Source organism: Thamnophis sirtalis, unplaced genomic scaffold, assembly GCF_051295495.1.
Source record: "Thamnophis sirtalis isolate CommonGarterSnake01/CBP01778 unplaced genomic scaffold, rThaSir2_p1.2 scaffold_4, whole genome shotgun sequence".
NCBI lineage: Eukaryota > Metazoa > Chordata > Lepidosauria > Squamata > Natricidae > Thamnophis > Thamnophis sirtalis.
Window position 1 is genome coordinate 88,947,070 of NW_028261384.1, and position 70,894 is coordinate 89,017,963.

At 36.8% G+C, this 70,894-nt stretch overlaps 1 protein-coding gene across 3 annotated transcripts; it reads right to left on the bottom strand.

Annotated features, from left to right (window-relative positions):
• Positions 1–22,183: 22,183 nt before the first annotated feature.
• On the bottom strand, positions 22,184–57,233 carry SMYD1 (SET and MYND domain containing 1). 3 transcript variants are annotated; one of them, XR_015696414.1, is made up of 11 exons: positions 57,040–57,232; positions 45,841–46,017; positions 41,515–41,728; positions 39,908–40,038; positions 37,054–37,092; positions 34,377–34,569; positions 31,346–31,438; positions 27,885–28,048; positions 26,915–27,083; positions 26,297–26,560; positions 22,184–23,282 (listed from the first exon to the last, which is right to left on the bottom strand). XR_015696414.1 is itself a non-coding variant. In XM_014068024.2 (10 exons), the coding sequence occupies exons 1-10, from the start codon at positions 57,159–57,161 to the stop codon at positions 26,402–26,404; spliced, it is 1,461 nt and encodes a 486-aa protein (XP_013923499.2). In that variant the 5' UTR covers positions 57,162–57,228; the 3' UTR covers positions 26,162–26,401. The 3 variants fall into 3 exon arrangements, 2 of the variants coding, with proteins under 2 accessions (XP_013923499.2, XP_087569461.1); XM_014068024.2 differs by lacking the exon at positions 22,184–23,282 and having other exon boundaries at positions 26,162–26,560; positions 57,040–57,228; XM_087713335.1 differs by lacking the exons at positions 22,184–23,282; positions 37,054–37,092 and having other exon boundaries at positions 26,162–26,560; positions 57,040–57,233.
• Positions 57,234–70,894: the final 13,661 nt, after the last annotated feature.

A 70,894-nucleotide genomic window follows, 5' to 3' on the forward strand; every position in this document is an offset into this window, starting at 1 on the left:
TAAATGGCCATTCTGGTAACTCAACATGAACAAATATGAACACTTGGAAAGATTCAAGTTTTAATTCTTGACATACAACTACGTAGGCTATATTTTGACATGCATAGCTGCTATCTTAATTATTCTGAAATGTTCATTCAAAGTTTCTTCTTTTTCTGAGGCTATTATACCACACAAAGGTATTCTGGGAAGTAGCTGCCATATGATTTCATGTTAAGACCAGCAACAGGGTTCCTAAACACAATCTTGTTCAAATGTTTTTTCTTTGTTTTCCCCTTTGTCTATTCATTTCTTCACTTACTAAATTTGTATACCACTGAATGCAAGAAACTGAATCACTGTCATTCACAGCAAAAACATAACATTATTTTTTCTCTCTTCTTCTTCCCTTCCCAGAGAAAAGCCTACAGCCTCTCCTTTTACATTCCCATCTCCACGCTATCTCTACAGTTATTAGATACATATGTCTCTTTTGTAATTAGCCTTTAGGAAAGGTCATGTATGAGAAGCTTCTCGGGGCAATTTCAATAAACTGATATACGGTTTTGATGTTTAATTCTAAGCAATGAAGGAATGATCTCACACATAAAAAGTACTGGGAGCCATAACCATTCAAATTTGCAATCCTTTTAGCTTTTGCCCACTGGCAAGTGTTACCCATTAACTCTGAATGTGTCCCTGGTCCATACTAAGACCAAGTGTTTTGGTGTTTTTAAAAAAAGCAAAAATACAGATGCAGCAAGCACAAGAAAGAATACACAGTGCCTTGATGGGCACAGAGATAATAAATCTGTGAAACTCAGTTTCCTCACTAACCTCTTGCTAATCATGATATTTTCTGTTGTCATTTCAGCCTGACTCATCTTCTGTATTAAGATGAAGAAGGAAAATAGATGCAGTCCTGTAAAATAGTTGGGAAGAGGGTCCACTAATAAAGACTTGGTGAGTTTTACAAAGAATCTCTCCAAAGCAGTTATCATTTTAAAAAAAAGAAAGGGATGGAATGGCTAATGCAAGTTCTGGATTTTAGAAAAGCTAGGAGATTATGAACAGTTTTATTACTTTGTTTTGGCCTGGAAAATTAAAGGTGCACAGCAAAGCATGACATTCATACGTGGATTATCAAGGAACAGTAAACAATGGGCAGGACTCTAGCCAGGAACTGGGTGATTTACAGCTGATACTCTTGACAAAAGGCAGCTAAGCACAAAGCAGGAAAGCATCAAACATCACAGAAACCTAGAAGGCATGCAGCAGGGATGATCCCAGCAGATGGAGTAGGCTCAGCTCTCTTTGAAAAACAGAAAAGGAAAGATAAATATTGGATTCCTCACACATTTCCATTCTGTTTTGGAGATTAGATTCAAAAGTGGAGGCCAAGAGATCAAGATCATGATGAGAAAGTATTGAGAATGTGTCAGTGTATGCAATCTGCTTAACTGATGTTCAAAATACTATATCAATGTGCAGAATATTAAAACAACAAGCACAATGATATTGACAGAAGAACATATTTTTTATGAGCGAAGTGTATTGTTCCCTTCCCTTCCCATCCTCTTTCTCTTTTTGCTTGTATTGAGAAGTATAGATTTTCTCAAAATTTAGAGGAAAAGGTGCAGAAGCCAAGGAATTTGTAATGATTTTTTAAGCAAAGGGGTTTTAAAGTAGGGATGAACATTGGAAGTGAAACATAGAGCAACTGAAGCAGTATTTTTTTCCTAAATGAGTACCACGACAGAAAATTCGCAAACTATATTTAACGGTAGAAAGTTCTGCAACGTCTCTTCCCAAAGAATTATGATGAAAGATAAAATCTTTCACTGTGACTAAACTCTTAACCCTGAAAACCAAGTTGACATTTCTTCCTTTTCTTTCCCCCTCTCAATTTTTTCTCGTAGGAAAAAAATTTAATTTTTAGAGACATACTATCTATGGTCATTTCCCTAGTAATGGTCCTCAACGTATGACCACAATTGGGTCCAGAATTTTTGTTGGTAAAGAAGGCAGTTGTTAGTGAGTCATGCCTAATTTTAAAACATTTTTGATTGTGTTGTTAAACAAAACTACTGCAGTTGCTTTCCCCATTGTTGGCTTATTGTTAGCGTATCAGAAACTAACTGGGAAGGTCAGAAATGATCACCACATTACCCCAGGATATTGCAAAGTGGCCAAATTTTGGTGACATGAACATGATTTACATGATTTACAACAGCTGCAACTGTTGTAAATGTTAGGAGCTAAATCACTTTTTTCAGTAACTTTGTATTGTTAAATTAATGGTTGTTAAGTTTAGGAGTACCTTAGTAGTTTATATTATGTTTTAAAGGTATCCAAGTCAAAATAGTAATGACTACATCACTTCAGCATTGCCAAAATGATGCTATGCATTGTCTCGGTAATTGGGAAATGGCCAAAGCCTGCATATCTGAATCCCAAATGTCTAGCAAATCTTCAGGGGGGCTGGAGTCACCTCCTGTATTCAATGCAGGATGCAGATGGATCCAGTCTGTGTCCTTGATTTATATCAAAAGATAGCTATTGGCGAGTGGTTTGGGCATGATCACTTTTTGATCACTAACAGAAAAACAACAACCAGGAATTAAATTTAGAACTGTGTGAATGAACCGCTCAAATGAATATCCCCTACAATTGCCTTCCATATATATTTTAAATTGCTTACTGGTCAGCCAATAATACACACTCTATTTTAAGTACCAAAGTCTGTTTATGTAATCAGCAGGACCAAAGAGTAGTACTTTAAAATATATGCAACTATGTGTGTTTATGACTATATGAATATATTTAATATAGAATTATATTTAATTTCCCATTTCAGATATTCATTTGCAGATATTTCCAGCTCCCCCACTCACTTAAAGAGGGCCCTTTCCAGATAGTTTGGATTGCAATTCCCAGAATACCTAGTCACAATAGCCTCTGTTCTCATCCCTTAACAGCAAACTCTAAAGGTAGTATTTGAAGCTTTTTTGTTTGCTTGGACTGTGTTTTAATCAACTGTTAATCAACTTAACTTCTGACCCGGGGTAGTTTTGGAGACTGGTAAAGTTATAAACCATATATAATTAATATTTGTCCACAACTTGGTTTGTTGTAATCCATTTTAGAATCCATTGCAAATATTTGTATTAATGGTTTGGTGGTGTGAATACTCCTCGTTTAGCAGTCATAATTGAGACCAAAAACTTGGTTGGTAAGTGAAGCACTTGCTAAGTGAAACTTGAACTGTGCTTATGATCTTACTTTAGCTTTCTTTTACTTTACATTTAGGTGGTAAATGTAAAGATTGGTCAAAAGGTTACTTTTTCAACACTGTCATAACTGAATAGTCACTAAAAAGGCTATTGCTCAAAGGGGATGACCTTTGTTGACTGCTACTAGAATGTGCATCATTAAACACTGGAAAATTACAACTGTGGCACTGCAGTTATGGTGCCAAAATGTTTGCCATGTTGCCACAGCAGAAAAATTAGACTCTTTATCTGTCTTGTGGTCAAGCTAAAGTTATAGCTTTCTGAAAAATATAGTCTGATTTTCCATCTTGCTCAGATGAGGGAATCATAATTGTCTTGTGCCAGATAAATATGTTACTGTGTAGAAGAAATACTAAAATGTTATGCAGTTTTATGAATTGTTTTTATTGTCTCCTTTTTTCACTCTTATATATAAATTTTATTGCCCTTATGGATTTTGGAACCTTTTAGACATAAAAATTATAAAAAATACTAATCAGTTTATTTGGATGGTTATGCCATTCCTCCATAGTACTCCTTGTGTGTCGTATCTCTTTCATTTTAGCTTCACAACAGATAAGATATGTCCATGTTGGGGGAGAATGATTCCAAGCTAAGCCAGCAAGTATTCAGAATGAGCAGTGAATTCAACTTGTTCCTTCCTGGCCAAAATTCAATTATCTCCCTAAGGTTTTATTCTGGCTTATAGTATATGTTTCAGTGGCATTAATTGCTGTATAAGTCTTGAGAGAAAGGGGATCCCTCCATGTAAACCAAAGGCAAGTTGGAGAGTTCTGATCCAAGCTTGCTGCAATATCTTATTTTAGCTGTCTTCTTCCTTTCTCTTTCCCATCATTTGGATACAGAACAAAGCAGGAGAGATTTAGCAGAGTGTCAGGAAGTAGCTTCAGGCTAATCCTTTTGCTGACACTCCCCAGCACCAGAGGGAAGTAACAGAGATCAGCCAATCTGGCATATCAAAAGCCTTCTAATTATGTCACTGAAGAGACTTGAGCCAATTCCAACTTTTGAATTCATGGAGTTTCCAGCAAAAGAAACTTTTTATTTTTTAAAAAAACCAGGTAATTTTGAAATCCTAGTTTGAAGAAAAAGAAAAAAGAAAACAAATGTACTAATTTAAATGTGTTTTAACTCAATGCAATACCAGCACGTAACCATGAATTCTGCAACCTGGTGACTTGCAGATATGCTGTGTTTGCAACTCTCAGAATTCTTGGCCACAACTGCCACTCACTTGGAATTAATTAGGGTATCTGAAAGGTACCAGGTTGGAGAAAATGATGACTTTGTACAATATTCTCCCTTCTTTCTCATTCTCATTTTCCCTTCTTTCTACAATTCTCACCTTAAATTGCAATATGAATATACAATAAATTATAATTATATTAATTGCAATACCAATGCATACATATATGTGCATTGGTATTGCAATATATATGCATTGGTGTATATATATATATACACACTGGTGTACTTGCAATATATATATGCATTGGTGTATATATATATATATATATATACACACTGGTGTATACACACACACACACACAATATAATTGTATATTACAATGCAATATGCAATGCAATACACAAGCACATAATAGATACAAACTCAAGGTAAACTGCTCCAAACTCGATTGCAAAAAATACGACTTCAGCAACAGAGTGGTACCGTATTTTTCAGAGTATAAGACACACTTTTTTCCTTCAAAAAAGAGGCTGAAAATCTGGGTGTGTCTTATACACTGAATACAGCATTTTTTGCCTCACGAAACCCTGCCCCCTTCACCAAAATGGCCTGTAGGAAGCTTTTAGAGAGCTCCTGGGGGCTGGGGAGGGCAGAAATGAGCAAAAAACGGCCCATGGATGGAAAGATAGAAAGTTATCTTTCTATCAGAGAGCATATATTGACTATACAGGAAGCCCTTGTTTAACAACGACAATTGGGACCAGTAACTCCATCAGAAGGGCTGCAGTTGCTAAGCAGAAAATTACATGACTGCAGCTGGTTTAATGGCATCACTTCCAATTCAGTTGTTAAGCAAATCACCAAATGCTCAAGTTGTTAAGCAAGACATCATGTTACTGCAGCTTGTGATTTTACTTTCATATTGTCCATTAAGTTTTTCAGGAGCTAGTTGTGAAGAACACCAATGGTGATCATGTGACTGTGGAATGTGTGTATTGTAAATGCTCTAAATGTATCATGATGGCAAAGTTCCCAAATGGCAATCATGTGATCAAGAGACACTGCTATGGTCATAAATGAACTACTTTGAAGAAGTATTTAATAATACCTATGTGTTTGGTTGACAAGTGGATGCATGATGGTGCCATCTGAAAGCATGGTGATGCCAGAACAAAATAACTTCAAGGATTTGGAGGATTGTTCTGTAAATGATCAATCATTTGAATCGTAGTTACTGTGATATCAAAGACAAATAAATAGCCTGTTCCCAAATTATTAAATGTTGCCAACTTATGATTTGGTTGACATAATGAATAAGAAAGTTCTTCTAGTTCTTGAACAGTATCAATTCATTTCTAGCTCTTGATTACGAGATTCTTCCAGAGAATACTGGAATACTCTCCAATATTCTTAATTCATTAGTGGGAAATACTCCTTGAATCAACCAATAGTGGAAGATTAGATCCTCCATACCCTGTGTCATTAAAGAAAAGATGGGGTTTACCAGGTCTAAATCCTTCCTGCTAGTTAAGTTAATACCTAATTTCCCCTCCCAGCATATTCCTGTCTATCCTTTGATGTCCATGAGTGCAACAGATCTAAAGGAACCACAACTCTTGATTCGGTCTAATCAATTTCTAATACATGTCTTAAACTCCCAGTTATGAGAGTTGCCATCCAGTACTTCCTAACAGAGTAGAAATCTTGCCTTTAAAATATTCAGGATTCTAGGAAGAAAGAGGTAATTTAATATATGAACACAAATAAGTTCCCTCTCTGAAATGCAGAGTCCACTGACAAGGATAAATATTGTCCACAATGTGGATTTGACAGTGGAGGCATTTTCTTTCCCAAAGGAATGATCAGGAGAGAACTTTAATCTCTACTATGTAAATATAGATAGTTTATTGGAATGAAAATGCTAGATCCAAAATGAAATGCATTGTTCTCTATTGGCTAGTTCTTTACGATTTCAGAAGCAACATGTAGATTAATCTTGTTACAAGGCCAGAATTTCTGTTGGAAACTATCTTTAAGAAATCTTTTTAGTTTGCTTTAAAAACCAAAAAAGATAAAGGAAAAACCAAAAAATAATCTTTCCCAAAACTACAAACAAAGGGAACAGGAAGCAAAAGCATGTAAATCACTCAGCCCAATTTTTAAGCATATTATTAAAACTGACACATCTTTTAATTACATTGATAGAACTAAACATAGAGAAACATAGAGGCTGCTTAGGTATTTGTCAAGGGACCTTTCATTAGGATTTCTTCAATGAAGAAGGATTCCAATCATTTAACTTAAAGTTTACAAGCAGGAAAGAATATGCAGCTACAGCTGTTACTCTTATTACAGGTTCAGCTTTAGACTGCAATAACTATAGCTGATCTTGAAAAGCTGAACAGAATCAGGCCTAGGTATCAGACCTTGGATGAGAAAGCACCAGGAACTACCAATTTGTAGGCAAGACTGGAACTGAAATCCCAGATTGGCTTCACCCAAACGAAGAATATTTAGCTGGCATCTAGTCAAAGCTCTTTTCACCTGGCAGATTTGATACGTAAAAGTACCTTGGGATCTGACTAAACTAAATAGGCAAATTCCTATTAAGGACAATTTGTAGCCCCATCCAATGCCTTCCTTTCCATAATTCCAAAATTAATACATTTATCATTTGGGATGGTGGAAAAAGCCCAAGACTCCATTGTGTTTTTTTTAAAACTGAGAATTCAGCCACAGTTTAGACAGCTTATACTTTTACTCCTGACTTTTAAAACACAATCCCAGATAACTGCCGTGTCATAATCCCTGTAGTCATGTCCTGAAGATGTAGCAAAGCTTTAGGAATCTGGTAGCCTAAGCTGCCAGAGGAAGAAAAAAATAGAATCTCCTCTACAGGCCCCTCAGAACATGGCTTCACTTGCAGATGTGTATGATGATACCCCAACAAACCTAATTCACATGTTTAATGGGGTCTATGATCAGAGAGTCTGTTTAGAAAGAACTGGGCTAAGAAAGCCCTATTTTAGGGTAGTTCTTATGGCCATTGAATAAAATCTGCAATTTGTGGCAAAACATACGATTTTAAAAGAGCTGTGATCTTCTGCATTTTGTGTCTGAACTTTCCTTTCAAATTGTCTTCATCTTAGACTGGGGCTTGAATAAGTTTGGAAAGTCCTTAAACCTCATTATATTAAACTGTAGTTTACTGCTAGCCAGAAAGCAGAATATATTCAAGCTTTTGCCAACCCTAACCTCAACTGTACTGCTTCCTATTAATGTCATATTACAGGACTGGTTCTGCAATAGTTCACCTAGAATTATTCATCAGTGTAATCTAAAAGGCTTTTGAGTAATATTCGGGGGTGGGGGGATAGCAAAGGACTTATGGTGACAGGCCATTTAAGAAAAATAATTAAAAGTAAACAATAAAGATGCCAACAAAAAATCCTGCTTTCTTTATCAGCGGTTGGCTTAGCAAAAAACTAAGAATTCCAATCCAACCTTATAGGAATTGCTATTATACAGATTTTTAATCTGCCCTAGCAAGAGAGATCAGATATACCATGAGGGATATAAAAAGGGATAGGTAGGATCATAACGTGAATCTTGTTAATGTTTTACTATCTCTATGAATGTTCTATTTGTTGAAGGTTATGTTATACAAATAAAATCAATTTATTTTTATTTATTGTAATCTTGATTAAATAAACCAATTTTGTATTCTTTCTTCTTCCTCCCTACTATCTTTAGATCCTTCGAAACAAAGTTCTAACATCTGCTACCTCGTATTCTCTTTGTTTCTTCTCTCAAAACCCTTGGTATCTTTATAAAGCCCTTTTCATAATTCCAATAGAAAGAAGTATCCATGTCACTTTTCATAGTCTTACTGTCTCTTCCCATGGAAATTTTTGCAGCTTCAGTTAATTCCTTTTGTAAATATAGAGAAATTATCCACATTACTTGTCTGGTTTAATGTTTATGTGCACTTTTTAAATTATCCTATCATGATCCAGATTTATTTGTAAGTCCATTACCACTTTATAATGGTCTTTTAAATCCACCTTTAAATCAATTTCTGTTTTATTCAGTATGGCTTGATTCTCTTCAGTGACACCTTCTAATTTATCTATAATAGTAAATAATTTTATAATTTCCTAAACTTATTCTTCATAAATCTCTCTTAAAATAGCCAGTTCTTAATCTGTTTCAAACTTTCTAAAGTCAAGACAAACCATTCTTACATTCTGCTCCAAAATGATTTGCAAATGTTTAAACTTGTAGTTAAATATTTTTTAGAGGATTTAAGCAAACTCAGTGATTTCAATCACTGAAATTGAAGTGACCGAACAGAGATTTGCCAATCTGAAAATTCTCAATGTTTAAGAAGCAAGAAAAAAGAAAAGAATCCAAGGTGATTAAGAAGTAAGCCTAGGTCAATATAAGCTTGATGTAGAGATAGCCCACAGTAAACAGAACTCACTATCCCAAATGCTCAAGAGCAGTCAAGACAGTGATGGGTTTCAATTTATTTTACTACTAGTTCGTTCGTGCTCACGCACATGCACAGAAGAGTCCAGATGGGTAGGTGGTTTGCCCAATCCGGGGTGAACTGGCAGAAACCCACCTTTGATTCAAGATGATTTAATAGGGAAAGTGTGCTTCTGAAACCTTGAAGAAAAATGTCCCTTGAAGTTGCTTTGACAATGAGTGGGGAATTAATAGGAATTAATAGAAGACACCCTCCATTTCTGCCATTCAGAATAAACTAAAATAAAGGGATATAGTTATGCTAAATAAACAAAATTATACTATATTTTTGCTTACTTATTTAGCATAGTTCTCTGTCTTCTTGAAAGCAGCATACAATTGTGCAAAGTATTTTTAATGACTAAAGACATTGTTCCTTTTTAAAATAATGAAGTCTGATTGCAAATATTGTAGAATACACGGTGAGAGAACAAATATTTTTTAGCAATACAGATTGTGATCCTTTTCATGGATTATATCAGAAGATTATTCTACTTTTATCTCTGAAACATTAATGGTACCTAGTTAATTTTCTTAGGAATAAAATGAGACTCTAATTCTCTGAATGGATATCTGGTTTTGATAGTAATTTCATCTTACAAAACTAGTTTTCTAATAGCAAATATCTTAGATTTATATTTATGAAATTGCTAAACTGAATGTGAAAGTTCTTATGCAGTGATCTGATAAAAAGCAATATGTTTTCCAAAACCTATTTTTTCTCATTGATTTATCTGAATGCTCTATGTTGCTCCAGAAGCAACTTTGAGTCTCCCTGTTATTATTGGTGTAAATATTTCTATGCAGAATAGAAAGCAGTAGAATGACATGAGAAGGTCTGAAAAAATCTCTCTCCTCCAATCAGCCTTAACCTGATACAATTCAGATGTTTTACACTTCCGCTCTCATAATTTCCACCCTAACTCACCCTCCAGGAGTTTAAGAAAGTAAAAATATTCATCTTTGAAGTTTGTCCTTCTAGGGACTAGTCCTACAGGTAAAGCCATGCAAAAATTCAAATAAAATATATTAATTCAATAGACAGGTTCTCTTGATTATTTGTGTTAATAACTTAAAAATCTTATGACTGCAATATTTGTAATTATTTAGATTGCTTAGTAATTTCTTTGGGAAACTGACTGTACATAAAAATATAAACGTAAATCCTAGAATCACATCATATTTTACTAGAAAAACATTTTTTTAAAAAAAATAGCACTCAACTATATTGTTACTTTCCACTGTAATTTTTCTGAAGTACTTTCCTTCATCATTTTACATATTTGGTATATCAAAAAAAGTTATTAATTCAAACTGTATATATTTAATTGTTTAAAATATGGGCAACATTGGATATAAGGGAGAGAGAGAAGGCGGGGGAGAGGGAGAGATTAAAGGGCGTTAAATATTTTCTTGCATGTTAGAGAAATCTGCAAAACATTTGAAGCTTTACTAAATGCTGTTGAACACACATTTATCTTTCTCTTAAATAAAATCTATTCCTCCCCCCTTTAAATGTACTTGGTTAGCAGCAGCTATGGATGAGTCCTACTTTATGCTGCACATCTGGAAGTCAAGAAATCAAGTTTGAAGCTCACTGTTATGAAGATGACAGTGGGGGTTTGGGGTGAAAATCCAAAGGTTTAATGAAGCTGGCTGGGATTGGGTGTCTAAGGTGGCTCAGTGAAGCAGAAATGCAAACACATTATCACCTGAGAACTTGCTCCAATTTCACACCAATTAAGAAGGAATGAGAGGGGAGGGCTGCTGTTGCTGCCCCACTAAAGAGATGATGGCTGATAAATGTCAGAGTAGGCTCAGGGACACATCTCCGGAGGCTGAAATGTGACTTTGAGATAACTTTGCTCCAATGTTGGTTGTTGTTTAAAAAAAAAACTTTGGAGACGGTATGTCATTACCTGGATCCTTCCCTTCCCCCACATGGGTGATATTAAAAGAGGGTTCACCATTCCAGACACATCCTGGAAAGGAAGTAGAAGACAATCATTTTGAGTTAGCTTTTGATGTAAATAGGACGATTCACGCAAAAGGTTTTTTTCGGAGCTTGATCCTGACATCCCCTTTAGTCTCTTCAAACCAGCAGCCCATGTGCACGTGGAACTCAACACTAGGAGTGGATATGGAAATTAGGGGGTTCTAACTATAATAAATTAAAAGGTTTCTCCCTCACTTAAAAGCTGAGACACAAAGAAATTTAATAACATTGTTTCTAAACTAAGAATATTGAATATTGTATGCTGTGTAAATGACTTTATGCATTGTTTCCCTGTAGCTCTTGATCAAAGATCTTGATCCCACATTATCTGTTTTTTTTTAAAGTACAAACTTCCATTCTTCACTCGCATGTTAGGTGATCATTTATCAATTTCTTCCTCTATTGTAGCCAGCATGGTGGTATAATTGATAGCACTATAGCCTTCCCTATTTTTTTCCTCTTGAGAACAGCTGAAAATTAATTAAAATTTTAGCAACTGGCATGTAAGAAATTCAAAGCAAGCAAGATTTTTATCTTAAGGAAAATCAAGACCATGGTATTATTTTTAGAGTTAGAAGTTAAAAATGTCGAATAAATGCTTGGCAGAATATTCAAAATTCAAGAGATAAGAGGAAAAACTCAAAACTTCTGCACTCAATTTTTAGAATTTTTTCCTGCTGAGATACAAAGATACAAAGAGATGTATGATAAACTGCTGCATTTATGTTACACACAGCCTTGGTGATTATATGAAGGACAAACTACATCAAGCTATCACAGACTAATAAAACGTTTGGTTCCTTACAAAATAGCCCCCTCTCTCAGATTTCTTCTAGGAATGACACTCAATTGTCCAGTGAAGTAGATTTGTAGTGGAAAGAAAAGTATCTTGAGGCACAGGAAGAAAAGCCACAACCAAGAAAAAAGTGAGATAAAAGGAAATCTGAATTTGGGTAGGAAATGTAATTTGAGAAGGCATCGCAAATAGGACCCCTCCTAGTCCTCACAAAGATAAAGCGTAAGGTGGGAAAGCATATTCAGACTTGCAGATTTTGTTCCTGTAATCTTAAAATAAAAATAGTATTAGTATTCATAATTTTGGTTTCATAAGTCTAGTCTGCCTTGAAGAGCTGATAGGATTGGATAGTTCATCCTGGCTAAACAGGGTGCTTCATCCCCTACCTCCCCACACACACTCGACTTCTCTATTCTATATCACATTGCCCAGCCCAGGGAAAAATACTCAAATGAAATTCAACCAACATGAAGCTCTCATTTGTTTTCCTGCTTATTGGGTTTCCTTGTGCAGTGAGGAATATTGCTGCTTGCAATTTTTAGTCTTTTTTCATTCCAGATCAAAGCGGATTCCAGACTGACCTGAATAAACACTATCAGTTCATCCCTTATGTCTCTATCTCATCACACATGAACAATCCCTTTCCTACCAGATCCATATCATGAAGGAAACTGTACACAAAAACATATGAACAAATTTATGGGTGGCTTATGGGCCAGGGCTAGAAACTCACTTGCTTTTCCTATCATTGTCCTGCAAAATGTTTTGGTGATCTGCAAGTCAAAATAGTACAAGAAATCTATAGGTTGTGTCTCAAATACATTGGAAATGGGTTACAGATGCAGAAGTGACATTGTTCAAAGTGTTACTAAACAAAGGTGGTAAATAAAAGATCAAAGATTTTTGTTATTTTTTTGGTTTCTTACTTTGTAGAGTGTTGCAACAAATAAAGATGCAATTTTCCCCTAATGAACATTTCTTTCTTTAAAAAAATAAATAGTAATTTATTTTAATTTAATAATTAAAAATAAATGAGTGGGATTGTAGGAGTGAGTAGTCTTCACTGGAACATTAAAGTAGTTGAGACTGGAACATCCTTAAAGATAAAATGTGGACTGAAAGTCTCCATATTTGACCCATGAAAGGTGAATGTTGGCTGCAAAGTTAAGTGCTTCCCATATACACACATTTCATTTATCTGATATCTCTCCTTATCACCAATGAAGGGGAGGAATTACACTTGTGTTACTTTGCATTTTTTATATTTGTGGATCTGACTAAACCCATTGGGCTGTTTATTTCAAGTGTAAAGATAATCACATTCACACATAATTCTTTCTGGTTATTTCATGTGCCTTAGAGAAACCTGGAGATCCCAGTTACAATTTTGTAACATCTGGACAAGTTTAGGAAGCTAACCTAATTGTACCAATTTTGGAAGCAAAAACTAAAAAACACAGCCTATCGAGAAAATATGTTTCTTGATTGAAAGCAAGAGTTTAGTTTGTGGCACCAATTGTAATAGAATCACGATTCAAATTAGGCTAGTCCTGCCTAAACAGAATTTACAAAGAGGATATATTGTCCCTATGTTTTGGATATCTGGCTTGCTCATATGTAAGAATCTTTAGCTGGATGAATCATGGATACTGGGGAATATTAATTTTATATTCTGGAATTCATCATACTGTGGAAGGCCAGCTCCTTAGGGAAAATGCCACTGAATTCTATGAGGCCTACAGCAAAATATATGTTCAAAGAGCAAGGGCTGTAGTTAACTAAGATTATTTTTCAGAATTGAAGAATAAGCTCCTTATACTGATTTGTGATCATAAGCTGGTAGAACGACAGAATCACCAAAGCCCATAGGTTTTGCAAATCAAGCCGGTCAGTGTGCAGATCAATGTGACTTGCCCAGTCAACATGGGATTGGCAGGGAGGCTGTTCAGAGAAATCATTAACTGGAGAAGTAAATTAACTGAAAAGATCTGTGTTGCAACAGAGCAAGACTCTAGTTGTTGTTGTTGTTTTTTACAGTGGATAATCACATAAACTTGAGTACAAACTTTTTATTTCCTTAACAAACTTTTTATTTCCTTAATAATAATGATAAAAATAAAAACTGCTCCTGCATTTAAAGAATGGAGGGAATAAATAAAATAGCCAGGCTTTGTAGTTGCAATTTGCTGGAAGGCATTCCTAAATGTATTAATGATAATGAAATGTCTTGTGTTTCTCTTTTAAATGGTGTTCTTTCAGGCTGTAATTAAATACAGACACCCAGCCCTCCCTATCTGCATAGGGGGGAAAAGAACGGCAGAGGGGGATCCCCTAAGGGGTTCAAATGCATGATGAGGGTAGCTGGAGGGGCATCAGGGTGCTAACTAAGCCCAGCACTCAGTGTAGCCATAGCCAGCCAGCTAAAACTCTTCTCCTTCAAAAGAGTAGCTATTGGTTAGAAAGCCCTGGCCAGAATATTCTGACTGGAGTGTGCATCCCACAGAAGGATAGGGGGAAATTTGACAGGAAGGGGGTAGAAATATTTTTCTTCCATTGGGGAAGCCCAACATCATTCCTATAGATGAGGTTTATTCCTTTAAAGGCTGATTCTCCAACTCCCTTATCTTTTAAAGCATAACTTATTTCCTTGGATCAGAGTGAAAGAAACACAATCTCAGGAGAGAGTTTTGTGTCTGAGCATCTTTATAATATAATGGGAACTCTGGGACTTTCTTTGTCACAAGACTGGAAGACTAATGTATCTGTCCCATTAAAATTTGGCAGATGGCTTAAAGCTTTCTTTAGAGTCATTCAACAATTGCAACCTTAACAGGTGTCTGCAAGATGCAGTGCTTTCATGCAAAATAATTAAATGAGCATTATAAAGTTGTAATATAAGCATTTTACTTCAACAATAACAATAACAATATACAAACATGTCTTGCATTTAAAAAATAGAGGGCGGAGGGAATAAATAAAATGACCAAGCTTTTGTAGTTGCAATTTGCTGGAAGGCATTCCTAAATGTATTAGGAATGTATGTAAATCTATTAGTAAATAGTACTGGTAAAAATGAACTAAATAAACTCATGAAAACAACCATAGTCATAAAAAAAAAAAGATTGACACTGTTGGATTTGCAAAATATGTTCCATGCATGTGTTTATGCCCAAGGAGGACCCAAATTACACATGTACCAAAATTTGGTAATTCATACCAAACAAATTACTGGAAGAAAAAGTAAAGGGTCTAAAGGTCTCTAGCCACTCTGAGGTTCAACCTATAAATTAAGAAATTCCAACCCAAGCAAGAAGACTATATCTAAGCTGAATATAATAAGTAACAAATAACTACTGGATGAAACTTCACATGAACCATTAAAGATAGATTGAGGGAAACATGTCACTCATAGAAAAACAAAACTCCAAGACCAACGCCCTTGCTATCTAGTTCAGCCGAGTCCAGGGCAATCCCACTGGAACTGAGCAACAATTTTATATCTCTGGAAGAAAGTATGCAGATACCTGGAAAAAGGACAAAAGGAAAAAGTGTCCTTGTGATAGGAACAAACGTAGCCCAGACTTCCCCAAGAAAAAAAGGCAAGTGTTGGTGATAGGAGATTCATTTCTCAAGAGAACAGAATCATCCATCTGTAGACTGGTCATTCATTCTAGGAAGGTATGCTGTCTCCCTGGAACAAAAATCAAAGGTGTGGCTGAAAACTTTACCAAAATAACTAAGCACATAGATTACTATCCCTTTCTTCTTCATATAGCAATGAATGACACAACAATGAACCTAAAAACAAAATCAAGACATTAAGAGCAGCTTGGCCAAAATTTAAGTAGTTAGGAGCACAGATGTTTTCATCTATACTTCCAACAAAAGGTCAACATCCAATGATGAGTCAAAGAAATAAACCACTGGTTTAAGCGTTGGTGCCATCAAGAAAAATTTGGATTCCGAGACCATGGTCTGCATTACCTACATAAAGGACTTTTAGCAAGGGATGGGCTGCACCTTACAAGAACCAGAAATAATGCATTTGGAAAATTACTGGCTCAGTTTATCTGAAAGGCTTTAAATTAAAAACTAAGGGGTGTATGTGACCAATATTTAGGATCTTTAACACCTAATCCCAAGCATAATCCCCAAGACAGCCAATCAAACAAGGAGGTAGAGAATGATGAGAAGGAAGAAAAACTCAGATACAAATTAGAAGATGTAGGAATCATTCCCAGGGTCAGACATGAAGGATTCCAATGGATCTTGATAAGGCTCTATCTAAGAAAATGAAAGTCTCTGCAATGTAGAGAAAAGTAAAGTCTTACACTTAGGCAAGAAAAATCAAATGTACAAATTAGGTGAAACTTGGCTCAATAGCAGTAACTATGAGAGGGATCTTGAATCCTTGTGGACAGTCACTTAAATATGAGCCAGCAGTGTGCTGTAGCCATTAAAAAAGCCAATACAATCCTAGGCAACATTAACAGAGGCATAGAATCAAAATCCCATGAAGTATTAGTAGCTGTTTATAAGGCCTTTGTAAGACCTTATAAGACCTTGGAATATTGCTTTCAGTTTTGATCACCACAATATAAAAAAGCTATTGGGACTCTGAAAAGGTATAGAGAAAAATAACGAAGATGATTTAGGAGGCTGGAGGCTAAAACATATGAAGAACAGTTGCTAGTACTGGGTATGTCTAATCTATTGAAAAGAGGACTAGGAGCAACATGATAACAGTTCCAATATTTGAGGGGCTGACACAAAGAAGAGGGGTCAAATTATTTTCCATAGCATAGATGGCCAGACAAGAAGCAATGATTATAAATTAATCAAGGATAGAAACAACCTAGAAATAAGGAGAAATTTCCTGATAGTGAGAACAATAAACCAGTGGAATGGCTAGCATTCAGAAATTGTGGGTGTTTCATCACTGGAAGCTTTCAAAAAGAGACCGAGTAGCCATTTGTCTAAAATGGTGCAGGGTCTCCTGCTTGAGCAGGCAGTTAGACTAATAGGCCTCCGAGCTCCCATCCAACTCTATTATTCTATGTTCTACCTCCAAGGACCCTTCCAATTCTGTTATTCTATTATTCCACCTGTTCTGGGAATAAAGATTGTTCATGTACAATACCACAAAGCATATAAAATGGGCAGAGCATGCGATAAGATGCTCCTTTCATCATTTGCCTCACCTGCCCTCTCCACTGGTGCCTCTGCAGAATGCCAGCTATTATAACAGCAATATGATTAATGTGAGGCTTGCTCAGTTAAGTTAGAAGCTAATATAAGTCATTATAGTTACTTACCATCCAGAGAATATGGTGTGTATAGGTCCATGATGGTGAACCTACGGCACACATGCCACAGGTGGTACACAGAGCCCTCTCGGAGGGCACAGCAGCCATCGCCCAGCTCAGCTCTGTCATGCATGCGCACTCGCCTCCCGCTGGCCAACTGATTTTTGGGTCTCTGCCACGCACACTGGAGATGTGCGCACATGCGTGGGGGTGGGGGGAGGCAGCATGTCCCCCTCCGTCCTGTTTTAGCCCTAGCAGACCTTTCTGAAGCATCTTGGGGTCAAAAACGGGCCACAGAAGTCAGCACCCCTTGGCGCCTCATTTGGTTCCAGGAAGCTTCTGTTTCAAGTAAAACACTATACAAGCCATCAAGAATATAAATGTATACATACAACAGGAACAGAAAGTGCCTCACAGGAGCAGATAGATGTAAATCCTAGAGAGGCAGGAAATCCATCACAAAACAATGTAGATGAATGCTAAAGAGGAATAAACCTGTAAGACCTTCAGAGAGGCCTGGTAGGCCCAAAATGGGGCATGGGATGTGTGACACCCCCCAGCACATTTTTGGTCCCTGGAGGCTTCAAGGAGCCTGCTAGGCCCAAAATGGGGGGGGGGTCACGCGCACATGTGTGGATGGGAGCAGGGAGGTCACACATGCATGCCTGGGGTTGGGGGGGGGGTCACCTGTGCATGTACAAGGGGATGGGGCGTGCGGGGGAGGCAATATTGCATTATGGATGCGTGCGCTGTCACATGTGTGCTTTTGGCACCCGAGGAAAAAATGGTTATATATAGGCTATGTTTAATTACATTCTGTGCTAGTGTGTTGCTTTTTATTTCAGGGCTGACTGAAGTTTAGAGCCCTTTTAATTACTCTCCATTCGAAAAGTCTTCTCAATTCTTAATAATTGTATATATTTTACATATTAATATATAAAAAACTACTTTAATAAAGTTAGTAAAAAATTAGTAAGTGAAGTATATTTCTTTACATTATTAATGTATCATTTGTGCTTGATTTTTCATTGACACAATACGTATGTTAATGTCTAGTACAAATGGTCTTGTTTTCTTAGATTATTATAGAACACAAGTGAAAAACCTCTGGCTCCCTAGATTAGGGGTCTCCAACCCCCAGTACTGGTCTGTGGCCTGTTAGGAAACAAGCAGCACAGCTGGAGATGAACATGATTGAGCATATGAAACTGAAGCCATTCCCACTACCCAGATATTTGTAAAAAGATATTTGATATCTGCAAATACTTGATGTCTGGTGACAAAAAAGGTTAAGGATCGCTGCTCTGGACCTCCTGCCCCATTATTTCCAATCATGTGTGTGTGTGTGTGTGTGTGTGTGTGTGTACGCCAACACACACACACACACACAGACACAGACACACACACACACACATCTCAAGCAGTTACACTGGGCAGCATTAAAACACTTAACATCTAAAGTTATTATGACTTGAATGGGAAATCATGTGTCATTGGTTAGGCAGGGAGGTTGAAAAAACATCCAGTATTACAGGAGTGTCCATCTTAAGGAGATATTTCCCTTTTCCGGCAGCATTGGATGCCATATTAACACTGGAAGCTTCCACACTGCCAGTTAGAACACTACAGAATTATCCAGTTGCATAGAATGGGTGTGTGTGTGTGTAAATAAGATGTGGATATTAAAATAATATCAATACAAAACATATTTGTGCAAATGTTTATGATTGTCTGAGGAAAACTCCAGAAAATGTGCTGAGGTTAGGTTTAGGTGACATGCTCATAAGCCATTTTAGACACCAATGCCAGATCTAGCCATAAGCTAAGCAAGATGCAATTTTGGGTCTCACAATCTGCAGGGTTCACAGACTTTCAGAATATCAATTTTCACATGATACAAACAATTCTATTATTATTTATATTAACAAAAACAATCCTAATTACTTATTTTGTCAGTATTGTGTATGTATATGTAGTATATTTAAGTATCGTTTCCAGATTATATTATAATTTATGAGAGAAATCAAACTGGCCAAAATCAGTAATTTTTTAGCATCTTTGGGGGCCTCTAAGCTTTATATAGTTTAGGGCTTCTTCAAATCTACATCTGTCACTAAATGGAATCCATCAGCCTTCATCAGAGGGAAAGGACAGCCAGAATATTCTTCTCCTCTTCCCCCCACAAATAAGAGGAAGGAAAGACTGCAAAGCTCACAGGGAAAGAAAAAAAAAGCACTTCAATTCAAGGGATCGTCTTTCTTCTTCCTCTCTATCCTAAAATCCCATGTTATTTACTTCACAGCACTTTCTTCTAACCTGCCAAATACTGATAGTGCTTACAATTAATCCCCCAATCATGGAATGCTTTTGATGTGAAGGGGATTTTTAGAAATATAATTATTCCTTACATTTTTACATGCGGGTGTAAGAGTTCTTTTACAAATGTACAACTTGTAGAGGCACCAGATTTATTGACAATTTGTATTGCTACACAATGAGATACAGGCAAGGATTACTGAAATCTGGAAATCCTGTCTTGGCAAGGAAAATTTCCACGATTTTATTGGGAGTTTCCCTTTAAAGGTTTGAGTGCAGGATCTAAACAAAAAAGAGAGGCGGGAATCCCAACACCCCCCTTGCATTCTCATTTTGTTTAGTAGTGGTTCTTCAATGAAAGAGAACACCCTTCTCTGGGAATCTGCTTCTGCCGCTTATTCAACCTCCTATTTCCTCAATTTAGGAAGAACTTTGTGTTAATTAATTCATGCACATATTTGTTTTGCACAATACTGCAACCGCAAAATAGTTTTTTTGTATGTTTCAAGGAAACAGGAGAGGGTTGCTGTTCATGGAGTACTTATATCAATGAAGTTGAGCTGGATAGACCGTCATATACATTCAAAATGTGCTCTGCATACTCTTCTTATACAGGAAATAGAGTGCAACTTAGTGGCCATTTCACAATGACATGATGCAGTTTGAAAAAACTCCAAAAGGTAGGACTTTTCCATATTTGAGTCTTTTCCAAATTTGAGTCCAGTGGGCCCCAGAGTTCCCCAGAACAGTAGCCCCAACCTTTGGGCCACCAGAGACCAGTTACATAGTTTCACATACTCCCATGCTTGCACAGATTAATTTTGCTTGCTTGTGTGGATGAATTCCTAATGGGTCACGGACTGGTGCTGGTTTGTGGCCCAGCAGCTGGGGATCCCTGCCCTAGAAAGTTTTAAAAACATGCATACAACTCCATACTCCATAATATCAAATATGTTATGGAACAAATTAGGAATTAAATTAGGAACAAATGTGGGATTAAAAAGGGAGACAGCTAAGTATTAGCTATATTAGTATAATATTAAGTCAGAACTTGTGGCTGCTTCATCACTGGAGGTTAGGGTTAGGGTTAAGAAGAGACTGGACAGTCTGAAATGATAGAGACTCCTGCTTGAACAGGAGGTTGGATTAGAAGACCTCCAAGGTCACTTCCAGTTCTATTCTGATTGATTGTTTGATTGATTGATTGATTGATTGATTGATTGAAACAGACATGGGATCCTGCTGATGCTATGGTGTAGTTCCTGGAACTCTTTCTGCTTCTTCTGGCACTACCATATGGCATCAAGCCATTTTGAAAGTTCTTTTGAAGTATTAATTATATAAACAAATTACAGAGAAAAGCACTAAACATTAACAATATAAAATTCATCCACAAATCTTAGGTTCATACAATTTTTAAGAATTAGGATTTGTGTATTAAAAAGTGTTAAATTGTATTTTTTCATATTTTCCAGAATTATTGATGATTGTATACTTTCCCTATAGTATAGGAAATAAGATGTTAAGAAATTAAAATTTTTATATTCAACTGTTTCTCTTCAGAGTTTTAGATATGTAGACCTATGAGTTTTTAAGTTATCAGTTAAATCTCAAACTTCGCTTTCAGTCTTTTTGATGCAATTACCAAAATATTCTTCCTGACAAAAGCAATTCAGCTGCAGTCGTGTAGTCTACATTCTGAACACAAATAATTGATTCCTCCGCAGACTCCTGATTTTTCAGAAATCATTCACTCCTTTTATCATCAAATATAATAATCAGCTTCTTGGTTGATTTGTTCTTTTAACAGAGTCAAAATATATCCTTTTTGTGACAGTATTCTTGATATTTTCTGTTTCTTGCTTTCTGTTTATTAGTCAGCGATGTTGGAGTATCTTTACTGATATAGGTAATCCTCGATTTACAGCCATTAATTCAATGACGTTCAAAGTTACAGTGCACTAAAAAACATAAGTCACTTTTTCAGTGCTCTTGTAACTTTGAACAGCCATTAAACGAATGGCAAACATCCATAATCCCATACGAATGAAATAATTATTATTTAGGAACAATTTTAAAATAGAATGTGGAATAAATGTTAGTTAATTACATTTGAATTCTAGTAGTCTGCTAGAAGCTAGGTAGGTTCAGAGTCTGTACTTAGGACCCTCCTAAGTGAATTCTGAGTTTTGAAAATTATAATCCAGCTATTTCTCAGATAAGTATCTTTTCCATTCTTTTCATTAAAAAAACCCAGTGATTGATTGCAATTCATTAGATTCATTTAATAAATATAATTTTTGTTGTGATTATACTCAGTAAAATTACTATAAAATGCAAGCCAAGCCTCCTAATTTAATAGTTTTGAGATGAATGGATGAATCTCCTTATAGTCAAGTAAATGGCTAGAGAAGGAAAAGTAGAAAGTCATAAAGCTGAACAAAAGGGAGCATAAGCCTTCAGTGATCTGATTTGGAACTTGGGTTTTCTTTAATAATTGATTCATAATTGGAACCAAAAATAAATGGTGGTAAGAAGCTTTCACAAGCTTCAAAACTGATGCAGATTGTATGAATATATTGACTTTACGAATGGAACAAGTCTAATAAAAACATGAATTGTGGGTGCCACCTACTGGTTACTGTATGCTTGCTCGTATAAATAAACATGATAGATCCTGGAGGTTTACAAGTATACTGATTCTCTGGTAATTAAGCAGCAGGTTTGAATAATATTAGAATAGAACAGAATTCTTTATTGGCCAAGTGTGATTGGACACACAAGGAATTTGTCTTTGTTGCATATACTCTCAGTCTACATACTGTAAAGAAAAATAAAATAGAATACATTAATCAAGAATCATAAGATAAAACATGTAGTGATAGTCATAGGTTACTAATAAGCAATCAAATTATACTAGGAAACAAATAAAAACAATATAAAATTTAAAGATACAAGCAACATGGCTATAGTCGTAAGTGGAAAGAGATAGGTACTTGGAAAGAGATAGGTACTAGGAAGGAAGAGACGAATAATACTAATACAGTCTTAGTAGATAATTTGACAGTGTTGTGTGGATTAGTTTTAAAGCAGAGTGATTTCATTCAGGAAAAAACTGTTCTTATATCTAGTTGCTTTGGTAGTGCCCTATAGTGTCGTTTTGAGGGTAGAAGTTGAAACCATATGTCCAGGATGTGAGCGGTCAATAGATATTTTCACAGCTCTTTTTTTGATTTGTGCAGTATACAGGTCCTTGATGGATGGAAGGCAGGTTGGTAACAATGTTTTTTTCCTGCAGTTTATTATTTATTACTAATAAATAAGGCAGTGTTACCATTTTTCTGTTTAATTAATCACATTAGGTCAAAGACAGATGATTCATTAAATCAGTTACATCCATATTCACCTTGAATATAAAGCAGTGTGCTTAATTCAATAGCTTTTCAAAGATGATTATCATCCCTGAAATGTGAAACTCTTGACTATGAATATAAATAATAGAATATCCAAAAATGAAATGGGCATTAAAGTAATCCACAGAATATACAAGAAAAATGTGCTGCTTGTAACTGGAGATTGGAATGCCGGCAGTTTATCTATGCCAATCCACAGATTTGAACAGAACAGAATTGGAAGATACAAGGGATCTGGGAGGTCTTCGAGACCAACCCCTGCTCAAGCAAGAGACCCTGTTCTATTTCAGACAAATGGATATCCAATTTCTTCTTAAAAGCCTCCAGTGATGGAGCACCCATTATTTCTGAAGGCAAGCCATAATTCTCATTGTCAGGAAATTTCTCCTCGGTTGCTTCTCTCCTTGATTAGTTTCCTTCATTCTTCAAACAAACAAAATAACACTTGTATACTTGGATAGTACCTATAAACATGGAGCACACAGAAATCAAATTGATGATATTATTAATAAAGGTACTTCTCTCTTAATGACCCTTATTGGGACTTGAATTTTTTCTACTAAATAAAGCAGTCATTAGGCAAAACATCACATAACCAATTAGCAACAGTGGTTATGGTAGTCCTGGTCATGGTTATTAGTTAAGACTTGACTGTTAGGTGAGGATCTCCTGCTTCTCCTGCGTTTACCTTCCGTTTCTCCCACCACCTATTTCCCTCCCCATCCTTTTGACCATCCGACACTCAACCTATTCTTGCAGCCCCTCCCAAGCTGACCTTTCTTGTCTTTCTCCCATTGTTGACAAGGGGCACCAGGCTAAGGTATCTGCTGGCTGCAAGCCTTTTAAAGGCTTCTTGGAGAGTTTCCCAAAGCTTCACAAGGCCTCCACTTGTCCATCACTGCTCATACCACTTATGCCACTGCATTTTGAACCAGTTAGATGGTCTAGAAGGGTATCTCCGTGTAGAACTCATTGCAATTATAAGGTGATTAGGATTTGAATGACTGTCGGAAAGGCCTCCCAGTTAAAGAAAAGGCGGAACTGGTGCACAAGGTGGAGCCAAGGTGGCGCAGTGGTTAGAGTGCAGTACTGCAGGCCACTTCAGCTGACTGCTATCTGCAGTTCGGCGGTTGAAATCTCACTGGCTCAAGGTTGACTGAGCCTTCCATCCTTCCGAGGTGGGTGAAATGAGGACCCAGACTGTGGGGGCAATATGCTGACTCTGTAAACCGCTTAGAGAGGGCTGAAAGCCCTATGAAGCGGTATATAAGTCTAACTGCTATTGCTATTGCTATCTCTGCAAAGATCCTCCTTATCACAACTATCACCTGCCCATTGTAAGTCCAGGAGAATACCCCCCCCCCCAAGTTGTACACTAATTTCAAGTGGGGAACTGCAGCTCCATTCAATACTAAAGTTAAAAGAGTCTTCAGCCATAAGGGTTCAAACAGGTACAGTCACTCAGTCTTTTCAGGATAAAGTCAAAGTCCATTCCTCCCCATTCAGACCCAGATACTTTCCAGAATACTGATGAGTGTACTGACAACTTTGTTGTGGTTCAGCTTATGGTTGAGACATACAACTGGGATATCATAAGGAGATCAGTGAAGACATGTTGCATAGGGAACAGATCAAATAAAGGGGGAAGAGTCCACAACAGTAATGAATGCAGCAAAATTCTGAATATTTATGCCAATGTGACATTTCAAGTTTTTTCTTTTCAATAAATTTACTGACGTTTCTAAAATTCTGATTTCACTTTGTCATTATAGGGTACTGCATGTAGATTAATGAGAAAAAATGAATTTCAACAACTGTAGGATCAGAATTCAGCATAACAAAATTGACAAAAGTGAAGGGATCTGAATACTTTCTGAATGCACTGTATATTCCTTTCTCCCTTTAACCATTCACCATTCCTTCCCCATAATACCTAATATGTGAAGTTTTATTTTCACTCCATTTTTATACTAAGACATGCCTCTATCTATATTTTCCTGGGTACGTACAGAAGGAAGCAAAAAATAGTCATGAAAAAAATTATTCCTGAATGCTTGTATGACACTGCTACATGAAGCAATTCATAACTTCTCCCAAACATTTGCTCTTTAGAGATTTCTTTAGAGAGATTTCTTTTATATATTAACTCCTTTAGCTGATTTCATCATTAAAGTTTATGCTACCAGCTTTGTTTATTATTACAAAGAACCTCAATTATCCATATTGTGATAGAAAGGGTTTTTCAAAATAATGCCAATCTTATGTCTTTTAAGCCATTCCAATATTTGTGAGTGTGTGTATATTGATGTGTATTGATATCTCTTGCACCTGATTGCTAATAACATGAATTGAAATAATTATATTATGCTATTGTTTTCCTATTTGCCAAAACAGTATATATTTACTGTGCACATTTTGCCTATTAAGATCAAGACATTTAATAATTTGGTCATAATTTCATATGTATGAAGCTCTTATCTCAATCTAAAATATGGAATGGAAAGCACTATGGTTCAAACTGAGTTAGGAGCAAAAACCGTACTGTAATTAAAGGAACTCTAAATTTAAGTATTATTATTTGTATCATTCCAATGAAAGTACAGTCATCAATTACTTCCAATGAAAGTACAGTCATCAATTACTTCTTATAATTTCAACACCTTGAGCTGTGATGAGGATGTCTAACTCATTTTGTCTCCATGCAAAATCCTCATCCCATATGAATTTTCATTATTCATCTTGTTTCCTTCTTTCTTTATTGCCCTTTTTAATTTGTTTAAACCTCTAAACTGATTTGTAGTCAATTAAACTTGGGATCCTTTATTCATTTTCTCTGTTTTCATTCTCCCAAATTCCATAGCACTGATTTTTTTTTAATGATAGCCTGATAGTATTTGTTCTTCTCATTCTAGGTAATAGAGTGTAATATTTCCTGATTCATGGTCTAAATTGGAAAGAATTCATGAAGACTATCCCCCAGACTAAGAAAAGAAAAACCACTCCTTCTGATCTTTTTGCCTTCAGATTGAGAGGAGGCAATATCAGTTTCCAATTTTTGCACACCCTTAATCCATACAATCCTAATCATTTCAGTGACTAGGAAGGAAGGATGGCTAAGAACAGTATGAAAAGCTAATAATATAACTTTGACAACTAAAACCTGGTCTATATGAAGTTTTCAACTAATTTATGGAGAGAACAGTGTACCTCTAACTTTCTGTATGCAATTTTTCTTCACCACATTATTTCAATAACCCTACTTTCAAAAGAAATACATGAGTCTAGACAAAATGACATTTTTGTATGTATGTACTAACCTTAACTGAATTAAGTGTTTTAAAGATACATATTACTGCAAGAGTTTTATTAATAATTGTGAAGATGTACTGTGTGAACATAACTAAATAAATATGATAAAATATATGACATTTTTCCAACTACATTTGTTATTTGAAAGCCAACATTAAGGATCAAATACTTTTTCCCTTGACATATCACTGTCTTTCTCTTAGCACAGGAAATGCTGATGGTGCAGTAGCTGCAGGAATATGGGGATGCATGTTTAGATCAGCAAAGGAGTTTATTATTGCTTCTTCTGAAAGAGGCCAACTGAAGCCTCGTTGGTGGGCTCAGGCATGATCTGGATCTTTTGGTTCTTCAGAGCTGCCTCTCTCATCTTGTAATACATAAATTCATTCTGCTGGAACATGCGTAGCTCCATCTCAGACTGAATACGCATGGCCTAAATGAATGCAAAGAAATTGTTTTAATTGTACCATTCTAACTGTAGTCTGTGGGGGAAATCCTTACTTTCAAAGTTAACTCTTTATCACAGGCAGCTATTCTTATCATAGTACTCTATGAAAATCGATAAATGATTCACCACATTCTTCTATCACTATTAATTATGTCTTTACATTACTTCAATAACTGCTAGTTGTAGAGAACAGCAGGAAATTTGCTAAATCTTAATGTAGATAAATTGCTGCATAGATCCAATTCCAACAAATTCAACAGTATCACAAATAAAAATTTATTAATCACACAATAATCTCTGAATCCAAATATCCATCATGACACTTGAAAAATCACTTACTTCCAGATCTTTGGTAATTGGATGAGTGGGTCCATGTGTCACCAAAAGAATAGCATAAGCTTTGCAAAGCATCCCATGGCCTGCTTCAATAAGCCCAGCATGCCAGTGAGTGACCCCAGCTCTCATGAGTGCCATCCCAAGCTGGGCATTTTTGGGATGGTAAAGCTTTCTGAGGGAAAAAGAGAAGAAACATGTTGTACAGGTTTTGTTTTTTTTAAAAACTTTTATTAAAAACTTATCATAGAATAAAAGACAAATCAAAAGAAGGAAGGAAGGAAAAAGAAAGAAGGAAGGAAGGAAGAAAAGAAAGTAAGTAAGTTAAGAAATACAACAATTTCCATCTCTCTTTTCAACTAGGAGTTGCAATTTTATAATCCCTCTTAGATAATATTCAAGTTCCTTCAGCCTTTCAGGAAATCTATGTCCAAGTTTTAAATGTGCCTGCATCTCCAAGGAACAGGTCAAAGAGTGAGGTAGGGGTAAAAAAGGGAGGCTTCCACAGTTCTCTGCTGAGTGAAGTTTACTGTTTTAAAAATGATATTGTGGATAGATCATAATATACAGAACACAAATATGCAAAGAGGAAAACAGCAAACTGCTAACCCATTTGCAGCCAGCCAGAAATGGAATCCAAGATTTCTACCACAATTGCAAATTTATTTGGGATTATGTAAGAATTCTATTTTGGTTACATATATACAGGGGGAGAAAAAACACTTCACTTAAGTAAAATGTTTATATGAATCATTCCACTTGAAAATATAATTGATACATTTATCCTTAAACAGTACTGTTACGACCCTAACTTAGTTATATTGATTTCTCAGAATCCTTAATGCTTGCCCTCATTTCTTTCAATTGTGGGTATTTTTGTGATTAAATAAAAGAGGGTTACCAAGTCTTCTTATTTTAACATTTCTATGAATAGGTTACTGAAGAAGAGAGAATAAAGAGGACTCTGGTCACATACAGGTAACCATCCACCATCTGTTTTGAATAGCCAGAAGCCTCATTGAAGAGCTGGAGGTAAGAGAGAACTTCGGACAAGATGCTAAGAATTCGCAGCAGATAAATATTGGTTTCTCCCAGGACTGCTTCCTGCCTTGTTAGACAATCTCGGCACAATTTCACCACCTGTCACAATCACAAGAACAAAATAATCAAAAAAGAGGGACTGAATAGAACAATGAGGTCTCCCTCTAGAGGACATAGCTCTAATGGCAGGTCAGTTTTGAATGTGGATGTGAATTGTTTCCATAAACAGTCCCCCATAATTTTAAAAAAATGTTTTATAATTCATCTGGAATAAATGTAGAGAAATAGTTCTACATTGGTTCAATAATAATGCAATAGCATTGGGTACAGTTCTATACTTTTATGTATTTTAAGTGTGACTCCAAATTATTGTTGTTAAAAGGTAAAAGTAAAGTTTCCCCTCGTACATATGTGCTAGTCATTCCTGACTCTAGGGGGCAGTGATCATCTCTATTTCAAAGCCAAAGAGTCAGCACTGTCTGAAGACGTCTCTGTGGTCATGTGCCCGGCATAACTAAATGCCAAAGGCACAAGAATGCTGTTACCTTCTCACCAAAGGCTATTTTTCTACTTGCATTTTTAAATGCTTTTGTACTGCTAGGTTGGCAGAACCTGGGACAAGTAATGGGAGCTCACTCCATTACAGGGCGCTAGGGATTCGAACCGCTGAACTGCTGACCTTTCTGATTGATAAGCTCAGCACCTTAGCCACTAAGCCACCATGTCCCTTTTAATCTTACTAATTACCTAACATCAAATAAAACTGAAGCCAATGTCTTCTGCAATTATAAAATTGTAAAACAGCAGATTTGTCCCAGAAAGTTTTATGAGATGGTGACATGAGCATCAGAATTGTCTCTTTCTTTATTTTATCTGCCTTCCTTTTACTCTTTGAAGGGAGTTAGTTATCCCAACAGTCTTTACAGGCTATGCATCCAGGACCTTTCTGGGGGCATGGACTTCATCCCTTGGATTCTTCCAATTGAGCATTATATGGGAGGGAATGGAAAGAAGCTATTATAGTCATTCTTTCACATCACCAGTGAATTTTTTTATGCACACGAACACTTAACTAAATACTCCCTATAATTATTAAATTCAATTAAACTGAATTAGATCTTGTTTAATGTTATCTGGTGCACCAGGCTAGCACCAGTTGCGTCCCTACCTGAACTGGGAGGCCCTCACAACAGTCACTCACGCCCTTGTGACCTCTAGACTGGACTACTGCAACGTGCTCTACATGGGGCAGCCCTTGAAGAGCATTCGGCGACTTCAGCTTGTCCAGAATGCAGCCGCGCGAGCGATCTTGGGTGCACCCCAGTTCACCCACGTAACATCTATCCTCCGCGAGCTGCACTGGCTGCCTATTGGTCTCCGGATACGCTTCAAGGCGCTAGTCATCACTTATAAAGCCCTTCATGGTATTGGACCTGGGTACTTGAGAGACCGCCTGCTGCCAATTACCTCCACTAGACCGATCAGATCCCACAGATTAGGCCTCCTCCGAATTCCATCTGCCGGCCAGTGTCGACTGGTGACTACCCGGAGGAGAACCTTCTCTGATTCGAACCCTCACCATCCTCCAGGCCTTCCACAAAGCCCTTAAAACCTGGCTGTTCGGACAAGCCTGGGGCTAAAGAACTGTTGCCCCCGTCTCGAATTGGTATGACTGTTGTGTGTTTTTAATTATGCATTGTTTTGTGTTGTTTTAATTTTTTGTTATATCCCCCTTCCCCGGTTGAGTTGTGAGCCGCCCTGAGTCCCCTTCGGGGGAAAAGGGCAGCATATAAATAAAATCAACATTCAACATTCAACAACATCTCAGTATTTTGTCAGTTTCTGTGGGCTCGAAACAGGTAAAATTCTGCAAGCAGAAACTCACCAATCTGCATCTTCACAGTCAATATTGCAGTGGGTAGAAAATTAGATTATATAGGAAAGATAATTCAATATAAAAGTCCGTAAGAGGTATTTTAAGGTTTATTTAAATAAATGCTGTATATTATAGACTTTGTGGATGATTCCTTAAAATACAATAAAATAAATCTAATCATATGAATTTTAAATCAATCCGTTATTTATACTCTCATTTTCATGTTCAAAATAATATGAAATAATACTTCAGCTTGAAACATTTTGCTATTTTGCTTACAATGAGGAATACAATAAGATGATAGAATTTAAATCTGTATTAATTGTATTTATTATTACATATTATGTATGTTTTCATTAGTTTTTTATACTGAATTGTAGCATTTTTGACTGATCTTTGGCTGCAATAAATTGAAACACTTGTTATAAATGTACATAAATTTCCATAGATTTAAACCAGAGCCAGGAAAAACCCTACATGCTTCATAGTTTAGATTATCTGGAGGTTAATCCCATAAACAAAGGTCATATTTGTTTTGTCTAGATTAGCACCAGCCTTTCAACCAGCATTTCCACAAAAGGTAGTTCCACATTTTAAATCTCCCACAAGCTATTACAAATGTAATAGCTGAAAAGACAAAACCAATATAAACTATTATATTTTAGTCAAAATCTCTATTGAGATAACCAGTCTTACTTGACCCTCTTTACCAATTAATTTAAGAGATAGTGTACCTTAGATTACCTTTCCTGCTGAGATGGAACAAAATGGGAATTTCATTCATATATTTATATCCAAGAGTCTGGTTATCTATCGATCATTTGAAGTAATTACAATACAAAACTACAAAGAGACATTCATGAGTGATTATCTTGTGGGTTGCCAAAATCCAAATGCAAAATAAAAAGCAAAACTACTGGCACCAAAAAACCCTCACAAAATGGTCACAAAGAACTCTATCATAATGGCCTCCATGAGAGGGATATCCTAACTCTAGATTGGTAAGGGTGGGCAATATGTAAAGCACTTTTTTCAAACATAGGGTGCCGTTACGCATGCAATCCTCTTGGGAGGGAAGATACGTTATGACAGATATATCTGAAGATAATGTGTGGCAAATACTTTATTTTGAACAACTTTCCCTTGGTTGTCAAAAAGTCCCATAATATGAAGCAGGAGCTGGGAAATTTTTGGCAGGGTGAGGATACTTTTAAAATTTCTCTTCTTTTTGACAATAAGCAGGACACGATCCCTAAAAGTAACAAGAGTTAGCTTTTTGTTCCATTTTTAACTATTAGAGAAAGGTCATTTTCCTAAGTACTTTTATTTCCTTACTTTAAAAAATGACTGACAATTGCCATTTTTTGGCTGAATATTGCTGAATTTTGATGTTCACATAAAAGGGATTCAGATGGCCCACATTACAATGGAGTCCTAGGGAGATGGAAAAAGATTGCCCTGTACCACTTAAATTACTGTGAAGGAAGTAATAGCAGAAAATCCAATGTCCAATAACTTACTTCATGGTATATCCCATCTGAACGAGCTTTATCAACTTTTTTCATGGTTTCTTTGGAAAACTGAATGACCTCTTTCACCACTTCTTGAGATGGCTGTGAAAAATAAGGGGAACCTATTAACATGTGCTTCCTAATTTTTCTTGTCAAAGAGCATCATAAAATAAATCCAATTTTCTTTTTATTATCAAGATAATATCTTGGAACAAACCTTGTGAGATTCACTTTAGCTCATTTATTCTATTGGAACAGATTCAAAGAATGGTAATGAAGATGAACAGGGTATTAAGAAGATTGAAGGAGGAAGATATGTTGAGTTTTGAGAAAAGACACCAAGAGATTTTAATGGCATGCTTCAAACAAATGAAAGGATGCCACAGCGGGAAACTAACATTTCCTCTCTTTTTCCAGAGGATAGAAGAAAATAATAAAAATAAGTTATGGGAAGGCAGAACCATTTGAATATTAGAAAAAACATCCAAAATGTAGCACAGTACCACCAATTACTTAGAAAAATTGTAGCCTTTTTTTACTGGGTACATTAAAGTGCAGATTAAACTGTCCAATTTAATGTTTTCATCTAGATTAAATAAAAAATTACATTAAATCCTGAGCAGAGAATTGGATTTATTGTTCAAAATGGTCCTTCTTACACTATGAAAAGTCAGACAGCTGAAATAAAATCAGCATTAGTAGGTACTATGCTTATTCCATCATCTTTATGGACTATAGATTTCTCCAGTTTTCTATGATCTCAATGCAGCTAGTTCGGTGCGGCCAGCTGGGGGCATCCTTCTCGCCACCACCGAATCCCTTCTGCCAATTCACTGCCACCATTTCTTCACAAGACATCTTAACACCTGAAATTTCCTGTAGGTATAACTCGCTCAGTGCTGGATGGAGAATGAGTGTCAGTGTCAGAGGGGAGTGGCAATGGGCGAGACAAGAGCCGTGTAGGTGGGCAAGTAAGCAGGGTGTCAGAGGGTGTCAGTGGTAGATTGGCTGTGCCCCAAAAGCAGAACAGACTGTTCAGCTACAGTAGAGGATGGGGCAGAGGGCAGGCAGGTAGCAGCATGTGGGGGCTTCCCATTTTAACCCCCTCACTGTTGTGGTTGCTTCTGCACTTTGGCTCTGGCCTGAACAAGCAGTTTGGCTGCGGCGACAAGCAGGGCAAGTGTTTCTAAAGCAATGCTGCCATGGCTTTCCAAGTTTTGTCTATTAAAGTGCCGCCATTCTGCAATTTTTTTTAAAGCACCATGCCTCTTTAAACATTTTCTTTTAGAATGCCGCTGCAGCGCCAGCAAAAAAAACCTTGCAAACTGGCAGCAGCGCTTAAAACAAAAACTTGCAGAACTGCGGTGCTATGAAAGAAAACAAACTGGCAGAGTGGCAGAAGTCCTGCCCATCACCCCACCTATTGCCACAGCCAGGCTGAAGCAAAGGCACAGAGACAACGGTGGTGATGAGTGGGTCAAAATGGGAAGCGGTCCACCTGGTGCCACTGCCACCACCGCCCAACTTCTGATATCCTGTTCGCTTGCTTCCCATCTGGCGCAGCCCATGGTATGGAGATAATGGTGTGGGAGCTAGCAGCATCAAGTGGTATCATTCCATTCTCTGGGATGGTTCTGTATGTTGTCAAAATAGCAATATGTTTTCAGTGTCCAACAGCAATTTGCCTTATAGTGATAAATCTAGACAAAACACCACATGCAAATTGCTACTTGCAAAAAAAGAAATCCTTGAAAATCCATATTTGCAAATTAGTGCCAATCAATTTGTCAAGTCAAGCACTACAAAGCTGGCAAATTAAGTAAGCAAAACTACATGAATTTCAAGAAGGTATCTCTAATGCTAGTCTGAGTAGAAACAGCATTTTGAAAAGTGTAAAAGTATATTCTTAGCCAGACTTACGGTGAGTAATTAAAGATGGTAAATTCATTTGGTGTTTAAGATTTAAGACTAGATAGCAGGAGACTGTGAATTCTACTCCTGTTTCAGGCAAGAAGCCAATTGGGTGACTTTGAGTCAGGGACTTGTCCAGACAATCACACGAGTCTCTGAAATATTTTCTTTCCATGGTTCTCATACCTTGTCCATATTGACTCTTCTCCACCTAAACTGCACTCCTTCACTTCTTTACCATAGTTTCCCACAGGGAGCCCAATACTTGGAAAGTTTTAATGAAGCTGACTAATAGTGATATACAGTTAAATAATTATCTTTGATGATGATGTTTCATGTTATAGTGAGAGCCAAAATCTGAGCATTTTAAGAAACATCTGGCAATTTATTTCTGGACAAATAAGAAATTCAGTAAGTTAGCAGTGAAGATATAGATATATAGAAGATATTGGCTGCTTCATACTCAACCACAGGCAGAGGAAAGCAGAGTCCTTGTATTTGTTGAAAATCAAGGACACTAAAGATTTTTCAGCAAAATGAAAATAGAACATATACTGCACAATTAAACTTACTTCATTATACTGATTTTCTCCCATACATTCAACTATCTGTATATTCACTTTCCTTAAATTTCCTTGGTGCCCCAACAGATAGGTGAACCAACAGGCTGCAGCTGGCCTTCTGGATCAACTGATACTACCCCATACTCTATCTGCTAATCTTCTGCAACATAGAGACATTTATCTATAGGTAAATCAACCTGTTAAATAATTAAGTGGGGGTAGATACATTCTGTTTCACCAAAGATTGGTGAACTTGCAGAACTTCCAGAATGGCAAAAAACAAAACAAAACAAAACTGCATCTTAGTATTTCTTTGTAAGGTTCCTTACTAAAACAAGATATATAATACTGATCACAATAATTAATTTGTCAGGTTTGTGTGCCAACTTTATCCTCACACCAAAAAATTTGTAAACTAAGTTGGGATGGGAGACAGTAATAAGCCTGAAGTAATTCATCAAGCTTCCATAGCTGAAGGCATATTTGAATCCAAATCTTTCTGTTTCCAATTCAATACTTATCCATCTATATTCCTGGAAATATTTTGAAATTTGTCAAAGTCATACCTTTTCATCTCCCTCTTTTAAAGCCAACATCAGGTCATCTTTGGTTCCTTTCTGGCAATGCTCACAGGTACAGTCAAAATAATACTGTTTTTTCAGTTGCTGCTTTCTGTCTTCACTGACATTGAGAAAGTCTATATAGGAAACAGTCAGCTCTTCTCCTACAGAGATCTTACTCAATACACGTAGCTCTACCCTAGTTTTAAATAAGGCAAGAGGCATTAGATCAATTGCAATAATTATCTGATTCTATAGTTAAGAGTCTTACGAAAAAAACTCTTTAAGGATGTATCTTTCCAAGCAAAGACAGGGATTATTTTATGGAATTTTTGTCTTCTGAACTAAATTTTGAGCAAGGGTGAACAAAATTCTGTAATAAGAAAAGATCAAATTAATGCCTACATAATTTATGGAAATCAAAACCATTTTAATTCTCTTTTATTTTGCATAATTTATTGCGGAGCATTATTCTCCATATTTGGAATTTTTGCCAGCCCTTATTAAACATTGATAGAACAAAGTGGCCTTGTTTTCTGACTAAAGAGAAAATCTCATTTAACAACCTCTATAATTTCAGCATGCAGTGTTCAGTTTTGAACAAGTTCTAAAAAATTCAAAAGTCATATACATAGTGTTCACTGTTCTTTAATTAATATTAAAAATTTTAAACAATTGCATTTTTAGAAAATTAGAGTCTATAGTGTAACCAGAGTATAATTTTAAAAGCATCATTATGAAATTCTGGATAAGTGTCTTCTCATTTTATTTTGTCATACAAATTACCTTTTAATTGACATTTTCCTTCTTACTTTCAGCACACTCAATCAATATTCCACTTTGTAGCTGCTATTGAAAATTACATATACTGTAATTACTGCTTCACACAGCCACAGTTAACCTATAGATAACCTTAAATAAATGAGTCAGCCAGAATGCATGCTAAAGGGATGGACCTATGTGCACTTATTTGTGAAGTTGAGGAAGAGGGTCACCTGCAGATACTTTCCATCTATTATTGTTGCCACCAGCAGACAGCTATTAGGTGGCATCATCCAGATATTTGGGTAGAGTAGATTTTCTTAGTTTTAGAATTTGAACCTGAGGGATTCAGCATAGTCTCTAGATTAGGAATATCAAACTGGAGGCCTGCAGGCCAGATGTGTCACACACTGGCCACACCCACCACAGCTCAGCAAATGGGAAAAAAGTCACAAAACATCATTTGACGGCAAGGTGACGTGGTGAGTTTGACACCCGTGGTCTAGACCAACTGAATCATATCTGAAATCATGTACATGAAGTGCATTGGTTAGAAATAGAGCTATTATGATAAATAAGCAAAAGCAGACTTGCATACACATGTACAAATACATTAACCATGCCATTCCTAAACATTCAGCTTTAGAGCACATGAATATGTTCTTGCCATGCACCCTCATCACTCCTACTTTCTTCTCTTCTGATAGTAGTGTCAATACTATGCCTTAGTAGTGCCTTACAACGAAGGCAATTAAATTATGTCTATCCAAATATAAAAAGCAATGTTTCCAAATTTGTAATATAAATAATTAGTTTCTCTCACATTCTCAATCTTTCTCTTGTTATTCTTCCTTAAAAAATTGGTATGGTCTACAAAAACCTCACATACTATAGTTTATTTGGTTCTTTCCAGTTTCATTTTCAACGCTAGCTCAGAAGCATTGAGAAATATGTGGTGATTACCTTTAAGTTGCTCTTTATCAGATCAGAGTAACACATATGTTAGCACATGAGTTTAACTACAACTTCCCAATACAAGTTTTCACTTTTTTTTAGAAAGAATGTTTCTTTAGGTGCCATATTAACTACTATTACACTCACACACATACAGGGACAATCACACTTTCTTACATCAGCTATGAAGATACTTGGTTTCAAAATGTGCAGCAACTTCCACTAAGGGCTTTATTTATAATCGAAGGAATGGATTTCTATAATTTACACCACAGATATACAAATAACTCCCTTTTTATTTAAAAGATTCTTTTGAGTATTCATGGAATGTACACAGAATAAATATCCAAGGATTGTACAAAAATTTGCCAAGAATGCTCAAAAAACATTTAAAGGTTTTCAGAGGCCCAGTGGTCTTCTTTTCTCCTGCCAGCCTTCCTGAAATCAAAAACTTGTCATAGGGTGGGAAATGGGATGGAAGGGATGGAATGCCCAATCCTTCCCTCCAGCTGAAATTAGTTGTAATCAACCCAACCAAAATTAGAGAACGGGATATCAGGCAAATCAGTCATCTGCAAATAAGATGAAAGATTGATAGGATTTATTACCACCAATACAGGCTCTCATGCTGTCACTGCTGTGGAAAGGAAAGAGGGAAAAAGAAGGTAGTACTAATGTTAAGAAGGATGGGCAAGTTGATCTGATAAGACCAGAGGAGACAATCACAATTAATATTACAGTTGTTGTTATTGTTGTTGTTATTATTATACACTACAAAATGCAGGAAATATTAAATTAAGGTCTGGCTTTAGAGGAACTTAGTTTAGGGATTACAGAAAGTGGAATTATGCATCAACAGACATTTCCAAAATTGGGTTATTACTGTCTGTGATTCGTCTATACTGATGCAGGATGATAGAGAAGTAGTGAGAGAAGGGAGTATATTATGCTTTTAAGAATAACCCACCTCATCTGGGTGTGGAACATTGATCTTACAGCCTCATGACTGGAAAAAAAAAACAGACACCTGCAGTTTTACAAAGGTAGAAACACTGGAAAAGCAGTCTGAGCCCAGATATTTAGTAGATTGAATGCTTGGAGGCAGCTATACATTGACATGCATGTACCAAGGACAACATTAAAGGTGCATCTGAAATTATAAGATAGAAGCTTAAGACCATACAATTTACAAAGACTAGACAATTTCCCCTCTCACACAGGCTTTGGCTTTAGCATAGGAATACTTGTATTTCACCACAATTGATTGACGGACTGACTGACTAGTTTTTTTTACAGTGGGGGAACTCGAGTTGAAGGTAATCACAAGCTTGGATTTTTTTATTTTTTAATCTCCTGGCTCGCTCGGGCTCTTTCCTCCCCATCCAAGAGAAGTTTAGTTTTATGAATAAGAATTTGATGAAACTAAGCTCCAAGGTTTAATAGAACCTTCTCTTGGCATAGGTAGGTCTTACTTAGCAAATCAGCTTCAGCATTATAGCATTAGTAGCAGCAAGCAGAACTCTTTTTGTAGTCTACTCACTATAATTAAAAAAATATACCACATGTACAACCTTACTGAGTTCACTACAATTATAATACAAAGTATCAGTATAAAAAGTAGTGCCAAAAACAATAAAATGTTTCATCTATAATTTACACCACAGATATACAAATAACTTCCTTTTTAAAAGATTATTTTGAGTATGTTTTGTCTTTAGCTTAACTATCTGATTTTAGGTTTCCTTCTAACACATAATGTATGCTTTATCCAGGCTTTCTAATAGCGTTCATAACCACTAAATGTTACTAGAAAGGATGGATGATAGATATTGGACCAGAATGACTTACGGTACTTTACTTTTATATTTTGATCCATCCCAAAACCTTACAATGGGGGTTATTTTCAGGCAACTAAGATTAAACATTACACGTAAGTTTCATTTATTCTTATTCTCCTTTTGACAGGATACAAGTGACAAGTAGTAACATAATCTAAAAGGCAGTCTCTGCTGCTGAACCAGAGAAAAATGGATCTTTTCACTCAGTAGTTTATTTGTATTGCTGGGAAAGATTTCCAACTGGGCTTTCTCTCCTAGTATCAGTCAATCCATCTCTAAATCTGTATGAGATTTTTTTCCCATAGTAGTAGCAGAAGGCATAGCTAGCTAGGTATGAGCCTTTCCTTGCTGCTTTCTTTAAGTCCTCTTGTGAATTGACCTATTTCATACAGCCCTGATCAAAAAGGAATGGCAAAATGTTGGCTTTAACTAGAGCAGTTGCAATGCAATGCAAATGCCCCTCAATCAAATAGCCAGGGAAACAGTCCCCAGCAATAGAAAAAGAACTGCTAGAGCATAACACAAGTTTTTTAACAGCATCCTGGCTTTAGTTTTGGACACTTCAATTCCCTCCTTGTCCAAAGTTCTATTCAGGCATGTTCAGAAATAATATCCCATCCAATGAAGTATGACAAATACATTGTTAGGTAAGCTCCCTGTTGGGAGAGCGAGTCCTAACATACATCACCCTCTCCCACCATGGCAGAGAGGCTCTACAGGATCCTTTTCCCATTCAAGGTAGATGGCACAGAATTACGGAGGGAGTCAAAGCCACCAGTGATATTAAAAATACTAGACTGACATTCTGAAATTCTGACTCACATTATAGTCTGGTCTTTCTGCACTGTGGTGGTATTTGTTTTTAATCAGCTTCCAAGGACTGCAGAGACATGTAATAATGCATTGAGATCACCCAAGTAGTAGTTCCTGGGAGAGCCTTGGAAGTAGGCAGGTGTTGTGGCAGGTTTTAATAAAGTAAATGTCTTAAGCCTACTAAAGTTTAACATATCTATTTATTTTCTAATTTCTAAAAAAAAAAGATGTCAGAAGTTTTTCCCTGAATGCTGGTGTTTTGCTACTGAATACTCATGTGTGATTTAGGAATTAGAAACAAGGATCTGAGAGCCATAGAAAAAACTATGAATTGTGAGCTGCTCATCCCTGAGCAATAGCAACATTAATTTAAGTTTCGATTCTTATTCAGAATTTACACACTTCTCCTGCTATTGACTGTTTTATGAGGGAGTACAGCAACATTCCACAGGGATCACATTTGGTCTTCCAATTATTATTCTCTGATCTTTTGAAGTAGATTTCTTACAATTATTGCAATCAAAGAGATAATATCAATGGAACATATTTTAAGGGAGTATATAGCTGTCACTATCCTTTCTCTAAGAAAATGACTGGGTGCTTGTCTTTTCATGCAGACCTGTTTGATTGAATAACATTGTTTGATAGTGCAGATTTAAGAAAGAATGATTCTGTCTATTTTTAGAAATATCATTATGACCCTTACTGACTTCCATCAACAGATTGATCAGAATTTCATTACTCAGTAATGCTAGGAATTTATTCAATGAAAGAAAAAACATAGTAGTTAAAGTATTACCCCAGTCAACCATTTTCTTAACTTATTTTTCTAGGTTCAATATTGTTCCTTGTTCTTGACAATACACCTTGGGTACAAGCCATTGAACCATTTAGTGACATAGTCTTTACTGAATAATTTTCAGCTTGCTAAGAACATTGTAAAAGCTTCCTGCATTCCTATTTATTGAAATGAGATTTCTGCAAGATAATGTTTCAATGGGTTCCCCATTTTTCTAGATGTGTTCAGCAGTGGTCATATTATATATTTTCTGGAAATGGAGGTCAATGCATTAGAGTTAAGCTATCTTTCCTCTGAAAAGCAGATTGTTTTCTGAAAGACTTAGTTTTAATCTCTGAACAGAAAAGAGTGTTGCAGAGAAGAATACTTACTTGCCATTGTTAAAGATGACAGTGCAATTGGGCCAACAATCATGATTCACCAAGCAAAGATTGGGGAAAATGCCCACGCCAACTGCCTGAAGTCCTCTTTGGTCACTCAGTGTGAAACCATTGCAATTGATCTGCACCCACAAAAAGAAAAAGAAAAAATAAGATGGATCAGGGGGAAAAAATTAGATGAGAGACAGCCAGTTTTTGTACGTATACTATTTCTCAGACAGAATTTGGGAACTGAAATATAAATTGATGCACAGTTCAACTCATTCCATTAACATCTATATTAAAATCATTACAAGTTACCAGCCAAGTTATAGAGTATATATAAATCCCCAAAACATGTACAGCAATAATCTCTCCCTCTTTCTTTTTCCTTAACATTCTTACTACATTTCTTCCTTAATTTTCCTAATTCATGAAATCCTGCAATAGACACATACACGGTCAGGATTTGGTCATATGGTTGTAACTTCTATCTTGCCCCCTTTTTTGACAAATTAGCTATCTAGGGAGAGTATGACTGATTATCTTCCAATCTACAAAAGTTTGTGAAGGATTCAAATGTGTTTTATCAAGGGCTGCCCCCCACCGCCTACACACCTATTGGTTGGAGGTGGGGTGAAACAACATCATTTTGGCTAAGTAGTCCCAAAGGTGCTTTTACAGGAGGCCACTGTATTTTCTTGTTTTTTTTCTTTGAATTCACTTCTCATCCAAGAAGCTTCTTCAGTTCTGACAGGATAAGAAAAAAAATAAAAAAAGTGTAGTTGACTCCTGAAAAAGCACCTTTGGGACAACCATGACCTGGATGACTGAGAATCTCTACAGACCTTTGGGCTAAGTAGTTTAAGAACTTAGCGTAGATGCTGATCAGTCAGTAGATTCCTGATATGTAATTCTAAATACCTCAGATATACCCCATAATCCTCCAGCATTTCATCTTTAGACAGTTAATTACCATCTTCCTTCTGTAAATGATGCCTACATTGGTGTGTCAGAGGACCAAGAGCTCCATTAAATAACCAAATAGTAAGGAAAAGGGCTAGGAGGAAAAAAATCACTATTCCGCATGCGTGCAAAACACGCATTCAGATTGCACGCACACGAAGCGCACCCCTGAGTGAACCGGCAGTAAAAGAATCCGGAACCCTCCCCTGAGCCACAGGTATTCTGGGGAGCAATAAGAAACATAATATGAATATAATTGACTGCATTCACACAATATCCCCATTATTCAGGTAGTCCTCTACTTGCAACCATAACTGAGACTGGCAATTACAGTTGAAACTTGGGGTGGTTATAAAGCGGGCCATCAGGTGAGCAGAGTCGATTTTGGCTTTCATAATTTTTGAACACAATGATTATAAATGTGGTTGTTAAGTGAATACCACAGTTGTTGGTAAAATCATTGTTTGTTATGGAGCTTTTCTTCCAAAAACAGAAATAAAACACTGGTTCCAGGAAAAAAACTTATAATCATTCAAACTGTTGTGGTCACATGACCCTGGGCATTGCCAACCACTATAAATGCAGGTTGGTTTCAGGATGCATTTGCTTTAGTTGTCCAAGTTCCCTCTCACAATTCAACAATATATACATACCACACCCAATATGTGGGAGATGTATTGCATGCCAAACTGTTTGCTCTCAGGTGGCCAGAACTCCAGAAAACTCTCCAGATCCATCCTCAGCTCCTTCTTTTCCTCCTCCCCAAAATGTTCTACATGGTTTTGCAGACTGTCAATGGAAACCAGACACCCCTCTGTAAGGCTCCCTCCTTCTCTTTCAATTCTCCACAGGATTCTGGCAGCCAATCTAGTTGGAGAAGAATATATTTCAGTGTATAAGTATATGAAACCTTGTTTTTTCCCTTTTGTTCAAGATTCTGGAAGTCTGCTTTGAAAGCCCCTGCAGTCTTCTAGGCAAGATTTTACAAAATTGGTTTGCTATAGCCTCCTTTCTAGGACTGAGAAAAAGTGACCGGTCCAAGGTCTAAGCTGGCTTTGTGCCTCAGGCAGGATTAAAATTCATGGGCTTCTGGTTTCTAACCTGGTGCCTTCATCTACATACCAAACTGTCTGTCACAAACTAAACAATGAATTGCAAAATGTGGTTATTTTTCTTAATATTTTGGGAAATGGAAATGTGATACCCTCAGCATAGGTAGACGGTAATCAAAATTAAACAGGTCATTCTTGCATACACCAAGACTCTTAGGGCAGCTGAGAGGATTCTGGCTTATGTCTCAGAATCAGTAATGGTGTCCTCTTTTCTTCACTACTGGTTCCGTAGTGGGAGCACGCATCTGAGCATGTGCATGTCTGGGCACATGCAGAATCTTTTGTGCATGCACAGAAGGTCTGTGATGATGACTGGGTGTGTCGGTGGAGCCTTGCGCTTCTGTCACTACCAATTTACCTGAACCGGTGTGAACTGGCAGGTACTTGAGAGACCGCCTGCTGCCAATTACCTCCCATAGACCCGTTAGATCGCACAGGGTCGGCCTCCTCCGGGTTCCGTCTACCAGCCAATGCCATCTGGCTACCACCCAGGGGAGGGCTTCTCTGTAGCAGCTCCGGCCCTTTGGAATGAACTCCCCGTGGAGATTCGGACCCTCACCTCTCTCCAGGCCTTCTGGAAAGCCGTTAAAACCTGGCTTGCCGGCAGGCCTGGGGTTGATGAGTTCCCCTCCCCTCTCGACTTGTATGGCTGTATGACTCTTGTGTATTTTAATTATATGTATTGTGTTTGTATCCCCTTTTCCCCTTTTGAGTTGTTCGCCGCCCTGAGTCCCTCCCGGAGAAGGGCAGCATACAAATAAACTAAATCTTAAATCTTAAATACCACTTCTGCTCAGAATGCTTGGAATAATTTACATAATCAAGTAGACTCTTCTTTCTAAGCTGAGATTCATCTTAGGGTACCCCGAAATAATCAGCAACATCTTTTTCTGTTGGTCAGATAAATGTATAGGTTTTTTTGCTCTTTTAAGAAGCAACATCCATTTGGGCTATGTACAGATTTTTTTTTTTAAAAAAATAACCCCTTCTTCTTTAAAGAGACATGGGAAAGAATTCAAAGATTAGGAATTATGCAAGAACTTTGAACAGTAAGTTATTCTGTCTGGCTAACTATCCAGTAGTTATCAGTATCATTCAGTTCTCTTGCACATGTCTAACTTGGAGCTACCAAATTATGGGCTGCATCAGCCATCCTGGACAGCAAATATAAAGAGATATCACTGGTTGAAAGGTTATATCTTTGCAAAGAAGAAAATCCTTCTTTGCTGCTCTTTTTACAGAGACATTTAAACAAAATGTATCTTCCATTCTGGCATCATTCATCTTCAGTGGCTATTTAAAGAAATGGATGGTAGTCCCAGCATAGGTAGCTAGATTCTGCACAACAGCGCTAATGTTTTGTCAGAACCTGATAAATAATCCATTATAGGTATTTTACACAATTAATGCATTAAATCTTTTTGTATTATTATTTGGCTGCATTTTAGTAACTAATGACTTTATAGGCCTTCACAATTTAAGGACTAATATTATATTATAGCTTAGTTCATGTTCTTGTTTACATGCAATTGACAGATAAGATGCCGAATAATGATTTTAACATAATTTTTGTTATTTGTTACTATTTTTTAACTAGATGCTCCTTGAGTATTTTTAATTCTACTGGTCTCTATAATAAACATTTGAGTTGAGATATGATCTGTAAAAAATCTGGATGACCATCAGAGAGCAAGAAATAAATTGAACCTTAGTTTTTCTACAAATGTACTCACAGTTGGAAGCCTTTCAGGAGAACTAACTAACTCTCTAGCTAGAAGCATAGTTTCCATTGAAGTTCACAATGCCTTCCTGTCTCATATATCACAATGGTGTATTTTTATCCAGCTCCTATAAATAGGATGTCTGATAAGTGTGGAGTTCCATACCAGTAGTAGTTAAAATTGAGAGACTGCGCAAATAGCCATTTCAAACATTCTCTCAAGCTGTCTTCCTTTAATAGAATATTAACATACTCATATAACATTTGGAGTGCCTACCTGTCTTTTTTAAAATAACTTTCTCAGTTTTTGTGATGAGCAATGTAAAAGACAGAGATATCCCCCAAATAATTTGCTTTGAATACTGACTAACCAATCACCTAATGAGCAACTGCCACAAAACTTAGAATCAAATCCAACAAGCATTATACAGGTGGCCCTTGTTATTTGTGGTGATTCTGTTGTAGTGTGAAAACATGGAAATAAAAAAGGCAAGTCAATGGACACTGGAGCCTATGGTTGCTCCAGACTTTTTTCAAGTGCTCCCCTTTTTTTCTCCTATTGAAATCATAGATATCCTATATTTTCTCCCCCTTCTCCTTACCTAATCCTAATAGATCCTACTCAGTCCGTGAGGGGTCCTGGGTGCTCTCTGAACTTGGTTGTTTTCTTGCAGACATTTCATTACCCAAACTAGATAAAATAATCAGTACTAGTGCTGATGAAGTTACCTAATTTGGGTAATGAAATGTCTGCAAGAAAACAACAAAGGTCAGGGAGCACCAAGGATCCCTCATTTCAATCCTGAACTACAAATATTCTCCTTTATTGGTTCAATAAGAGTGGCTAGTTAACTGCAGAAACTGATAAATTTCTTGGTAATGGAAGAAGCTACCTTGATCCTACTATTTGGTTCATAATGACCTCTCTGCTCTTCATGGTTTTTCCAAATCTCAACAGAGGGCCTTCTTGATCATGCTGCAGATATCAGTGATATTTGTGTCCCCTAGATCTATATAGCTCACAGTAACAACTATGAGGTGTTTGGGATAGTGCTCTGTCTTCTGAATCCTGCAGCCACAATACTGATGTTTTCTTCCATTCTCCAAAAGCAGTGCTAGCTGCAATCACCAGTATTCTGAGGAGGGACTTCAGAGGACAAAGAACTATAAGCCATAAGCATCATGTGGATAGAAGTAACATCCAATCAATCACATATAAATCTCTCTCAATTTCATCTTCCAGAAGACCTTTTCCTGATCCTTCCAATTTCTGAATGTTGCTGGACTAGAAAAAAAAGCCCTTTGGAATATTTAGGTCCACTACCTATAAAAATCCCACCCATCAATCATTGAAATTATCTCAATTTTTGCAAATATTTATGGTTTCAGAAGGAGAGAAGATACATATACAACTGTGTATGTGCTAGTCATTCCCCACTCTAGGGAACAGTGCTCATCTCCATTTCCAAGCCGAAGAGCCAGCGCTGTCTGATGACAATTCTGTGGTCATGTGGCCAGCATGACTCAATGCCAAAGGCGCATGGAACGCTGTTACCTTCCCACCAAGATGGTCCCTATTTTTCTACTTGCATTTTTGAATGCTTTCGAACTGCTAGGCTGGCAGAAGCTGGCGGAAGTATCAGGAGCTCACTTTGTTACACGGCGCTAGGGATTCAAACCACTGAACTGCTGACCTTCTGATCGACAAGCTCACTGTGTTAGCCACTGAGCCACCATGTCCCTGGATAAAAGCATAGGTTTCATCATTTCATCACCATCATTTGGACCATAATATTCTAGAGAAATTAGTCTTCTTTGTGAGCACTCTAATGAGTGAAAATGTGAGGGAAAATTGCAGATAAGCAATCACTACAACTAGAAAAATATTAAAACTCTATCTTCCATTTTAATAGGCAAATCTCCCTCCTTTGTGTGATCCATTTCATGTACAGAGAAAAAATAAGCAAATTAGAATAAAACATTCAAGAGAATAAATTTTTGCCATATAGACTTTCCTTCCAAGGGAAAGGGATTAAAAAATGCCCTGCATTTCAGCTTGCTTGAACCTTGAACAAAGCTGTCTTTTAAGCCATAGAGTATTTCATTACAAACTCATTAGTTCTATCTCTCAGTACTGATCCTTTCACCTGATGTTTTCATTTGGAGCTGTCCCACGCTTTTTGATTGCAGAACATTCACTCTTGTGGTTCAGCCAGGCATCCTTCTGGCAGGTGCGATCACAGTAGTGGGCAAACTTGCATTGGCCACAACGATGGAGTTTCTCATGCCTCTTGAAGCAAGTGTGGCAGACAAGGTGAGTGAGGCTAAAAGGAGGAAAACAATGCTTTAATCATCACTTGGAAATTGCAATTCAATTCTTAATAAGATATGCTCCCAGATTTTCTAATGTCTTTTTTTGAAGATTATATACATAGTCTACACACACACATATACACTATATATAGTGTATACACACACACATACACCATACATTACACACACAGCGTACATTACACGCACACACATTTCCTCTGTTTCATTTATTCCCTACCTCTCTCAAGATTTCAAGGCAGTCGCCTCTAATTTTATTCTCCTTATTTTAAAAAAGGCAAAATTGTTTACAACTGTGAGCAGGAGAACTGTGAATCAGTTGGGCTGAAACACAATAACTAGCCCAAAGTCACCCATTGTTGAGTGCAGACGTGAACCTCGGTAAACCTAATCTTAGTGTGAAATCACACCAACCTCACTGACAAAATATTTGCTTTGGGCAGAGAGGTCCTATCAAAGATAATTTTAAAATTAAAATTATCAACAAATGCAGCCTTGGACTACATTGGCTTTTTAGGCAGCTGTTGACTCATACTTACCACTAGGACACCTAGATCCTTCTCACAATTACTACTGTTGTGACAGATACCATCTATTCTATTCTTATGCATTTGATTTTCCTGCCTATGTGCAGAAACTTACTTTTGGCACCACTGAACTGCATCTTATTGGATAAGGCCCAATGCTGTTAAGATCCTTTTGAATCTTGAGTCTTATCTTCCAAAATGTTAGCAATTACCCCAGCTATTATCATCTGCAAATTTGATGATTGTTAGGAATATAATCTAACGGTTGGGTTGGCAATATATAAATCATGTAATAGCAATAGCAATAGCAGTAGACTTATATACCACTTCATAGGGCTTTCAGCCCTCTCTAAGCGGTTTACAGAGAGTCAGCATATTGCCCCCAACAATCTGGGTCCTCATTTTACCCACCTCGGAAGGATGGAAGGCTGAGTCAACCCTGAGCCGGTGAGATTTGAACCGCTGAACTGCTGATCTAGCAGTAGCCTGCAGTGCTGCATTTAACCACTGCGCCACCTTGGCTCTATACCTGTTTCTTTAAATCATACTGTAAAATATGATTGGTTGCTGTTTCCTCAATCGGCCATAAGAGGGAGCCAGAATGACTGTTAGCTCTCTGTTTGTTATGCTGGACTGATCTGATCTGATTTGGAAGCTGGCTGTTAGAAAGTGTTGTGAGCTATTGTAAGTTTTGCAACTGCTAGCAAACTTTGTGTTTGTATGATTATGGACTATGTTATTTGGATTATCCCTTAACTGAAAGACATTGATGACTGATTGTCTTATCCGTGTATGACTTGGATTGTTTGATGGACTCTGATACCTCTATTTCCACAAAAGTAAAAGCCTATTTAAACTGCAGTGTCTCTGTATGCTGGTTTGTGTGTTTTCCAACACAACTCTCACAATGCTTCTCTGGACGTACTCGCTCTCCCAATGGGGAGCTTACCTAACAATGATTTCCTCTTCTATTCCCACATCTGTCATTTATGAAGATCTTGAAAAATACAGAGGCCAAGATCAAACATTGAGGTAATCCATTGCATGTTTCCCTCTATGTAGATGTAGTTCCAAGTATTCCCTCCAAGTAATCCACAGCATTTGTTAAAAAAGGCAATAACATTTGTCTGGCATGATCTGTTTTTAACAAACCCATGCTACCTTCTACAAATCACCTTGTTTGTTTCTAGATGCTCACAAATTCCCCATTTGATTTTCCCAGCTAGTGATGTCAAGCTGATTGGCTTCTAATTTCCTGGATCCATTATTTCCCCCTTTTTGTAAATTGCTGTCATATCAACTCTTTTTCAGTACTTTGGAATTTCCCATGTGCTACCTGAGCTTTGAAGGATTACATTCAGTGGCTCCGAGATTACATCTCCCAGATCCTTCAAAACCCTAGGATGTAAATCATCTGCCCCAGTTGATCTGTACTCATCGAGAGTGGATAGGTATCCTCTTACTATTTTTTTAAACCTATTTTGACTTCTTTATTGACTTGCTGTATCTCCCTCTAATAGATTAGGCAGTTTCTCCCTTTTGCATAAAAAACAGATGTAAAAGACAGGCATGGCTCCACAAATGCCCAGCTGTGAGACTCTTTTTCTTAGGTTGGGCTCAAGGCATCATGTGGAATTGCTGCTGCTCTACCAGCCTCCCTGCTGCATGGCAGCTTCCCTACCCAGGCTCCTGGACCTCACCGCAGGGCTGGCAGTGGAATTCCCCTGGCTTATAGTTCTGGGGGACTTTTATCTGCCATCCCTGGGGTGGATTCAGAGGTAGCTCGAGATTTCATGGAAATCATGACTTCTATGGCTTGTCCCAGGTTATTCAGGGGCCAACTAGGAATAGTGGTCACACACCCAATTTGGTGTTCTTGTCAGAGCAGTGCCTATGTGGCTTGGAATTGGTGGACTTGTCCTTCGTCTCCCATCATGGTCAGATCACATTTTGGTGGCAACGCGTTTCTCAAGAGCTGTACCCCGCACAGGATGGCAGGACTTATTATATTGGTCCATTCCTGGCGACTACTGGACCCAAATAGGTTCCAGAAGGAACTGGGGGTTATAACTGCAGATCTGCTATGCAGCCTAGCCAAGCTATTAGTCACTGTTTGGAACAGAAAGGTGACTGCGGTTTTAGATAGGATTGCACCAATGTGACCTCTCCTCACCCATAGACTTCTCTGTCCTCCATGGTATACAGAGGAACTGAGAGGGATGAAATAGATGAAGAGACATTTAGAGTGCCACTGGCAGAAGACAGGATAAACTTGATCAAACATGGGTAAGAGCTGCTATTAAGGCCTACCTCATGGCAATTTGTGCGGCGAAGTGTAAATACTTCTCCACACTAATTGCATTTGCAGATAATCAACCAGCAATTCTCTTTAAGGTAAACCATCTCCTTCTGGGGAAGGAGGAGACTGAGATCCACCTGAAGGGATGTGCTGAGGAATTTCTGGATTTTCTGGAAGATAAAATCGCTCAACCATGCTCAGTTAGATGTTGGTGTGGTTGCTGGTCTGGTGGAGCCCCTGAGTCAGGTTCTTGTCCTGTTATCTGGGAACAGTTTGACCCTGTTTCTCTTGAGGAAGTGGACAGGATCCTAGGAAGTATGTGTCCAAGCATCTGTGTTTGACCCATGTCTCTCCTGGCTGGTGAAAGCTTCCCAGGAGGTGACAGGTAGGTGGTCTCTTGCTGTGATTAATGCTTCTCTACAGGAGAGGGTAGTTCCCCAGCACTTTAGGAGCCTGTGGTCCACTTTCTTTCTCAAGAAACCATTGCTGGATTCTACCCTTTTGGATAGATAATTTTTGACCATTCTTCAATCTTCCCTTTTTGGAGAAGGTGGTTGAAAAGTTGGTTGCATGGCTGAAATGGATTATCTGGGCCCCTAGTTGCCAGGATTCTGGCCTGGATATGGGACAGAAATGGCATTGGTCATGCTTTTTGATAATCTCTGGCGGGAGCAGGATGGGGGTACTGAATCCATCCTTGCTTACTTGACTTCTTAGTGATTTTCAATACCATCAACCATGGTATCCTTCTGGAGTGGCTTTGGGGGTTCGGAGTATCCTGGTTCACTTTCTTAAGTGATGCCATAACTTCCCTCTCACAGTGCCTGGAGGGTGTTGGGACAGGATGGGGAGCAATGGGTTGAAACTGAAACCTGTCCACATATTCACTGCAGCTAGGATTGCTTTCACACAAAACTGGGGGAAAAATCAATACTCCCGCAGATGAAACAATAATTAGAAAAGTACTCGAATGTGCACAGATGGACAAAATGACAATAGAACTAAAAGAAAGAGAAGAATCGGATTTCTATAAAATATGGAATAGTATTTATAAGTGGCTAGAAAACAGAAGCCAAAACAGAAAATATAGAACGTAAATATATGGTGATATAAATAATTAATATTATTATAAGTGTCAGTACTACTGTTGTTATATTATAGGACAAGGTAAAAGCAATAGGAAGGCAATGCAGAAGGGAGAACTATAAAGGCTAAGCTTGAAAGCTGATACAGAAGGCTGTATAATTACTTTACATTGTTATGTATGTTTTGTGTTTTGTTTTTTCTTGTGTTTTTCTTTCTGTTTTTAAAGATTAAAACATTCAATAAAAACTATTTAAAAAAAAGAAACTGAAACCTGGCAAAACCGAGTGGCTCTGGATTTGTAGTTCTTTGGCCCATGGAGAATTGCCACCTTTTAGCTTGGATTGGGTGACAAAAAGATCCTGTGTGTGTAAATCTGGGGATTCTCCTGTACTCGCGACTCCTGCTCAATTCCTTTGGGCGAGTGTGGCTTGTGCCCTTTCCTGGACCAACAATCCCTTCTCACAGTCACTCATGCCCTAATCACCTCTTGTCTTGACAATTGCAATGCTCTCTACATGGGGCTGCCCCTGAAAAGCATCAGGGAGCTCCAATTGATGCAAACTGCAAGGCCTCACACACTTTTGTGCAGACCTCACTGTGCACTTGCATCACCTCTTCTGGGGAAGTTGATTGGTTGCCGATTTGTTTCCAGGTACAATTCAAAGTACTGGTTGTCAACTTTAAAGCCTTTAAAGGTGGAATCATCTCTTGCCAGTCACATCTACTCAACCCAGTAGAGTGGAAAGGCAAGGAATGCAGGTCCCATCTCCTAAGGAGATATATCTGGTGGGACCCAGAAGAAGGGCCTTCTCCATGGTGGCTTCTTCCCTCTGGAACAGCATCCCTCTGAAAATTGGACTGGCCCCCACTAACACTCTTTGAAAGGCCCTGAAGACATAGTGGGAAACCCAGAGTGGGACAGAGCTCATTAAATGGCTGGTATGAATATGTGTTGTTGCCGGAGAGGGGTTGAGAGGTTATTATTTTAAATTTTAGCTTTTTTATTTCTTTTATATTGTGCTTATGAGTCACCATGTGTATATAGGCAGAATATAAATTATCTAAATAAATAAATAAACAAATAAATAAAATAAATGAATAAAGTTGTTGTTCCCCCTTCCTTGACTTTCTTATTGTTTCTTACATATGGAAAGAAACTTTTTAAAATGGCTATTGGCATTAAAGGTAAAGGTTCCCCTCGCACATATGTGCTAGTCATTCCCAAATCTAGGGGGCGGTGCTCATCTCAGTTTCAAAGCCCAAGAGCCAGTGCTGTCTGAAGACGTCTCCGTGGTCATGTGGCCAGCATGACTAAATGCTGAAGGCTCACGGAACACTGTTACCTTCCAACCAAAGGTGGTCCCTATTTTTCTACTTGCATTTTTACATGCTTTCAAACTGCTAGGTTGGCAGAAGCTGGGACAAGTAAAGGGAGCTTACTCTGTTACGCGGTGCTAGGGATTCGAACTGCCAAACTGCCGACCTGGAGGTGGTTAATAGATTGAGATGAGTCCACCTCTACCCCATGTGCCCCTTTTTTGCATTCTTTATTAATTTTAGGTAAATATTTGATGTTTATTATTTTATTATTTAATGTTTTATCTTATGTATGTTTTATAAAATATATAAGCCACCTGGAGTTGCCTCTTTATGAGATGGGCAGTATATAAATGTAATAAATCAATAAATCAAGCCTCTTCCCTTTCAGAATAGATATGGATAGATAGATGGTACAGGATTGGTTAGTTTGATCCAAATTACCTTTAAGCTTGTATCTTTTGCTGTGTAAAAGTTGAGATGCTACTGTCATGATCTTATTTTGTGGTGAACTAATCTCCAGCCCACTTTCTGAAAGTCTGTTGTGGCAGCCTTAGACTCAGAATCAAATTTAAAAAAAAAGCCACCTCATAGAATTGCTTCTGATAAGCACAATAGTGAGATTCCCACAGCATTCCTAGTGCAGATATAGTTGTCTCACTCATCAATCTCTAATGGTCCATTTCATGGGTGTTCTGCCATCTCTTCTTGAACTTGATTATCTCTCTTAACAGTTCTCTGTAGAAATCCAGCACATTTAATGAAATGAAGAACATGTACAGAAAAATAAAAGGCACTTTCTCCATGCTTTCTTCCTATGCTTAAAATATGATAAGGTCATTGAGTTAAGACAAAGCCAAGCCTGATGACAACAGAAGTGTGAGACTGTCAGTTTTAAAATGGCTTTTCCAGTTGCTCTGAAGAAACCACACAAACCAGGCGGAAACCTTATGGCATGCGCTATGCAAGGCTGACATCAGTCTGAAGTACCTGACTGGTTTCTATCAACTGTCAAGTTAGTGCAGTGAAAGGATGCTGTAGACTTTGTTCTCCTTATTAGGAAACAAGGAGACAGAAGTCTGGTTAAAAACAATTATAGCTCCTTTGTGTTCAAAATAGGGGGGGGGGACTTTGATTTTAAGTTTCAATGATTAGACTAGATTAGATCATATTGTTATTGAAATGGCTTGTATTTACTAGAAATATAAAGCAAAAAGTTGAGGCTGTATTCACTCTGTAGTGAAAAGAGTGAGAAGTCATTATTTTTCTTCCTCTCTCTTTTTACCATAAACTCTTTCCCCTTTGCTTCTGATCTCTATTTCCATTTGTATGTTATAGTGCAATAAACTCTAATAAAAAACACTTATAGCTCAATCAATCTGTCATAGGGATGTGAGGAAGCCATGAAGGATGGTAAGTAGCAACATTTCCCAGGAAATAAATCCCATTGGGCTCATAGAAACTGCAAATGTATCTTACCTGAGGATAAATCCAATTGAAATCATTGGGTGGCTAAAGTCCTGTGATAAAGAAACTATATCCTTTTTGAGCCCTATGGTTTTACAGTACATATCAGGACATAGTAAAAATCATCTGGTCCTTAGTAGTTCTTAAAAGTAGGTAAATTTAATCTCAGATGAACAACAACACATATTATAGAATGTCATCATTTATTTTACAAAAAGAAAACCAAGTTGTATTTATTTACTTTTAAAAACTGCTAATGACCAGATGATTTTTAATATGTCCTAATATGTAAAACTATAGAACTCAAAGAGGGTGTACTACAGTAGATCCTCGGGTCACAAACGCTTCTGACCATGACCAAATTGGGTGCTGACCAAAAATTTTGCAATTTTTTTGCATCTGGTCAAGAACAAATACTCAAGTGGTGATCAAACATAGCCGCTGCAATTTTTTTCTGTCATGGCGATTTCCCCATCCGTGCCATTTTTTTAATGCGCATGCGCAGTCAGTCTTGCTTCCGGTCACAACCAAATCAGGTTGCAACCAAAGTCATGGAACAGTCGTGACCGGAGGTTCTACTGTATCTTTTTTTTACATGAGTTTATATGAGATGTGGTGGCACAGTGGTTAGAATGCAGTATTGCAAACAAACTCTCCCTACAGCCAGGAGTTTGAGCCTTCCATCCTTCTGAAGTTAGTAAAATGGGGGCCCAGATTGTTGGTGGCAATATGCTGACATTCCTAACCTGCCCAGAGTGCTATAAAGAACTATGGGTGGTATATAAGTGTAAGTGCTATTGCGATTGGTAAGTGTTGTGTATAGATTACTAAAAGAAAAATATGAATAATGCAAATATGAGCAAGCTGTTCCTCCAAGCTTCAGCCTATTCATTGTACGCTTTGCATGAGACATCAACAAAATATTTTCAGTAATTATATCCTCCAATGTAATCTGAAAGGTAATCAGTCTATTAAACAATGATTTACATTTAAATAGTTTAGTTTGTTCTAAAAATTTAAGATCATAATATTCTGCAGGGCCAAAATGAGAAAATATGGTAAATTAAGTAAAAGAAATCCCAAGCTTGCTCTAGACTATTGCAATATTCTGGGTCCTATAGCGACCAACCAATCACTAGGGACCACCTTTGGTGGGAAGGTAACGGCGTTCCTTGGGTCTTCGGCATTTAGTCATGCTGGCCACATGACCACGGAGAAGTCTTCAGACACCGCTGGCTCTTTGGATTTGAAATGGAGATGAGCACTGCCCCCTAGAGTCAGGAACGACTAGTGCATATGTGCAAGGGGAACTTTTACTTTTATCTTTAATGACAAGGAAGTAGGGAAGTAAAGATCTCATTTTTTTCTCACCATTCATTGCTGGGCCAGAATAATATTACTGAAGACTGTCTTTATAGCATTTCGGTGATGGCTGGGTAATACGAAACAGATGCTGTAATATAAAAGGGCCTAATACTTCAAATGATGGAGGGAATGGTGAGGGTGACCTTGCTTTTCCTTCTACTTGTTAAATTCATACACATATTAGGCTGACACTTTTTTCTGTCATATACATAAACATGACTGTGGTTCTTGCACAGGAACATTGTTAATCTTCACTATATTATTTCAATGTTCATAAATGCATTACCCAAAGGATCACATTGACCCACAAACAATATAGCTAATCTGAGATAGAATTTGCTTTTGAGAACTGAAATATGATACAGGGGGAGGGGCGAATATTGAATTCCACCAACCATCTAAGAGTATACTGGACTAATTTCTGCAATTTATTGTTCTCCAGCTGTGTCAACATAAGAGAAACAGTGTTTTCACAACTCTTGAATGCTGTTATTGGAAGCTCTGGGACTGGATCCCCAATATATCAGGAAATACAAAATTTATAACATTTGTCTTCTCCAATTGGAAAAAGCTGCTATGACTGCATGTATTTTTCTCAATGAAAAAACTACAGATCTCCAGAAAATTAATGTTATACAATAGTAATGACTTTCATTCAACAATATTCTAGCAACTGCAGTTTCAAAGTTATTTATAAAGATTATTACCATATATACATTGTAATCAGGCCTTCAAGGTTCAGGGTCCAGGTATGTCTGCAATTGATGCAGCAGCCTAGCCTTGGGTCCTGGAGAACTTCCAAGTTGTAAACATTTTTTTTTCAGATGGGAGATATCCCCCTTCAGAACAATCATTTAACAAGCCAAGTTATTTCTGAATAGACACAAATCCATTCCTGCTGATTTTCAAGCATAGCTTCTTTTTGCCCTAATCTACAAACACTAAATTTCTACATACTATTTTACAAGACTTAAGATATCCATTTTGTCAATTAAACTCTTCTCTGTTGCCCTCCTCAAAACAGTAATACTAGAATTCTGGTATTCTTTCCAGTCAAGCATTTGGTGGCATGCCTTCTGCAGTTCCTCTAAAGTCTCTAGACTAAATAATTATGGTATCTCACAAAAAAGATGAGTTTAGTAATTCCATTGATTAATTGCTCTGTCAGAAAATTTATCCTTATAGGATAGATCTCTCTTTGACAAGGTTCCACCCATTACTTTTTGTCCTGCCCTTAGTGCCCATAGAACAAATCAAATTCTTCTTCTTTGTGATAGCCCCTCAAGTACTGGAAGACAGCTACTATGCCCCCCCCCAAATCCTTCTCTCCAATAGGATAGACACACTTAGCAACCTCAACTGTTCATTGTACGATTTAGTCTGCAGACCCTCTGTCATTTTTATTGCTGTTTTCTGCACCCTTTTGAAGTCTCAACAACTTTTTTCTATTGTGATGACCAGAACTGGATGTAGTATTTTAGGTGTGGTCTCACCAGTGCAGTGTAAAGCAGTACTATCACTTCTCATTGTCTTGACTCTATCCCTCACTGCATTCCTTCACTGGGCTCTATGTTTGAAGAAAATGTTCCAATGAACATCCAAAGGTTTCATGTCTGGGGAAAATAGCAACATTGGATAGTGATGATGGTGGACAAAGCTAGCTTACCTACAAGCAGTTATTCCAAAGCTGAGGAATTCCCTCCCAGCCAAAGGGGAAAGGCTCAAAGAGATTTGGGAGGGTGAACTAAAGAGACAAAATAGCATGTCTAAATATAGCACCAGGGCTCAAGGACAGCACTGATAAAGCCTCTATTACTATTCACACTTGGAGAAAAAGGGGTTAAAGAAAAACTTACTGCTTTACTAAATAGTGTGCTGAGTTGATGGTAAAGCCAGTGTTGTTGGTCCTACATCACTTTTCCAATTTAGCATATGTTCCCTATGAAAAATCAATCACCTCTTTTAGATATTGTTAGTAAGAAGATACAATATAGGTATACAAGGAGTGGCATCCCCATTCCTGCTTCAGGGAGACATGGCTTGTCCAACACTGGCCACATCCAAAAGCAGGTAAGGCAAGGCTAGTATTTTCCCCCAGAGTGTGATTATGGAGGGCTCCAGGACCTACAGAAATCTGTGAACAAAGTAATCTAGCTTAACAGGCTTTCCTATTTCATAAACCCATATTCACATGGATTATAAAACAGGGGAACCAAAAGAGGTACAGTCCTACAACTAAGGCATTTTCCACCCACATTGCCTTTGCATTCTTGATAAATGAAGAAATCACAGTCATCAGTAATTCTGGGAATTCCACCTGAGATCTTCTGCAAATCTAAATTTATATTCTGATTTTTTTTTTTAAAGGCCAGGAATTTTAACCATCCTTTAAATTGTAGAGAAGAAGGGATCTGGAGGGAAGCCAATAGGGAAATATTCTGTGATATCTTATTTTCATCATTTTGTATTAATAACAAAATGATTATTGAGTAATAGTTATTATCAATGAAACTGCCAGTATGAGCTTCTGGATATACCAGACTGCACGATCACAGTTAATGATTGATAATATCTAATACATGTACTCATATAGCACTATTAAATGTTCTTCTACATATACCATGAGCATATTAGGCTGATGTTGCATAGTTGTGGAAAATGGTTGTGGAGTATCTGAGTCCAAAAGGTAGTGATTCTTTAAAGGCACATTACAGCTTTCATCAAGGTAGAGATGAAAAGAGGAATCTTCTATCTCATCACTGTTACAGAAAATTAACTCTGTCAGAAAAGTCTCTTAACTCCTATTTTCTCATCTGTGAGTTGGACAAAGAGTCTTAACTGTGAGTCTTAACTTTCTACCTGATTAGGAGATAATGACATCTCTCTTGTATCATCTCCCACTTGCATTCCCCACTTGCTTCCTAACAATGCACACATTAATTTTTCCTGCTTACCTGTCAAATACCACTGCAGCATAGGCTCGCTCTGCAAAAATTACATCTCCAGCCCAAAATTCTTTTGTTGCTTTCAGCCCCCTGCCTTTGCCTTCTTGATTGAACACTTCAACTGTTTCCATGCCTCCTCTTTCTATATCAGGACATCTAAGCTTTGTTACACAGGAAGGTTCCCAATGACTCAGATTTTGTATCACTCCTACTCTTTAAAGACTTCCCAACTTTCAGAGAACCAATCCTATAAATGGGCAGTCTTAGGACCTCCCAAATAGTACCCTTCCTCCATAAGGAACAGGAAAATCCTTTTTAAAGTTCATCAAATGCCTTTGCAGAGAGGAAAGAAAGGTTGGCAACACATTATCAAGGTTGTCTTCATGAAACCATGAGTAAAATTCTATTACTCTTTGAAAAAAAATTGATCATGAATAGTTACAAAAGTACTGTCTCCTATTGGGAACTTAATGTGTGTTCTGGAAAGTATTTTTAGAAACCAGATGCTTCTGCCTGTCAGAGATCAACAGCTGAGAATCTGTTAAGTGGAATGAGTGCTATGCAGTGTCTATTAACATTTAATACTATGTACTCTCCTTTAAAAAAATAAACAATGATGCATTTGTTTTATATGCAATCAGAGCTATGCTAGGTGAAATTGAAGACTAGGGGCCCCAAATATTCTATGATAGACAAAGCAGTTGATGATAGGTCCCTATCTAAGAAATGTGTAAAAGTACAGCATACAGAAGCCAGAAAACCTTGCAGGAATCATTTTCCAAAAAGGTAGGTAACTGCTTAACCCTTAGGAGAAACATTTTAAAAATGTTACTTATGTTGTATTAAATACTACACTACACTAAATGTAATACTATTCTCTACTAAAGATAAATAACACTGTGTGCTGAACCTCTGTACTGAATGAAGTCAAATTTAATCACACTATAATATGAATTCCATTGCCTGGGAATATAAATTAAAGTTACTGTTGGCACATGTATTGTAAATATTTTTTACACCAAATAATAAAGAGAGGATGGGAATAATAAAAGTCTTAACAATGTCTTAATAAAAATCTTATTCTTGTAATTCCTGTTATTTTGATTATTTCACTGGGCATTTTTGCAATTATAAGAACTAGAATGTTTCATTAATTTATGCAATGACTTTAGAATTCAAACTCTGACATATAACATCCCAGACTTAAATGTCAATTTAAAAAAGGCAAAAAAATATGTCTGTTCTGACCCAGACTTCCTTAATAAGCAAGAAGTGGAGTCTTGGTCACAGCAAAACCTCTTTTATTTACATGACTGTGAATTCCTTTCATTCACAATCAGCAAGGCTCCAAACAGTCTTTCAGATGGTTGTTCATCAAATATGAACCTTATCTCATTTGGCGAACTGCCAAATAACTAGTTCCAAACCAGAGATAGGTTGCTCCCAGTTTAGCCCGGTTTGGCCGAATCGGCAGTGGAATTGTGGCCTGGGTCGCAGAACCGGCAGCAACCCAGGCTCATCATGCTCCTGAACTGGTTCCCCAATCTCTTATGCCATGGCCGGCATATTTCTGGGCATGCACAGAACAATATTTAGTCAATTGACATGCGCCAGCAATGTGTGACCAGCGCACGTGTGAGCACAATGAACTGGTACTGACCAATATAGGAACCCACCCCTAAGGGGGAGGAGCTGACATCACGATGACACGACATGTGATCTTGGCGCTCCAAGATCGCAGTCAATACTTTTGCCGCTGGACGGTCCTTCTGGACCTAAACCATCCCGAAGAGATGGTGATAGGGAAGAGTACATCCTGCTGATCTCAGGGACACCGCAAAGTCTCTGATTGATCCAGGAGAATCTCTTTTTGCCGGTGACAGAAGCGCAGCCATTGAAGCTGCTGAAATTGGGACAGCTCCGGAATGGGAGAAAAGCAGAAAAAGAAAGTGTGTCCATCTGGTGAGGAAATATTATTATGAAAGAGACTACCCCCCTAAAAAATAAAAGCTAAATTAAATTTGAAAACAGAAGAGAGTAAGCGGAGAAATTAAGCTACATTAAACAATGTGCTATCCTTTTTAATTTTCTTTTATCGATGTAACTTTTGCAAATGTTTCCTATTCTTTAAATTGAATGGATTAGTTTTTCTTCTTCTACTTTTTATATTCTTTTTTTATACCCTTGAATTAAAATCTTTTTCCTTATTTTTATAATGCTGGATTGGATGGGTTTTTTTTTTTTTTGCTCCATTTAAGAATTTTATTTTCTTTAAGCCCAGAATATAAAGAAGATATAAAAGGAATACCAAGAGGGCTGTAATAACAGAGGGAAAGGAAGTAACACTGCCACTTGGAGGCTGGAGGCTTGGAAGGCTTGGGAATATTGTCTTTTCTTTTTTCTTTTTGATCATTTGACTTTGCATTTCAAGGTTTTTCAGCTTGTTTACAGAGAGTGATAGTGAGAAAAGCATGGGTTGTTTATACAGGTGCTCTTCAGGAGCTTTATTGGCAACTGGAGTGGAGTGAAAACAAAGCCTTGTTTTGAAAAATTATAAATGAAGTTGCTTTAAATTTAATAAAAAGTTTTGAATGCCAGAGTGGCAGTGTTTACAAGATGGCAGAATGGTGCAACATGAAAAAGAAATCTTAACATTGCAAAAGATTATGTTTGAAATTCAAAAAGTATTAGAAGTAACAGAGAAAATTGAGAAGAGATTGGCGAACATAGATCATAGAATATAAAATTTGATGGAAAAATTGAGGATATCCATCAAATGAAGAAAATGGAGGTCAGAGTTCTAAAAACTGAAGGAAAAAAATAAAGAATCAAGAAAATTGTTGATAGTGACAATGAACTGAGCGTGTTTGGTAATGGAAAGAGTGGAATATGGAAAGGGGAGATAGATGGACTGGAGCTCTACCCCAGATTTCAAAGTATAGAAGAAGAAAAGAGAGAAGAATTGATGGAACTAAGGAGAGAAATCTTGTCAGAAGAACTAGTGATAACCAAAGATAAGCTGATCAAAGAAGCAGACGGAGGGTTTCAAGCTTATACAAGATATGCCACAAGTAATAAGTTGTAAAGAGAAGTCCATACAAAACTTACTAAGGAAATAACCAGAATACTAATGCCACAAATGGCAAGAGACATAAGACTGCATTATTACTGGAAGACACAGGTTGATGTAATGAAAGCTTATAATACAAAATTTAGTTAAATTTAGAGCATTTTGTATAAAATGAAGTGATAATGGATATAGTTAAATAATTGATAATGATGATAATGTGTGTGTGTATGTGTGTGTGTGTGTATATATATATATATATATATGTATTCATTTGATAAGAGGAAATTTGATATAAATTGCAAATGGTGACTATGAAAGGAGGTTTAGAAACTCTGTTATTAAATATAACCAATTTTTATTTAAAACATGTCATAAAGATATAATGTTACTGGATGATATTGGGAAGAGCTAATGGAATGCCATTATGTGGTTTTGCTTTAAATCTGGAATATTTTATATAAAATGAATGTAAAAACAATTATAGTCAAATGAAAGTTGAGGTATGATGATAGTAATATATATAAAAATATTTGATTTAAAATATATGAATTGTAGGTGATGACTGTGGAAGGGATGCACAGAAGTTTTTGTAACTGATCGACACACTTTCTACAATTTGTAATGGAAGATGGTTTTGTGGGTTTTTTTTGTGTTTTGTCTGTTTGTGTTTATTCAAAAATAAAAAAAATAAAAAAAGGAACCCACCTCTGTTCCAAACACAGGGCAAGGTAAAATTTGGCACAGAGACTCTTATAGTTACAAACAGAACTTTTCTCTCTTGACACGACCGAATGAACTTATGGTTTCCTGCAAAAGCCCTCTCTCTGTTCGCTCCTCTTTTGTTTCCTATGGGAGGGCCCAATCACTTCTAAGGTGTGGCTTTACTGTTAAGTCAACTCTGCTTTCTTAGTTGTTCTTGTCTTCTGGCAGCTCTGCACATGCACACACTGGGAACAGGCTCCAGCTGTTCTTCTGCCTCGGTGCTGTCTAACTCCCTCTCTGCTTCTGATGCAGAGCCCTCTTCTGAGCTTTCCTAAAACCCCAGGACTGACCCATGTTCCTCCCCAACCTCCTCATTGTCCAACTTTGCTTCCAGCTCTGCTGGCTGCCGGTGGACCACAATAGTCTGGCTAGTGGATGAGGCAGTACCTTAAGATAGCAGAATAAAGAGTAAAAACTGGAGAAGATAACAATTTGGAGAATAGTCCTCCAAATAGACTGTGACAAAAGAAAGCAAAGATTATACCAATAGTCATAGACCAATGGTTGTTTTGGGTGCAATCCCAAAACAACTGGAGCACCACCGGCATTGACAAATTTACTATCAGTCAATTGCAAAAGTTAGCTTTACAGAGAACAGCTTACATCCTATGATGATATCTCTAATGCCACAAAATACCAACATCTGTCTATCCCAGATCCTTGGGAAGGACTTGATAGGTGGATAAAAATGCCAAATGCAGTCTGAACATCTGGCTTACTGTGAGAAAATTATCTATTTATTAATAATGATGTTAAAGTTGATAATATAATTCTTAATAACATTAAAAATCTTAATAATCTCCAATGCATTGTGGATATTGGTAAATAACCTGAATTGTTAATATGACTACAAAATAGATTGTCAATATGAAATATAATATCAGAAATCTGCAGATTTTCTATGTCTTTCTTGTTCAGCATTATTTTACATCATGCTAATATCCTGACATTCAAAAGTTTTTGAAAGCATAGAATGTATATCTATATTATTTTCTTTCTAATTACATTATTAGTTTCACAATCACATTAATATTAAACCATCTGCTCTGCAATCCAGGTTCCGTTTGACTATATTTAAAAAGGTCAGCACATAGACCAGAGACTTTTGACCATCCATCCATTGCAATCTGGTTTTATAAAGCAGTGGCAAATGATTATTTATGAAATCTACAGAATTTTGTACAGATAATCAAGGAATGTAAATATCTGCAAGGATTTTGTTATACAAAGTTAGAATTCCCAAGAAGTAAATAAATGTGTAAGAGTTGTAGAGAACATTATATGCTTCATAACATGAAATGTTAAAAATAAGATTATTTCAACACTTTTTCATATTTATTGGACATCTCAGAAAAACGTTGAAAAGAAATTAACTATTAATTTCATTATTCTGGAAGTGTAAAATGATGAAATGAACACTTATAAGTGGAAATGGACGAGATCATAATGCAAAGGAGGGTCTTGTTGGTAACTCTCATTTATGGAATTACAAACCTGCCGAGGCTCAATCAGCTTCCTCTCAGTTGAGCTCCAACATATTAAGACATTTCAATTTTATTGACTTGAGTTTTATTCATGTTTCACCATATTTGGTGAAATATTGGACCATGTTCTTCCTTTATTACATTAAATTAGATTCTGCAATTGTGCTTTATGTATATTTGATAAGTTGTTTTGAGTGTTTAAATAAGGAAAATAAATAAAATCATCACTGTTCTGAATTTTTATAAAAAAATTATTATAAAGCTGTCACCCGAGCCTTAAATGTGTTGCTCATCATACTGCCAATGTAAAATGGAAACAAATTTCATGCTAAATCACATCTTATTTCAATTGTTTCTTCCCTGATTTCATCCACTGCCAAGTAAAATTCTCCATTTCCTGCTGGAGGTCAACAATCTGTTCTGCTTTGTAATTAACCTTGCCCTCTACATTTTTTAATAGACCTCTCTAATTAATGGAATTGGATAAAACAGCAGGAAATTGATAAATGAGGCAACTGATTGCAAGTTCAGCATTGAGACAGATCTTGGGAACCAAATATTACACTAACATTCCAGATACACTGGTAAAAACTCTTGCTATCCCCCATTGGTTAAAGAAATGTCTTCCAATCCCATTCCTAAATTTACTGTTTTTGGAAACGGTATAGATATATGCTATTATCCTCAGGGTTTAATGTTGGACTTCCCCTCATGGGGTTATGCCATAAGAGGTCCACCTTATATTAGCCATGCTGTGGATCAATTTGAAATTTCTAACTTCAATTTCAACCTTGAGTGCACGAAAAACCCTTCAGAATATTTGCAATAAGGTTTGCTATAATAATTAAAACAATATCAGAAAGGATGTAGGAAAATAAACCTGCCTTGAAATGGGAAGAAAATTTCATCTGTTAACCAGTAACGGAGAGTTTATTAATCTAATAAAATACATCAGGATTACATGGAAACAAGTCCTAAAAATTTGATAATATAGCCCCACCATGTGGCACAACATCAACCATTGCTGTGTTTTAAATCTGATTAATTGAAAGTCACGTTTTTAATAATGTTAGTTGGAAAAGGAAGTACCAGACTCCTGATTTATTTATTTATTTATTTGCTATCATAGACTAACAGAACTCTTTCCCTACAAAGTATTTTAAAATAAATCTTAATAAGGATTATTTTATTTTACTGCAATAAAAAATATGGAATTGTAACAATGACCACAATAATAAACAATGTAATTGCTAGTGCCAGTTTTAATTACTAAAAAAAGAGGAAAATTCAGTTAATTTAATTTCAATCTCACTGTATTCAGCTATTGACTACACTTCTGTAACTTTTTACCTGTAAAGGAAACAAGATTGTTGAAAGATTGATATGTATGTCTTTTTTATTGTGACCCAATTTCATCAGCTTGGCAGCTGATTCGTATTTATGACTATTGTTGTGTCCCAGGGTCATGTGGTCATATTTTGTGACCTTCTGTCAAGTAAAATCAGTGGGGAAGCCAGATTCACTTAACAACTGTGTTACTAACTTAACAACTGCATTGATTCACTTCACAACTGTGGCAAGAAAGGTCATAAAATGGGGCAAAATGCACTTAACAACGGTCTTGCTTAGTAACAGCAATTTTGGGCTCAATTGTAGTCATAATTTGAGAACTATCTGTAATGACTGAAGTTGACAATTTGCTTTGACTATTTTATTTATTTAATTACATTGAATCAAAATAACATTAAAAATATAAAGCAGAGATGACAGTATAACTTTAAATTTAGTCATAACAAGTATTTTAAAGGAAAGAAAAAGGCCCTGGCAAATTGTTATGAGCAAAAGAACACTAAAGCTCACACACCTCAAACAATATGCAGAGAAAGAATAACACTAATGACAGACAAATTATAAATTTAGAAATGGTTATTAAAAGAATCATGAACTCAAGAAGAATCAATAAAAAATTACACAACAAATCCAAAGCAATGTCACTCAAGACCAAGCAAGACAAAGTATTCTGAACTTACAAAAAACCACACCAACAATTGCGGGCATGGAATTACTAATTATTCTTTGTAAATACATCCATAAACAAGAAGCACTTTATCTGGAATTGGATTTGTTTGTCATCTTTGAGGAGAGGAGAGACTATGGTCCTTCCAAAAGATAAGAGTTTTCTGCAAACACAAATCCAGCATAAAGTGCTTAGTAGAGATCATATGGCCACTCAGCAGAGTCCTGAAATGAAAATTTTGGAGGAAAGCAGCTATCTTGTGAAGTGAGTACATCAGAAGGAGCATAGTTGAGAGTAAAACATGAGAGTTGTCATTTCTTTTCCATTTAAGAAACACTGAAGTAAAAGATAATTACTAGATGAGCTTTAGAAGGCCAAGGCTACACAATGTTCCAAGCAAACTGGTTGCACTGTCCAGGTGATAAATAAGAGTATGAAAGTAATGTTTCCAACCATTTAGGAAGAAAAAGCAGGACGTATAAATAAAGTAGTATTTTGTATTTATAAACAATGAAGGCAAGAAGATATGCACTTTCCAACTTAATAAGATGACAACATCACTAAAGAAAATGATTACTCCTGATAAGAGGAGCAAAATTTGGGTGTGCCACATTTTAGTTTCAACAATCCTCTCAAATGGGAAGAGCCTAACAAGAAGGCAACCTCAGAAGCAGAACTTATGTGGCAATGATTCTGAGCCATCAACCAGCCTCATCATTCCTGACCTGGAGCCAGCAAATGTAGAAGCCATCTCCACCCAGCCCTTCAGGAAATGTGTTAAGTTGTCTCAAGAAAGAGTAGCGATGCATAGATTCATAGGCAGATTCAGCCACACCTGATCAAGATCAGCTGTGTTTGGGCAGGGTTGGAAACTGCTGGTATTTAAGGAGAAACTTTGGCTTAGCAAAGCTACTAGAATAGCAAGTCCTGATCGTCAAATCCTTTTCCTAAAAGGATTACTGTCAGGGTTTCAAGTAACATACCCGCAGCAAACAAAACTCCGAGGCAGGTAAATTCCCCAAAGAATAAATTTATTGGATATGTCATATTGGCACAAGCTGGTGAAAACTGACTCAACTATTCCCACGGTTTTCACCTAATTAAAATTTTCTCAAAACAATTAGTCACTTGGTTCAATCAGGATTCTGCCCAGTTGCTAAGTGATTCCAGGCCCCTCCTTCTGAGCACTTGCAGGAATGCCCTTAGTTCCCAAGAGAAGTATTTTGTTTTGACTATAATACCCCAACTATCTCTATTCCCCAGTCCCTGTCCCTCTTCTCCAGTGTGTCAGCGCTGAAGTCTCAAAATGGCCTCAGTCAGGCCAACTTCAGCACTGACAATTACTTTATCATCTGATTCTTTCTCTTGCTGATATTTTAGAAGCTTGGTGAGTTCTAATTGTATACATAGGCAAAACCTTGACTGAATTGATCATCTTGAGTAACATGAAATGTTTATTGCACCATTAAATCAAATAAGAATCACCATTTGTGAGTCCAAAGGGGCAGCAGTCATGGGCTTGAATAGTTTTGCCATTAATATAGATGGGGGAAAAAAGATAATTTTCAGATGAAAAGTTGGATGATATTGGAAGACATTATACGTTTACTGAAATGCTTTATCACTGAGCTAGAGAAAAAAGAAGTATATTCTAATCAAAGAGAAAAGGAAGAGGTGATTGCAGAGTATACCTTTATTAAAGTGAGCTCCAAGCTCAATCTAGGAGGAAGCCCAAAATATAAAGAATCTAATATTGCAACTAAACTGTTTTTTGATTATGTCATCTAAGGATTTTGACTTCTGAGAAACCAACTTAACCTTCTTTAATTTGTCCCAGAGGGATTATGGAATCAAAATGTGAGTAATAAAGCAGAAGGAATTAAGATCTGTATTAAGCTCTCTCAGTAGCTCAGACTAGGAAGTAGCTGTCAGGCTACTTGATAGGTCTTATTAGAATGAATATAATGGTATTTTGTTTCCTTTAGACTACCAAAAAGCAATACATGACCAGTTCCATCATATAACCAATTTCATTGTATTTAAGTACAATGACAATAAAGATTATACTTATTCAGATTTATAAGATGTACATAGTCAGAGTTTATTCTATGATGTTTCAACCTTTAACTTGGAATTAAGGTCATAAATCATTGGAGTATATTCCGTGCATTAGCATTAGAAGCTGTTCAGGTCATGATGCTTAAGTGTTTCAGAAAGGATGTATAAAATCCATTAATATTTATCTTTCTTGATGGAGGGCTTGGCTATATATAAAACTGAAAAGTCCCTATACAGAATAAAACTGATCACACATTGTCTCCTGGTGGTCTATATAAATAAAAACACCACATAAGATAATACAGTATTCAAAAACAAAGACATTTCCTCCTTGCCAATCACATCTACCAGACCCACTGGAGTGGGGAGGTAATGAATGTTGCTGGTTCCATCCCCTAAGGAGATATATCTGGTGGGACCCAGAAGAAGAGCCTTCTCCATGGTGGCTCCTTCCTTTTGGAACATCATCCTCTCGGAGATTACCATATTTTTGTTGTATAAGATTCACCTTTTCCCTCCCCAAAAAAGGGTGAAAATCTGGGTGCATCTTATACTCTGAATGTAGCTCCATCCACCCACCTGCCCACACCTGTCTGCCTCCATGTGTCACATTTTTGGGTGGTTCCAGGCAGCGGGAATCCTCACTTCCACTCAAATTTTGATAATAAAGAAAGGGAGGTTGGAACTCATTTGGCGAAGGGGGCACTGCACAAGAGGCATAAGGCAGTTACTGCTATATCCGCCACCTGGAATGCCTTCATTTCAGATCCGTCACCTTCCGCACATCCAGTTGAAGATCCATCACCCTCTTCCCTACATATTCATATAACAGAACAGCTTTATCATGGCGGCTATTTGAGTGGATGGTAAACTGCTTCTGCTTCCAATCATGCCCCACCTGGATGGGGAAGCTGCCACCACCAGGCTCCAGCAGGTTGAGCGGAGCTGCCTGCGTCATGGAGGAACCCCGCATCCCATGCCTTTCCCCCCGCTCTCTGCCACTGCTGGCTGCTTCGCCTTTGTCTGCTTGTGGTGAAGGGCTCAGGCTCGGGATATGCACACAAGGATATGGCATAATCTATTTCTCTGAGCATTTAAGGGGAAGTGGGACATATATGTCTTTCTGATATCACAGTAACCAACTGCTTCAAAAAAAAAATTGTTGAATTTGGTACTTGACACATTTTGACACAAACTTTTTGTCTCATTTGTTTGGTACTTGATGTTTGGTACTAAAAAGTACTTTTTAAAGTAGTTTTTAAAAAGTACTTTAGTACTCCCAGAACCAATTAGTATTTTAGTACCTCCAGGAACCAGTTAACGACAAGTACTAAGGTACTGCTGTATTATATTAGAATGAAGCCACTTTATGCAGCTCATTGCCTTTTCTCATCATGTGTACAGAGGAAGGAAGATTATCTATTGCTCAAGCAATGAGGGGAGAATTCTTTGAAACCTCAACAAAGATATAACTCTTGATTCACTAAAGTATAGGAAGGGGGAAGATGTACAGTACGATCATATTTGCAAGATTGTGTTATTACAGCCAATCTCAATAAAAGTGGTTTTAACCTTCCACTGGAGTAGATGTCATTGTCTTATCTACATAGTGGAGCTGACAATATTAGAGTACAGTTGTTCTCTTTTATGCCCATCGGAGTTTAAATTGTGCATTTCTCTTTTCTACTTTTCTCATCTTAATGGGCACTTGTTGTATACTTGTCATGTTTTATGCTAGATTGCAGTTGATCTTGACATAATTACATTACTACTCTGGGAAATTGTAGTCAATATATAATGCCTACGGTCCAGGCAACGACCCTTCTCTGATTACATAGAGTTAATCTGGCTATCATAGTTGTCAAGATGTGAAAAAATGCAGTTGGACAGATATCTACTGATCTTTACTAGGATTGTGACCAGCAGAATGAATAGAAAATAGGAATCCATTCCAAGAGAAAGAGAAATCTTCAACAATCTCTGTTGCTAAACATGAGGAATTGATTGTTGTCCCATAATAAGAATAAACTAATCTTGTGGCTGTCTCTATATGATTTATTGCCTTCGTCAACACATGCTTCTATTCATGGTGTCTCTTCTGCTATGGTTGGCTGAGCTTGTTGACAAGAATGTTGTCACCTTCAGGCATGTGGATTGCGGGGTTAAAGATAAAGTTGATGGAAAATCAATGCTAAATCTGTAATATACAGTGCAAAAGAAGATTCCATTAGATCTTCTTTAGTTATACCAAGGATTTCTCCCATTAGAATTGAATATGAGGTCAGAGACACAGCTCTTTGAAGGCCCAGGGTTCCTTCTAAATTATGAAGAGCTTAAGCCTACTGATGCATCACAATTTTTTTCCAGAAAGAAGTTATTAAAGATTACAGACAATTATACAGATTACTAAGAAATCCAAAAAAAAATTCTGCTCTATCATTTTGCAGATATTGTCAACTTAGTTAAAAGGTTATCTAGTAATTTTTGAGAATAATATGTAAACTACATTACATTTTTACTACTTTATCTTGAGTTTGTAACAAAGAACAGCTGTTTTTTTTCCAGTTTTCTGAATGGTATTTTAATGTAAAATTTAAAGTAATTTATCCTCCCAAAGGACCGCTTTTTATCATATAAATATGAACAGATTATTATCATCAAAAATATTACACTGATTTTTGAACATTTTCTTGCCATATTATTTTTTCTTCCGTTCAATCATGTGCAGTTCTCAGAGAATACCTGCAGTTTCCTTGGCAAGATTTTTCAGAATTGGTTCTTCCCAGAGATAAAGTAAGGCTCAGGATAACCCAGATGGCTTTGTGCCTAAAAACTAGAACTCATGGTCTCCCATGAGTTCTAGTCTGGTGCCTTCACCAGTAATCAAACTAGTTCATCAGCTAGCCATACCTTTACTGGGAATCAAACCTGGCCTGTATTACATATCAGGCAGTTGTATTAGCCACTAATTTAAAATAGCCAATAGCAGAAAAATTCGGAGATAAAAACCAGAAACAAGGAGAACTTGGCCTGTTACCCAAAATCTTGTAGAAGGAAACGTGGCTCACACCTGTAAATTTACAGGAAGTATATTGGTATATAATTGGTTCCCTACAAACATCATTTCATACTAGAATATAGACATTAATTAATTGTATGTCTCATTATTTCATTTCTCCACAGCCCCAAAAAATTTTCATTTCATTTCTCTGCCTCCAATATATCTTTTTCCTCTTGTCTCACATTTCCATATTTATTCTATTTATAGATCACCCATGCTGAATTATGTGGCCATTTAGCAAGTTCTGCTTCTATAATGCCCCTCCCACTCTAAATGAATGGTGTGGATTCTTCCCTTGTAGTATATATGAAAGTGGCTGATACTTTTCCGCTGTTGCCAAGCTATGTTGCAGGAAGTTATATGCCCAATTTCCTCCTTTATAAAAGTCAAAATTCACATAATTCTCCCTACTGCTGGGCCATGGGATGGCAATAATCTTCAGAAAAGCCCTTTATATGCATAGTATCTCTACTCTTCTAGACGTAAACACAATACAATTCTTTTTAAAAATATTTTTTAAAGTTTATTATAACATAAAATGCAACTGGAAAATAAAAATAAAGAAAAAAGGGGGAAGTACAAACTGTAAGGAAAAGGAAAAAAGAAAATGGGGAATAAAGGCCAACTCAACCAAATACTAATACAGTTATAGATAATGTAAGGTCAAAATTATAATTATTAGAAGCCTATTCTATAATTTACACAATTCTAAATTTAGTAATTTTTTATTAAAATTCTAAATATCATTTTTCCCTATACAGGACATAAAAAACTAGAAGCAACATCTCAATAGAAACAGGACCAAATAAAAATTCTGTATTTCAAACAATTTACATCTTAACCTTACAATCTTAACCAATCCATTTTTTATTTCCTCCCCCTTATTGTAAAAAGTATGTGTGTGTGTGTGTATGTATGTATGTATGTATGTATGTATGTATGTATGTATGTATGTGTATATATATATATATATATACACACACATAGTATAGTATATATATATATATACTATATACTATAGTATATATACTATATACTATAGTATATATATATAGAGAGAGAGAGAGAGGCTTATTAATATTTGTAGACTATCTTCATTAATATTAACATAATTCATTATACTCTTTCAATTTCTTTAATCTTACAAAGAAAACTTTTATATTTCATATCCATTTTAAAACTCCAAATGTTTCTTTACATTTTTTTATTGTTAACAAATTCTAATACGTATTTGCTTTAACTTCCTCTTAACATATCTACCTTCAAATTCTATTTCAATAAAATTTACTAACTTTAGGAATTACTCAAGCACTACATATAAGAAAAAGAAAAAATAATCAAATCCATGTTATAAACATGAAACCATACATTGGAACTTTCTTTTAGTTACATATATCAGACAAGTAAAAAAA

Excerpts from the sequence above, each read along its gene's own strand:
- SMYD1 (XM_014068024.2), bottom strand. The coding sequence starts at position 57,161 with ATGGAAACAGTTGAAGTGTTCAATCAAGAAGGCAAAGGCAGGGGGCTG. Across the intron at positions 41,729-45,840 it reads GCTCCAAATGAAAACATCAG|ATTGGCTGCCAGAATCCTGT; the intron begins GTGAAAGGATCA and ends TTCTCCAACTAG. Across the intron at positions 28,049-31,345 it reads CAGATGGGATATACCATGAA|GTGGTGAAATTGTGCCGAGA; the intron begins GTAAGTTATTGG and ends TGATTGTGACAG.